General features: G+C 50.5%; 2 protein-coding genes across 5 annotated transcripts; one reads left to right on the plus strand and one right to left on the minus strand.

Moving 5' to 3' along the window:
• Nucleotides 1-363: 363 nt before the first annotated feature.
• On the plus strand, nucleotides 364-27,675 carry OGDHL (oxoglutarate dehydrogenase L). 4 transcript variants are annotated; one of them, XM_065894745.1, is made up of 24 exons: nucleotides 364-450; nucleotides 3,982-4,186; nucleotides 5,977-6,147; nucleotides 9,969-10,071; nucleotides 10,500-10,615; nucleotides 10,760-10,914; nucleotides 11,631-11,777; nucleotides 13,466-13,556; nucleotides 15,993-16,172; nucleotides 16,303-16,431; nucleotides 17,311-17,490; nucleotides 17,765-17,917; nucleotides 18,473-18,575; nucleotides 19,113-19,241; nucleotides 20,304-20,454; nucleotides 21,501-21,628; nucleotides 22,573-22,751; nucleotides 24,108-24,179; nucleotides 24,298-24,423; nucleotides 24,529-24,601; nucleotides 25,963-26,126; nucleotides 26,309-26,463; nucleotides 26,925-27,034; nucleotides 27,238-27,675. In XM_065894745.1, exons 2-24 carry the CDS (start codon nucleotides 3,983-3,985, stop codon nucleotides 27,273-27,275), a joined length of 3,057 nt encoding a protein of 1,018 aa, XP_065750817.1. In that variant the 5' UTR covers nucleotides 364-450; nucleotide 3,982; the 3' UTR covers nucleotides 27,276-27,675. The 4 variants fall into 4 exon arrangements, with proteins under 4 accessions (XP_065750817.1, XP_065750818.1, XP_065750820.1 ...); XM_065894746.1 differs by lacking the exons at nucleotides 364-450; nucleotides 27,238-27,675 and having other exon boundaries at nucleotides 3,983-4,186; nucleotides 26,925-27,048; XM_065894748.1 differs by lacking the exons at nucleotides 364-450; nucleotides 17,311-17,490; nucleotides 27,238-27,675 and having other exon boundaries at nucleotides 3,983-4,186; nucleotides 26,925-27,048.
• Nucleotides 27,676-41,160: 13,485 nt separating this feature from the next.
• On the minus strand, nucleotides 41,161-50,421 carry C16H10orf53 (chromosome 16 C10orf53 homolog). Its single transcript, XM_065894898.1, is given in 3 exon segments — nucleotides 41,161-41,225; nucleotides 41,879-41,998; nucleotides 50,325-50,421. Coding segments are annotated over 3 exon segments (282 nt in total).
• Between the last annotated feature and the right edge of the window lie 2,575 nt (nucleotides 50,422-52,996).

Genomic DNA, 52,996 nt, shown 5'->3' on the forward strand with positions numbered 1-52,996 from the left:
TTTAATAGTATCTGTAAATACTGTTTACTGTCTGTAAAACAGAAACTATCCTTCCATACACACAAACGGCCGCTTTTTTTTTTTTTCTGGTTCGCTCTCCTTAGTGTTTGGACGAGGACCCCGGGGTTCAGGGGCTCAGCAGCGTGCCAGGTTTCCCAGACAGACGGGGTCATCTCTCCTTGCGGTCTGCAGGATCTTCACTCTTCCAGGCCCGGGAACCCTCATCCCTGGGCCTTCAGCACCGAGGACAGCGCCGACGGGGCAGGGCTGGGCGGGGCGTCCTCAGAGACGTCACGGCGCGCGGAGTCTCCCCGGCGCTCGCTCGCTGGCTGCTGGCGCCGCCACGTCACGTGACCCAGATAATTGGTACAGCTAGTCGCGCACCAACTGCTCGCCTCCCCTGACCTGCAGCCTCTGGACCTCACTGCCGCGCCGACCCCCACTGGCCCGGTGAGCGCGGCGGCCCCTCCCTTCCGGGTCCCTGCGCCTCCTCCTCTCCAGCTGTGTCGCGGGAGGCCCTTCTGCTCCAGTCTCCTGGGTCCCGGGGCGCCGCAGCCCGCAGCCCTAAGCCTGGCCCGGGAGGTGGGAGGGGGAGTGAGCGTGACCTTGGCTTCGCCTTTGTTTGGCCGAGGCGTCCCCAAGGACCCTCAGCCCTTCGCGCGCATCCGACCCTGCGAGTGCAGTTCTTGTGAAGTGTTTTGCGTAAGGGAGCGAAGCTTTTAATGGTGGGGTTTCAGGCATCAGCGTGGGTTCTCCAGCCCAAAGACTACAGACTGTCCACGCCTTTCGTGGCCTGGGGAGGGGCCTGCTGCTCTTCGCCTTCTCAAGGAGCCCTGGCTGCGTAGGGCAGCGCTGGGGATGGGGATGGTCTACCGTTATGTGCTTGGCGGGACAGGCAGGCAGCTTCGAAGTCTCAGGACCTCGTAGTGGGGGCAGGGGGCAGGGCCTTTACAGACGGTTTTAACCGGGTTTCCGCTCACAGATGGAGAGACTGAGGCCCTGAGGGAGGCAAGACTGACCTGAGGTGGCAGCCAGCCTGGGAAGTGCTTCTCCTTCCCTCAGGGAAATGTGCGGGAATGGGGTGACCCTGAGGTCCCAGCAGGGTGCTATGATGCCCCTCCACCATGGGACCTAACCCATCCCTGCACCCACTGCCCATATATCCTGTAGCATATTGGAACAGGCCCCTTTTACCTTTGTGCTTTTCCCACCTCTGGCCTTTAGCTCAGACCCTCCATCTCTTCCAAGGAAATAAGCACACCCCCTCCCTACCCTGCTTCCTACCTCGGAGTCTGCTTCCGTGGCCGCCTCTTGGGTTCAGTAAACTAGAGGTGGGGTTTATTCCTGAGAAAAGCCCACCCAGTTCCCAGAACGTGGGGCCATCATAGGCCTGCAGGAGTGTGAGTCCAGGCTCTGCTGCTGCCCAGCTTCAAGGTCTTGGGATCTCTACAGTGGGCGTATTGCAGAGCAGCCCAGATAGGGCCTTGCGTGCGGGAGGCTTAGTGGCCAGGGATGTCTGTCGTCGTTATGCTTCTGAGGGTGGCGGTGGGGATGGTACTGACTTTATCCGTAGAGGGGAGGGCACCAAGAGCTGCCCAGAGCAACCTGCCTGTTAGTCCAGGGTGGGCTGGGCTGATCAGGGGGTATGCACAGTGCCTGACCCTAACTCTTCCCTTTCACCTGTGTGGGCAGGACCTGGCAGGGCAGGCTTGGGCTTTGGCTCCAGATACTGAGGTTGACTCTGTCCCCAGCCCTCTAGGGCTCCTGAGTCCTCAGGCCCTGTTGGGATTGGGGCAGGGGTGGCTGGCTGGCTGTCCTTCTGTCAGGCCGGGTGAAGGCCACAGCAGTGTCCAGCGGCTGCCCAGATTATTCAGTGTTTGTGAAACACAGTGTTCCTGCACTGGGCCAGGCTGGACACAGCCAGGCTTGTCACTACCCCCCGAACCATCCCATTCCCCTGTGGGGGTGGGTGCCAGCAGAGAGAGCAGCTCTGGCTGCAGCCGTTGGAAGGAGCATTAGCATTAAGAGAAATCTGTGTTTACATCATGACTCTGCAGTGAGGAGGGCACAGGCTGCGGAACCACAGAGCCCTACCACTCACCAGCTTAGCCTCTCTGTGCCTCGGTTTCCCTATTTGTAAAATGGGGCTAATCCAAGTGCCCACCTCTTGAGATCGTTGAGGGGGTTAGATGAGCACAGTGCCTGCCCCCGAATCAGTGCTGAATAATTGTGCTCCTATTTTTATTCCCTCAATGGATGATCTTGGTGTCTGCTTTTCTTTGCCTTAGGATGGGGATGTTAAGAGTTTCCCCATTGGGTTGTTTAGATTCTTCTCACATTCCAGGCCAGTAGCTCCTGGGTCCTATGGCCATCTGGGCCGGGGCAGCAAGCCTGTATTTGCCCAGGTCTCAGGGACCATCAGAGGGAGAGCAGGGGTTGGGACCCCGGCCCTCTGACCCCAGAACTCAGGCCTTGAGTCCCCACCCAGCACCTGGAGAGGTGCCACTCCAGGAAGAGCCAGCCCCTAGCAGCCCTCAGTAGGGCCTGGTGTCACTGGCTGGCAGGACATGCAGCTGAGCATGTGGATAGGAAGCTTGGGGCACTTGGGGCTCAGGTTCCAGCTGAACCCACCTCCTTCCTCCCTGCAGTGCAGTATATTTTTGCTTTTTAATTTTCCTCTGTTCAGACTTGCTGCTGGTTGCCCTGAGGAGCCCACTGTCCCTCGCTCAAGAAGACCGCCTCCCTGCCCTTTGCCTCATGTAAGTTTGGAGGGAAAGAGGGAGCACGTGGGCTAGGAGGGCTGTGCCATGCCCTGCCTTGGGGCCTGACCCCTTGTAGAATAGAAGGTCCAGCCAGCTGGTTCTGGTGACTTGTTTGAGCTGGGGCGGGGTGTGTGCCCTGTGAGCTGGGCACATCTGGCCCCAGGAGCATTGACTCAGGGCCAGGCCCAGGCCCAGGCCCAGGCAGAAAGGCACACTTTCTGGGACTGAGTTATGTGGGGGGAAGCAGGCCCTCCTGCCTGCGTGGCCCCCGGTGGGGTGGCCCTAGTGCTGCACCCTACTCACAGGCTGGGATTCTCTGGGCAGAAGGGTGTTAGCAAGTATTCAGGGGGAGCTGTCTGTGCCCAGGCAATGCTGGGGAAGAGGAGGGGGCTCTGCTTACAGTTGTGTTGGGGGGTGATGCAGAGGAACAGAGGTTCTAAGAGGAGCCTCTTATCCGAGAACCTCTGTCTTCTGGGGGGAAGAGGAAGCCCCTCCCCCCCCACCTCCCCATATGTACACGCGGATTCCTGAAAGCCCGTTGTTGGAGCATTTTCCCTGGGAAAGAGCAGATGAGATTGCGGGGGTGAGATGAGCTCCAGGTTCTTTTTCCTCTCCATCCTGAGTGGGCTTCCAGCCTGAATGTACCCCCTGAGCTGTTAGCTGTCCTGAGTGTAAGCTCTGGGCAGGGTATGGGAGCCAAAGAGGGCAGCTGCAACTGGGAGCTTGGCTGGGCAAGGCGCCTGCCTCTGGTCTGCCCTCCACTGTCCCCCAGTGCCCTTCCCTTCTCTGAGCCTCAGTCGTCCTCGATGTGAAGTGGGGCCATTGAGGCCCGTGTCATTGGCTTTCTGGCCTGGGAGGACATGCTGGGCCTATACTGCAGTCAGGGGAAGTCACTGGTCCCTTTTGGTCACAACGACTAGAGACCCAGTAGTGCCATGGGCCTCGAGATAGTACAGCTCAGCCAGACACCTTGCTTCTGGCCTTTTCCTGACCGGGCATGGAGCACCCAGTCCCTGGAGGACTCCGCTGCCTGAGTTCCGGGGTGTTCAGGAGGCCTGGCTGACTGTCCCTCTCACCTCTGTCTCGTTACTGCCTAGCCCAGGGCCACCTGCCCAGTAGGCCCAGCAAATGCCATATGAGTGGATGAGTGGCTGCCAGAGCCTCCTTCCTTCCATCCCAGTCCTGTGGTTTATGTCTCTCCCTTGTTGCCTGTGTCCAGAATGAGTCAGCTGAGGCTGCTGCCATCCTGGCTTGGGGCACAGGCCTCGAGGCTCCTGGCCGCACATGGCGTCCAAAGGTTCAGCTGGTACAGCAGGTCGTCTGGGCCACCGGCCACCTTCCCAAGCAGCAAAGTTGGAGGCGGCTCCAGTTACATGGAGGAGATGTACTTCGCCTGGTTGGAAAACCCCCAGAGTGTCCACAAGGTTGGCACCCCAACCCTGCCCTCTGTGCAGGAGAGAAGGTCCTAGGGCTGGGCTGTGGAGAGGGGAGTGGGGAGAAGCAGCTTGCCTGCTGTGTGACCCCGGGCAGGTTTCTTTGTCTCTCAGGTCCTCCATCATCTTTGTGAAAGAGCTTGGTCCTCATATTGGGTGAGGAAAGTCCATTGCTGTCCTGTTGCTGGACCAGCCAGTGGGTGGCGGTCTGTCTTGAGAAGCCCTGATAATGCCCTGCTCAGTCACACCTGGTCTGAAGCCTGTCCCTGCCCGCTTTGTCATGCAGTGCCGTCTCCAGATGGCCTCTTGTTATATAGTTAGGAACATAAGTGTTTACATATATAGTAAGCTGATAAAATAAGTACCCACTGATGGTAAAAAAAAAAAAAAAAAAAATCAAAATCAGATGCCAGGACAAAAGTGAAAAGCATAGCTGCTCTCTCTCCGTCACTCACATGCCTCAGAGGAAAGTAATATGTTCACGTGATCCAAAAACAAAAAGTATTAAGTTCTACAGTGAAAAGCCTTCCTCTCATTCCATCCCGTATCTGCTCAGCTCCTACCTGTCTGTTCTCCAGTCTATTCTTAATTTCTTCTGTATCCATTCAGATAAACTTATTGCAAACATAACTCTGGATTCTCCCCCTTTACACAAAAAGTAACACGTAACATCCACTCTTTTGCCCCAGGCTTTTTTCACTCAGCATGCATCTCCAAGATTTTCCATGTCAGTACCTCAAGAGCCTCATTTTTCTTTTTCACAGCTGTATAGTATTCCACTGTTTGGATGGATGTTCTACATCCATCCCCAGGGACAGGCATCTGGCTCGTTTCCAGTCTCTGGCTGTCATGACCGGTGCTGTACTACATCATCTTGTACCTTCATCATCCTGCACGTGTGCAGCTAACGGTGGCATAAATTCCGCAAAGTGGAATTGTTGGGTTAGAGGGCATCTGTGTACATAATTTTGATGGGTGTTGCCAAATTGCTTTCCACACGGCTTGTACCACCTTATTCTCCCACCAGTACTGTATGAGAGGGCGTAGAGGAAAGCACTTTTGTATGTGTTCTGCTAGAACGTGGAGGTGCTGGTGCATGTGCCCATCTGCTTTTCGTTTCTGCACGAATAGTAGCAAAGCATACATCCTCTTCTGCTCTGTTCACTTCACAACATATCTTGGCAATATTCCACATCCACAATAATAAATGCGTCTTTTTTAAAAAAGACTACATAATTTTCCAGAATCTAAATTTACCATCATTTATTTAACCAGTTTCCTATTGATCACTGCTTAGATTGTTTTTACGTTGTCATTTTTATAAACTCTCCTGCAGGGAACATCCTTGTACATGTAGGCACACCTGTCCAAGTACATCTGTAGAATAAATTGCTGGCAGTGGAATTGCTGGTTCAAAAGATACATGCATTGGAAATGTTGAGGGCCTGCCTGCCCGCCCTTACCCTCCACAGAGCTGCCTCCAACCCACAGTGTGTGAGGGCATGTTTCGCCTATGGATAGAAGCCCGTTTCATACATAAAGCCCCTTGATCACAGCTTATAACCTCCCCCACCCACTACCAAGCTGGGTCCTGGAGAGATCCAGAATTTGGGTGGGAGCCCTGGGCTGATTGAGAAGGGTATTGTCTGTAGGGTCCTGGGAGGGCCCTGAGAGCTATGGTGGTGAAGGAAGACTGATGTCCCCTAGGGCCCCAGCCTGGGCCACCCCGCGCTACTCCCAGGCCCTAACCTGACTGTTTTCTTTCTTCTGCCCCTGCCCAGTCCTGGGACAGCTTCTTCCGGAAAGCCAGTGAGGAAGCCTCTTATGACCCGGCTCAGCCCCGGCCCCTTTCTGTTGTCCCTGAGAGCAGGCCGGCAGTGTTGAGCCGGACCAAGACCAGTAAGCTGGTGGAGGACCACCTGGCTGTGCAGTCTCTGATCCGGGCCTACCAGGTGAGCGGCTGGGAGGGTACAGGCTCCTGGGGTGTGGCCAGGTGCTGACAGCAAGAAGACTGGCTCAGCTCCAGCGTCACTTCAGGGAGCTTGGTGGCTCTGGCCCCTCCTCCTGCTCTTTGTCATGTTACCATTCACATCACTTACCACCCTCTGTATTTTCTGTGCAAAGTGGTTTGTTTGTGGTTTTTCTCATCTGTCGCCCACACCACTCTGCCCTAGAACCTGGAGAAGTACTTAGTGAGTGATCAGTTTCAGTGAGTGTTGAATGAAAGGTGAGTAGATTGCCCCTTGTTAATGTCTGTTTTCTGTTGACTGAGCATTCCAAGAGGACAGGGGCTGATGTCCAGCAGGTGCTTAATTAGTATTTGTGGAATGAATGAATAGTTCATTAAGCAGCTCTCCCCCATCAGCTGCTCTGTCCTGGAGACTTAGGCTCCCCTCTGCTGGGTTCCCAGGCTGGGCCCTCGCTATGTCAAAGAGTCCTGATGATGTTTCCTATTCTTGGTCTTGACCGAACAGGACTAACCGGAGGGCTGTACTGTGTGTTCACTCCACAAAAATGTAATCATTTGGGATCTGTCTGGGAATCAGTGGCAGGGGGTATCTCATAAGAGAAACTTGTCTTGAAGACATGCGGAAGGAAGGGTAGGGGCATCCTGCGGTTCTTGGTAGAGACTCCGTGGGAGGGTGCAGCAAGCCGCTGCAGGAACTCGGGGGAGAGGGAGGCCTTAGCAAATGGAAATGGCACCTTGCCTCTGAATGATGCACTCTGTATGGGATGGCAGCTGCCTGCCCAGGTGTGCTGGGGCGGAAGAGGAAAGGTGCACGGGACTGGGCTCCCTCACTGTCCTCAGGACCCATGGATCGTGGGCCACCTGTGAGGAAACAGCAGTGATTGTAATTATGTTATTCTTGGCTGGCTGAAAGAGGCAGAAAGTGATCTGACTGTTGACTTTGAAAAAGGACAAGGAACATAAAACTCTGTATGAAATACGGGGTAGCATTCAGAGTGTGGCCTGAAGGCCTTATCTTCTAAGTACAGTCCCAGCTCTGCAGCAGCTCTTTGTTCTTTCACTGGCCAAGACCAAAGCACTAGGGTCCTTCCAGCAGGATGGTCTCTGGATTCAGGAATGTTACTCCATACTTGCATGATAAAAATCTGCCTGGTAGTGAGCACCTACTGGGTGGGCTGTAGCCCCTCACAGGTCACTGAGCTCTGAGCTCTGGTTTGACTCATCTGCACATAGTACTGAAAAAAAAACCCAGGCTGCTTCTTAATGCATGTTTTCAAGCACATAATAGGTAGAAGAATTATGTAGTGAACCCCCATCAATACAGGGCCAGTCTTGATTCATCTTACCCACCTCCGGCTCCACCCATAGCCACTGATTATTTTGAAGCAAATCCCAGACTTCATATCATTTCATTCATTGAACATTTCAGCATGTATTTCCAGAGGTAAAGCCTCCTTTTAAAATATTCAAATATGGACTTCCCTGGTGGTGCAGTGGTTGAGAGTCCGCCTGCCGATGCAGAGGACACGGGTTCGTGCCCCGGTCTGGGAAGATCCCACGTGCCGTGGAGTGGCTGGGCCCATGAGCCGTGGCCGCTGAGCCTGCGCATCCGGAGCCTGTGCTCCACAACGGGAGAGGCCACAACAGTGAGAGGCCTGCGTACCGCAAAAAAAAAAAAAAAAAAAAAAATTCAAATATACCGTGATAGTATTATCACACCTAAAAGTAGTAATAATCCTTAATGTCACCAAATACCCAGTTGGTATTCATTTTGCCTGTTTGTCCTAGGATTTCTTTTTACTGCTTGTTTGAATCAGGATCCAAATAAAGCCACAGGCTGTGATATGTTGACATGGCTTTTCAAGCCTCTTGTACTCTACTCTGTGGGTTCCTCTCCATTTCTTTTTGTGTTTCTTGCTCTGTGTGTGTGTGTGTGTGTGTGTGTGTGTATAAGAAACCAGGTTGCTTGTCCTATAGCGTTTTCTCGAGTGTGGATTTTGCTGATTGCATCCTCATGGTGTCACTTCATCTGTCCCTTTGTCCCATGTAATTTTTGTAAATTGGTAGTTAGATCTAGATGCTTGATCCAACATAGATTTGATTTTTTCTGTTGTTGCAAAATCAGCTTCCTGGTGGTGATGGGCACTTCATCAGTTAGCAGCTAAAGATAATTATTTCCTGGACACATTAAGTCATTGGGAGTGGTAAAAGTGGTGGTATTCTAATTCTTTCTTTCTTTGTTTATTACCTGAAATACTTCTCTCGTGAGAACCTTCCCTTTGTCAGCTCTGTTTATCCTGAGGTAAGGGCAGGATCAGTGCTTGACTTTTCCTTTTGTTGATGGATTTTCAAAATTATGACATGGTTTCCTAGCATCCTCCAAAGATGGCCAATAAAGGTTTTTCTTCTTTTTCATAGTATGATATGAATGCATGAATTTAAACATATTTAATGAGTTTCAGTCTGCTATAGATATTATCCTTTTTGTTGCTCAAAATGTGTCCTTATTCCCAGCCCCAGTAGTGTTTGAGCACCCCTCTGCTATCTGGTAGGACAAGATGCTTTGAGCTCATCTCGCATATTTCTGTCCAGCCAGTTCTCCAGGGAGTGAGGGAGTATTTACTGCTATTGGTTTGGTCATGACTTCTGGGTTCTTTTGATGGTTAGAGCCAGGAAATATGTATTTTTTTAAAGATACCATACTTTATGGGTTTATACTGATGCTTCTATATACATCAAATGTAGGACTTAGTGTTTGTCCTTGACCTCATCAGTCTTATGTCACCATCTCCTTTTAAAGATACCAAAAATAGAGGTTCTCAAAGACAGCAATACAATGACTTACTTGATTTTCCCACAATCCACACGTGACAGTCTGAGAATACAGTTCTAGTACTACGACTGCTCATTGGTACTGTAAATGAATTTATGATCTTTTTATTCCTGCAGTTCTGTTTGTCTTTGGGGAATATTCTGTTAGTCAGTTGGAATAGTTCCTCTCTTTGTAGTTATGCCACCAAATGGATGCATTAATTCATTTGTTTTGTCTTACTTTCAATTTTTAAAACTTAATTTTGTTTTATAGTGATATAAAATATTTATAAGATTCCAAAGTCAAATCGTCAATGCAAGATATATTCTTAAAAGTCTAGCTTCTAGCCCTGCTGCTCTGCCCTATTTTGTCCTTTCCCTATAGGTAATAATTTTCCTTATTTTATAGTTTTCTTATTTTACTGTATATTCTTCTAATGCATATATTTATTTGTAGACATGCAAATATATACAAATATATGCAAATGCATGTGTTTACTTTTCTCTTCCCTTTCTTAGATACTGGGTAGTTTACCACACACACTTTTCTGTAATTCGCTTTTTTGCTTAATAATATTTTGTGGAGACAACCTCATAGTAGCAGTTAGGACTTTTCCTCATTCCTCTTAGCAGCTCTGTAGTATCCCCTGTGTGGATTTCCCATATCCATTTGCCAGTCTCCTGTTGATGGACATTTGGGAAGTTTTTAGAATTTTGCAATTGCTAATAGTACCGTAGTAACTACTTTTGTGTACGCATTCTTTCCTGTTTTTGAAAGCTTCATGTTGTACTTTGAAACAGAATTGAGCTCCTGCCACCTTAGTGGCTATGGTGGGGTCTCCTAGGCAACTATTCAGTGGCTGGGTGCTGGAGATATGTGGAAACTTGAAATTCTGAATGGGGACTTGAGGGGCCAGGGCCCAGAATCTCAGTCTTGGTGAGGGTCTGTCCAGCTGCGTTCCAGCTCCTCCCCGACCTTTTCCCCTTTTTCAGATCCGTGGCCACCATGTGGCCCAACTGGACCCCCTGGGCATTCTGGATGCAGACCTGGACTCCTTTGTGCCCTCAGACTTAATCACCACCATTGATAAATTGGGTGAGTCGGAACCCTTTCCTGTTGCCCTGGCGACACCAGAGCCAGCTGGTGCCTGTGCCCAGTGAGGGGCTCTGAGCCTACAGTGCCTCTGGTCTTGGGTTTCAGCAAGCAGCCTGGGAGGCTTTCTTCTGACCCTTGCGCAGCTATGCATGGTGTCCCTGCAAGGGAGGTCTCCCCGTCTTCCCTAGCTGGTGTGCCACGCTCAGCAAGCTTGAGACACCTGTCCAGGCCCACCCTTATGGCGGCAAGCTAGGCTCTGACTCATGCCCTGTGCCCTGCAGACAGAGGGCCTTTGAGCTTTAGGCTAGACATGGCGGGAGGGTCCTGGGGGCACTATTGGGAGGTCTGGGGATACAGCTGGGCCCCACCTGGGCCTGACCTCCCTCTCTCCTCTCTGCTGCCTGGGCTCTGCCATGTGTGCCTCCTAGCCTTCTATGACCTGAGGGAGGCTGACCTGGATAAGGAGTTCCAGCTGCCCACAACTACCTTTATTGGAGGCTCTGAAAACACCCTTTCTCTGCGGGAGATCATTCGGCGCCTGGAGGTGAGCACAGGCAGGTGTGTCGGGCATAGCTGATGCAGCTCTGGCGTGCGATAGAGGGAGGGAGGGCGCTGCCTTTTCTGTTCCAGATCCCAAGGCGGTCGGTCTTCTTCTTGGCTCCTCGTGGAGTGCTCCCCTTTCCCCCAGAACACATACTGCCAGCACATTGGTCTGGAGTTCATGTTCATCAATGACGTGGAGCAGTGTCAGTGGATCCGGCAGAAGTTCGAGACCCCTGGCGTGATGCAGTTCTCCAGTGAGGAGAAGCGGACCCTGCTGGCCCGGCTGGTGCGCTCTATGAGGTCAGGCTCCCAGCACCACCCCGGGCAGCCTGAGTGGCTGGGGGGCCTGCTCCAGGGCTGTATGAAATGTCCCAGGCCCTGGCTAAGCAACTAGGAGGGTGCCTGGTAAGGGAAGGCAGGGCTGGATGGTGCTCCAGGAGAACATGACACCGAATGAGGGTGGAAGTGGCAGAAAGCTGTCCCTGTGTGGAGTGAGTGTAGCAGCGCCTTCCTGCAGGCGGGGCACTGCCTGGCTCTGCCCCTGAACTTCTCTGAAGCTGGGTTTGTCCAGGGCTGCGGGGGCCTGGAGGAGCCCCTGGCCCAGCTGCTAGGAGTAAAGTGGCTCCCTGAGCAGTGACGTGTGGGCTGGAATTTGAGTTGAGCCGTGAGGCATCTTTGGGGCATGATGAGAGAGCCCCAGGGCACGTGTGTGCTGGAGAGCAGTGGTCTGGGAGCAGGGGAATGGCTAGTTGGAGCAGTGTGACTGGAAGGGGAAGAGAGGGTGGTAACTGGGAATGGATGGAGCCAGAGGTCTGTTGAAGTTGGGAGGACCCTCAGCCTCCCCACCGACCTATGCTGCTTGCTGGTAGGAGCACCATGGTGTCTGTGCCAGGTCCTGGACTGCGCAGAGGGAGGTGGCTTTGCAGCTTCCTGTGTCCTGGCATCCTGCTCCAAGCCCTCATGAACAGCCCCCAGGAGCCCAGCCTGTCCACCCTTCCCCATCTCTCCCCAAGCAGGTTTGAAGATTTCCTGGCCCGGAAGTGGTCCTCGGAGAAGCGGTTTGGCCTGGAGGGCTGTGAGGTCATGATTCCTGCCCTCAAGACCATCATCGACAAATCCAGCGAGATGGGGATCGAGAATGTCATCCTGGGGATGCCACACAGGTGTGCCCTTCTCCTCCAGGCCCAGCAAGCTGAGGTGTATAGGAGGCTTTGAAAATCAGAGCAGGGGTGTTGGTGGGACCTGGGGATAGAGGCAAAGTGGTCTAGAAAGTTATCAGAGTCCCTGGGCCCTGGGCTGCTCATCACAGAAAGCACGTGGCCAAAGCCACATGGAACCAGGCTCTCTTAAACTGTTTCTCTCTCACCATGTTGCTGTTGCCCCCAGGAGTATTGAGGTTACAGAAGAGGGGTATATCATGCTACTTGAGGTTCCTGTGGACAAGGGGATGTGGAGGGGCACATCCCAGGGAAGTGAGGGCAGAGCCTGGGCAGGTGGCCTCAGGTTCGCATCCCCTGGTGGGAGGTCTCTGGAGGTGAGCCGAGGGTCTCTTTCCCCGGCTGCAAGCTGGCCACACATTTCCTGTGACTTTGATAAAGACTTGGAAGGCTGGTCTGGCCACTGGGCAGTTACCTCTGAGCTGGAGCCTGTGGGCTAACGAGGAATGTGGCCAAGGTGGCCAGGGGTCCTGCTAAATGGGCTGGAAGAAGACTGCTGAGCAGTCTGGGGGGCAAAGCCCCTGCATTTCCTGTGCCTGTTTCCAGCTGCTCACAGGTGGGCCAGCCCCGGACTGCATCAGCACCAGGGGCATCAGGATGCGTTGTGAGGAGGGTCCCCACCCTGTGGGCTGGCCTCCCGGGAGCCCGAGCTTTGCCACACAGGCTCTGCGCTCTGGGGGTCCCAGAAATGCTTGGTGTCTGGTCAGAGGGTCGTGAAGAGCTGGCCCCGTGGTCTGAGGAGGCAGGGGCATACGTGGCTTCAGTAGAACTGTGGGAGAGGATGGTGCTGGGCCGTTAGGCAGCTCTGGGACTGGGTGGTGGTGCTGGCCAGGCTCCTGGCCTGAGGAGGGCTCCAGAGTCAAGGGCTGCCCTCGGCCAGGCCTCCGTATTTGAGGAGGGGCCTTTGAGGCCAGAGGCTTTGCCCAGAGGGGCTGAGGGTTGTTCATACGGCTCCTGTGATCCCACAGCCCTGCCACCACCGCAGAGCAGGAGAGGGGCCCGCTGGAAGAGCGCTGCCCTTCTGTCACTGGGCCGTGCAGGGCTGGAGGTCAGGGTGTGAGCAGGCCTGGGTAGTCTATGGGGAGCGGGTTCGGAGTCACGTCCTGTGCCCCCATCAGGCTGGGGCCCACCCCTGAATAGATTGCCCCCGATGGGAAGTTCAGGCTGGACTGGAGAATCCCTGGGCCGGGCTGAGGGACCCCTCAGTCCTCCCTCAGCTCCTCTGGACAGGTCCTCTGGTGACTCCTGATCTTAGGGGCAGTCCAGTCCCCTCTTCCCTCTCCTTATCACTTCCATATCACTGGGCTGGGGTGGGGAGCCATGTGTGAGCAGCTGTGATTCGTTAGCAGCTTGGGGTCAAGGTGCTGGGTTGGGCTCAACTTTTGGTTGGGGAGAGGGATGAGTAGACACCCTGCCATGAGCCTGGGTGGCTCCCTGCTTGCGAGGGCCTCCTGAATCTGAGTTGTAGGGGGGGGATGCCTGCCTGCCCAGGGGGGCCGGCCAGCTGGACCCACTCACACACCTTGTAGATTGAGGCGGGATGAGAGGGTGGGGCCTTCCAGCCCCCATGCTAATTCTGATAGGTCCCAAGTGGGCAGGGAGCATGGTAAGAGCCCTGCCCCCTCTGGCTCCAGGGGCAGACTGAACGTGCTGGCCAACGTCATCCGCAAGGACCTGGAGCAGATCTTCTGCCAGTTTGACCCCAAGCTGGAGGCGGCGGATGAGGTGGGTGCCAGGCCCAGGCCCCAGAGCCTCTGGAGAGCTGGGTATTTGGGACGTGGACTGGAGAGGGCCTGGGCCAGGAGCTTGCAGGCTCAGACAGACCCTGAGATGGATGGACATGCAGAAGAGTGGGAGAGAGGCTGGGGGTGTCTGTGTGAGGCTCCTAAGGTGTTCTGGAGCCAAGTGCTATGATCTCCAACAGCTGGGAGAGCCCTCGGGTAATCTGGGCTAACCTCCCTCTTTCCAGCTAGGGGGACTGAGGCCCAGAGAGGTGTGCAGGGAAGTGCCTGTAGTTATTCAGTTCAGCTCATGTGGCCATACCTCTGTGTCCAGCGTCCTGTCGACCTTCCCTGAAGGGCTGCCTCACTCACTTGTTTGACCAGCACAGCACTGGGAGGTCAGGACGGTTTCCTGTGCCCACTGATGAGCAGAGAGAATATTTTTCTGCCCTCACCCCCGTCCTGGCACGTATACGTGTCATGCATGCCTCATACCCCACGCCTCTGCCCATGCTGGGCCCTCAGCCAGATGGCCTTCCTCTCTTCTGCTCTCTGCCTCTTTCCCAGCCCTGCCCGTCTCCCCTTCTAGTGACTTTCCTGGTCCTCCAGGCAGAATCCTGTCTCTCCCTCCTCTGTGCCTCCTTTCCCAGCAGATCCGTCTCTACGCTGGCCTTTTCCATCACGCGCACGCACGCGCGCGCTTGTGTGTGTGTATGTGTCTGTTTTCCCTTCCAGGCTGGTAGCAGGGTGATGGCAGGGACCTCATTCCCGAAGCCCCAGCACTCAGCACAGGTGCATGGTTTGTTAAAATGAACCACATTAAATGACTGCTCTCACGTTAGGCCAGAGTAGGAATAGAATGCACATCTGCTGGCTCCCAGTCCAGAATCTTCCCGCCATCATGTTCATTTTGCTCAAGCACCTTCATCTCTCTGAGCCTCAGTTTGCTCTTCTGTAAAATGGGGATAAAAGTTCCTGCCCCCAGAATGGTTGTGAGGAATCAGAGACGACATGTGAGTAAACTGTAAAACCTGGCCAAAGGACACTTTAAACAAATTTACTTTTTTTTAATAGAAAAAGTAATGTGAGCATCGTTTGAAGAAAAGATTACACAATGAGTGTGTTTCCCTTCTGAGACCCCTTTCCTGCTCCCCATGGGCTCTGCTGTGGTCAGTTTTTGTGTTAAAGTGTGTACTTCCAGAAATGTTCCACGCAGTGCGAACACATATGTGTCCAGTACAGCTTTATTTGTAAAAAGCCAGGGGAGCAGCTCGTGATGCCGCTGGCCACCTTGCTGTTTTCACTTAACGGGCTGTCACTGTTTCAGAGCTGCATACAGAGCTCCCCAAGCTTCGAGTGCCCCTCTGGTTTCTGCTATCTCCTGTTGATGAGCATTAGGGGGTGGAATGAGTGTCTTTGCGCACATGTGTGCACTTTTAGATGGTATCCGAGAAATGCGGTGGCTGGAGCTGAGGAGGTAGGAATGAATTGCCCTCCAAAGAGCTTGCAGACAGCAGCGAGCCCACACGCTGTGTGCGAAGGTCCCAGGCCCCCGGCTTCCCTTACTCTGTCCAACCTTTGCATCTTTGCCAATGTTCTAGGTCCAAAAGTCACTGCATTTGAACATATTTCTCTGTTTCGAATTTGAGCGTCTTTTCACGTGTTTAAGTCATGGGTGCCTTTTTCTGTAAATTCCTTTTCCTGGCTTTTGCTCACTTTTCTATGGGTTTTTTGGGCTTTATCTCACCAATTTGTAAAAATGCCTTATGTATTGAAGGAGTTAGCCCTTTGCCTGCGTTTGTCTGATAAGTATTTTCCCAGCTTGATTTTTTTCCCCTAATACTGTGCATGGATCTTCTTCCCACGTGGCAAATATATTAGATTTTAGCTGTCTTATCCTTTATGGCTTCTGAGGTTTGTACATTGTTTAGAAAGACTTTCCCTACTCCAAGATCATAAAGTATGTCATGTTTTCCCCTGATACTATGGCTTTGTCTGTACACTTTTGGTTACTTTGGTGTAAGGAGTTAGGTACGGGTCCTGCTCCAATGTGTGCCCAGAGGCCTAGCCCGTGGTCTCAATGCCAATTAAGAGCTGCCCTTCATTTCTGTGCCTTCACTGCTGCTGGCTGGCCGCTTCCTACGGGTGCCTTACCCCTTCCCCACTCTGCCATCGTTAATGCGGAGAGGATGGTTGTTGATAATGTGGAGGGGCTCCAATAAGGGAGCCAAGGCCCAGGGAACCTGCCTACCTTTCTTAGGCCAGCCTGGAGGGCAAGAAGGGCGTTGTGCTGGGTTTGGGGGAAGGATGCAGGTGTGAGTCAGGGACAAAACAGCCTTCCCAGGGAGCAGAATCCAGGGAACGTCCCAGCGCCACTGTAAGCTTGCATGTCTGGGATAGGGTTGGGGGGAGGTTCATCACAGGCCACCTCAACCTTCAGGGCTCCGGAGATGTCAAATATCACCTCGGCATGTACCATGAGAGGATCAACCGAGTCACAAACAGGAACATCACTCTGTCGCTCGTGGCCAACCCCTCTCACCTGGAAGCTGTGGACCCCGTGGTGCAGGGGAAGACGAAGGCAGAGCAGTTCTACCGCGGGGATGCTCAGGGCAAGAAGGTGAGCTTGCCTGGGCCCTGAGGTCCTGTGTTCTGAGGGGTAGGCTCTGAATCTCTGAAGTCCAGGAGCAGGGCTGGGCTTCACGGGCTGCGGCATGGGGGCCCCTCCTGGCTTATATCCTGCCCTGCAGGTCATGTCCATCCTGGTCCATGGGGATGCCGCCTTCGCTGGCCAGGGTGTGGTCTATGAGACCTTCCACCTGAGTGACCTGCCCTCTTACACCACCAACGGTACCGTGCACGTCGTCGTCAACAACCAGGTGAGGGCCTGGGCTGTGTGCTGGGCCCTGTCAGTGTCGTCCATCCCTGAATCCAGGCAGCACTTTGAGGGGACGAGTGAGGCGTTTCTGGGTTTAACCCCCCTGCTCTGCTACTTACCAGAGTGTGATTTCAGGCAAGATGCCTGATCTCTCAGCCTCGGTTTCCTGGTCTGTGGAACTGGGAGGTGTATACATCTGTCTGTCTCTGTCTCTGTGTCTGTCCTTCCCTCTGCAGCCCCCTCCCCCCGTATTATATATGTGAGAAAGCAGTAAGGCCAGAGGAAGATGGGTATAACCAGCACCTAGCAAGCACCGAGGCTGAGCGTGTAGCTAGATGCTGCCTTGAGCTGCATGTGACCCAGGCAGTCTTAGAGCACAACTCTCAGCCTTTGCTTTTAAAAAAGGTAGCTGTGGTTAATAACAGCTCTTCTTCTGAGCCTGTAAAGCCCTGGGTTAACTACCTTATTCGCACATTAAGTCATTTAACCTTCACAGTATAACCCTGTGAGGTAGGAATTTAATGAGCCCTTTTAATCGATGAGGAAACAGGCTTTGGGAATTAAGTACCTGGCCCAAGGTTGTACAGTTAGTAACTGGTGAGACTGGGTTTTACCCCAACTTGCGCTCCCCACTCCCACTGTATAAAAATGATTGCAGGAGAAAGAGCAGACACGATTCCCCTGGTGTTACCGCCGCCCCGTGGGACCCGCGGCTACGTCTGATTTTGAGGTCATCCACTGTTAGCCCACCATGTCCCCTGCACCTCCTGAGCACACCCGATGGACCTCGAGGCAAAGGCGCCTCTCCCCTGGCCCCCTGGCCCTCTGGTCTCCCAGGCGGCTGCTGCTGTCCAGCTCTCAGTGCCTCCTGCTTCTGCAGATTGGCTTCACCACGGACCCCCGGATGGCCCGCTCCTCACCATACCCCACCGACGTGGCCCGTGTAGTCAACGCGCCCATCTTCCACGTGAATGCAGACGACCCAGAGGCCGTGATGTATGTGTGCAGTGTGGCGGCCGAGTGGAGGAACACCTTCAATAAAGACGTCGTGGTGGACCTGGTGGGTCTGGGGAACTGAGGTGGAGGTGCTCGGACTGTCCCTGCCGTGGCAAGTGCGCCGGGTCTGCAACATCTTTGCTAGTTGGGGCTGAGCGGCAGGTTTAGAACCGCTGAGCACCATCTCTGCGGAGGCCTGGGGGTGGGGCATTTGGTGATGGGTTGTAGTGGGGGCTGGTGAGGCCTCACGGGATGTGGCCTGCCAGGTGTGTCCCAGTTGTGCAGTGACTGCGCCAGCCACACCACCTGGGCGCGGGACCCATCTTCTGTCCCTGCAGGTCTGTTACCGCCGGCGTGGCCACAACGAGATGGACGAGCCCATGTTCACGCAGCCGCTCATGTACAAGCAGATCCACAGGCAGGTGCCTGTGCTGAAGAAGTATGCAGACAAGCTCATCGCCGAGGGCACAGTGACCCTGCAGGAATTCGAGGTGGGCCCGATCAGTGCCTGGGATCGGCCTGAGGCGGTTGCTGATGTCATCAGCCCAGTGCTGGGCACTGGCGGTTTATAGAAGTAGCCAATATGGTCCTTGTCCCCAGTAGCCCCCAGTTATCAAGGGGGACAGAGGACCAAAGACGTTTACAGCCTGGTGGGGTACAGTGAACGCTGCGATGCGTGGAAGCCCATCCTCAGGCCAGAGTCCAAGAAGGCTTCCTGTAGGAGGTAGCCCTGAGCCGGGTTTGACCCCGTAGTTATCTGTGGATGTGCTTGCCCTCCCGCCTGCAGGGAGCTCTCAGAGCAAGGACTGTGAGTCTTCCCTGCGTTCCCCCAAGTCCCTTGCTGAGTGGGATCACCTGAACTCTTTCCAGGATTCCCCCTGCACTCTGGGACTTTTATCTCTGGCCTTAAGGTCCCTGTGGGCCAGTGGGCAGACAGTTCCTCTAGAACATGGTGAGAGGGACCAGGGTTTATGAGTCTGGGTTGACTCAGCCTCCGGCTGCCCAGGGCATCGCTGCCTCAATCCAGGCCTTCACCCTGATTTCAGGAAGAAATCGCCAAATATGACCGGATCTGTGAGGAGGCGTTTGGCAGGTCCAAGGATAAAAAGATCCTGCATATAAAGCACTGGCTGGACTCCCCCTGGCCTGGTGAGTGAGCATTGTATGGCTGAGAGTGATTTGCCTGGGCGCTGGCCGCTGGCACTGGGACCAGGACTGGAGTGATCCTGAATGAGGGCAGTCTCTGCCCAGCCCAGAGGCTGTGGGCTTCGTCCCTGAGACCCCTGAGGCTGTGTGGGACTGATTCCTGCAGGTGGGGTAGGCGGGAGTAGAGGGAGATAGTGTCGCCCTCGGGACATATGTGATGAGCTGCTTCCTGGAAAAGGCTGGGTCAGGGAGGGTGGACCGCAAAGTGGAGTGGGCCCTGGGGGAGGGGTGCTCAGCGGGCCTCTCTGGGGCGGAGCTAGATGGCTGTGACCCTGGGTCCAGGGAGGGGCCTCGCAGGCGCCGGAGGGGAGGATGTTAGGTGGGTGCTGTCAGCTGTCCCAGGTCCCCAGGATGGGCTCAGGGTTTGAGTGCCATTGGGGTTAAGGGAGTGGTGGGCCCCTGAGTCCTGGGGAGACAGCCTGGCCAGGGGAGCTGAGGCCCCACTGCCACACACAAGTCACAGAGCCTCTGCCCTCTCAGGCTTCTTCACTGTGGACGGGGAGCCCAAGAGCATGACATGCCCAGCCACGGGTATTCCAGAGGACATGCTGACCCACATTGGTGAAGTGGCCAGCTCTGTGCCCCTGGAGGACTTTAAGATCCACACGGGTGAGGTTGCTGTGCAGGCTGCAGCATGGGCCACTGTCCCAGACATCGTGCCCCAAGGGAGATGGCATCAGGAGTCAGGGAGGCCCAGCCCTCATCTTGACTTGGTCTTAGGTAGATCAGCGGAGCTCTCAGTGCCTCCTTTGTGCCCCATGAGGTGCCTGTGTTAACAGCTCCTCTCAGGGTGAGCAGATGTGGATGCCACGCTCCCAGCTGGGTGCTGGTGACCAGGCTTCTGTGGGACACCTTGTATTTTCCCAATGCCTTTGCTGAGGGCATCCCTGCATCAGGCAGAAGGAGAGCAGGGAAAGAAGGGCTTCCCATGGAGGGGGCGGTTGGGCCTAGAATGTTGGGCGGCAAGAGTGCTGGGCTGGGTGGGTGACAGAGGGCGACCCTAGGCTAGTAGGTCGTCACTGGCTGCACCTCTTGGCCACGATGGTGTCCATCGTGGCCTCTGCTCAGGCAGCCTGGAGGGCCCCCGCGATGGTAGTGGGGTCCCTGTGCACCCTCCGAGCAGCCTGTGGGCGTTCCAAGAGGATTCCTCCACATGCACGTGGAGGCCCAGGTGTCTTGGGGCACCGGCTCTGTGCAGCCACACAGGGTCTGTGTGGGTGTAGGGCTGATGGGAGCCCAGCCTGGGCCGGGTGCCTGGGCTCAGATCCGAGCACCTTCATAGCTATGTGATCGTGAGTAAATGAATTCCTTCTTCTGAGCGTGTCTTCTCACCTAGGGGTGGGAGGGTTTGGTACCTCTCCCGTGGGCTTATGAGAAACGTCCCTGAATCAACGAATGCGGCGTATGCATGTGGCGGATGATCGCCTAACGGTGCCTGCTCCTTCCTGCAGGGAGGGAGGCTGGTGGGGATGTGGGCTCAGGCTGGCCCTGTGTGTTGGCTGGAGTGGTGATGCTGGAGGAGGGGCCTCCTGCATCCTGCCGGGGCCCTGCTCGGTGGGAGGGGTGTACACTGAGTATATACACACCCGGCCCAGGTCCCAGGGACTATGGCTGTCCCAGATGGGGTGGCCAAGCCCCTGTGGCCTTCAGGCTGGCCCTCCCCTCCCGCAGGCCTCTCTCGTATCCTGCGGGGCCGTGCGGACATGACCAGGAAGAAGACAGTGGACTGGGCGCTGGCAGAGTACATGGCCTTTGGCTCCCTGCTCAAGGAAGGCATCCATGTGCGGCTCAGTGGGCAGGACGTGGAGAGGGGCACATTCAGGTGAGGGTGGGGGGCTCTGGGCCCTAGGCCCTATGGGCATTAGCCTTGTGCCTGGGGGGAGCTGAGAGCTCAGCTGCGCTGGGGATCTCTCACAGTCGGCCCAGGGCCTCTGGAGTGGAGTGGCCCTTCCTTCTGTTCCTAGACCTTGTCTGGGAAGCCAAGGAGGTGTTCCCAGGTAACTGTATCAACATGCTAGCCCCCACCCTTGGGCCAAGCTGTCTGAGGGCTGCTAGGCTGCCTGCCTCTCTGTCCCCACGGGGCCAGCGTGCAGAGCTGACTGCTTGGCCAGAGCTGTTGGTTGATGTCAACCCTTGTGGTTATCTATGGTCCTCAAGATCCTTTGTTTCTCTTCTGTGAACTACTGTCAAGCCAGCTCCCTGCCATCATCTTGCTTGTTCGCAGTTCGGTTTTGGGTCCAGATGAGGGACTTTACACTTGCCGGTTGTCCTCATTACATTTACTCTGTTTGGGACCCCGGATGTTTGGGATCTCAACTCCGTCTCTGCCATGTTAGTGAGTCCTGGAGGTGTGGCTTCCAGTATTCGACAGGCCATCTTTCCCACGTCCCACTCCCTCGTCACTGCTGGTCTTGCTCCAACCAGGGTACAGAGGGCCACTCCACTGCACCCTGAGTTGCATGTCAGGCCTCACAAGGCTTGGGGTTTGGCCAGGGGGGCCCCCCTTATGCACAGGAATTCCTGCCTCCTGTAAACCTGGACAGAGCAGGTGAGGTGGTAAAGGGGCTAGCAGGATGGGCAGGGAGATGGTGCCCCTGGGGTCAAAGGCTCCACCCAGCATCTGGGAGGTCGGCAAAGGCAGGTCTCATCGGATCCCTCCTTAGGTGAGAAGCTGAGCCTCTCACGCCTGTGCTCCAAGACCCCCAGGGCATGTGTGAGGGCACCAGTGGGAGGGGAGGCTGCCCAGAGGAAGGACCAGATCGCTCTGGTCTTCCACGGCCTTCTTGATGTCGCCATCCTGTGGGACTTTGCCTGGTGTCCTGCTCAGTCCGCCCGCCTCCCCTCCCTTCCTGGTCTGTGTCTCTGCAGTCACCGGCACCACGTTCTCCATGACCAGGAAGTTGACCGGAGGACGTGTGTCCCCATGAACCACCTCTGGCCTCACCAGGCCCCCTACACTGTGTGCAACAGCTCCCTCTCGGAGTACGGAGTTCTGGGTGGGTCAGAACTCTGCCTGCAGGTCGGGCGGGCCCTGAGATGCTTGGGGACCAGAGAGGGTCTTGCACCTCAGGGTGTCTGTTTTTGTTGTTTTGACCGTGGTCTGGGGCTGGGTGGGGCCGAAGAGGCTCAGAGGCCCCTGGGTGGACCTGAGTCCTCGGACAGCCCTGAGGGACAGTGGTTGGGCTGCCTCCACCTGAGGCCACATCAGAGATGAGGTCCTGTCCCATCTGGCCCCTCAGAGAGCCCAGATGGGGGGTGGGGGTGCACTCTGGCCTGGGTAGGAGCTCTGGATACCAGAGCTTGTCCCTGAGCAACAGTGGGCCCAGACAGAAAGCCCCATCGAGTCCACTGACTGCTGCCTCCACTGACCGGCCCTGAGCCTGGCCTGGCCACCTCCACGTTCCTGACCTCTGTCTTGCCCTCTGTGCCACCACACCCAGCAGCCCCGTCTCGAGGCCCCCCCCCTAGACTCTGGGCTACCCAGACTGCCCCCCTGCACTCTCCCTTGGCTTGACCTTTAGCTGGCCTGCTTCCTCCCAGAAACGGGAACCCACCGAGACTGGCCACCGCTTCTGGGGAGCTGCCTCTGGGGCTGTTCCTGCCCGTTCCCCTCGGCAGCCCCGCCATATTTGGGGGACCCCTTGGCAAATGGGCCCTGCTGCCTCCCCAGGGTGTCTTTGGAGTTGACTCCTGGCCTACATAAGGCGGAAGCTGGCTGTACGTGAGGTCATGGCTGAGAGTGGCATCTCTGGGTTGTGTTGCCGGCGGCCAGGAAGGGAGATCCTGGTCTTTGGGCACCAAGGAGTCCCCGGGCGCTTCTGTCCTGCTGGGAGGGACGGGCGGGGCAGGCAGCGCGTGGGAGGAAGGGCTGGGTCTGGCCGGAGCCACCACCACTTGGGGACCGTGTGTGACAGGCTCTGCCTCGGCGTCTCCCGTTTAGGCTTCGAGCTGGGCTACGCCATGGCCAGCCCCAACGCCCTGGTCCTCTGGGAGGCGCAGTTTGGTGACTTCCACAACACGGCCCAGTGCATCATCGACCAGTTCATCAGCACGGGCCAGGCCAAGTGGGTTCGGCACAATGGCGTCGTTCTGCTGCTGCCCCACGGCATGGAGGGCATGGTGAGGGCCGTGGGGGCGGGCCCCGGCCGGCCTGGGAGAGGACGGCTAGACCTTGGCCACTTGCAGAGTTGAGGGGGGGTATGTGCCTCCCAGTCCCCCGGAAGCACACGGGTCTGCAGGGTGGGGCCTGCGTAGCTCTGCGTCACCGCTGCTGAAGTGGGTGATGCTGCTGTCCCAGCAGTAAACGGAACGGACATGCCTGAGCGCCTGCTTTGTGCCGGGACCTGTTCCCACTTTCCAGATGAGGAAACTGGGGCACAGAGAGGTGGAGTAGCTTGCCTAAGGTCACACAGCTAGTAGCTGGAATTTGAACCTGTGTTGTTGGGGGAACCGCATGTGGGGGAGAAGGAGGATGTGCAGGCCCTTGGGGAGGGGAGGAGCACAGCATCAGGAGATGCCAGCCTGGTGGGTGTGTGGCCTGACCAGGTGGAGCGTGGGCAGGGCTGTGCTGGCTGCAGTGGATGGCCCTGAGGACCCACTGAGTTTGGACTGGTCACGTGGTCAGGGATTGATCAGTACTGCTCAGAGTCAGGTCTCCCTGTGCCGTGCACTTTACACGCCACGTATAATCCTATGGCATCCTCACAGCTGGACCAGGCAGTCAGTTCTGTTCCCGTTTCACGTGTGAGGAGAGAAGGCCTGTGACTGCCCACGGTCTCCCAGCTGTAAAGGTGGCTGGCATCTCACTGGGTGGAGCGTGAGTCAGGCTGGTTGCGGAGGGTTGGGCCGGCCTGGCTAGTCCCTGTGGCCATGGGTCCTTGGGGCGTCCCCACTAAGGGAGGAGCAGGTCACCCCTGTCCCACGGAGAGCCAGCTTGGAGGACAGTGTGGAGCGTCTTGCTGCTCTTATGGAGCAGAGCAGCCCCGTGGGCCAGGGTAGGAGTAGGAGTCAGAGCTGGGTTTGAATCTGTCCCTTTCTGGCTGAGTGACCTTGAGGTTTCTTAATCTCTTTGTCCTTCACCTTCCTCATCTCCATCACAGGGCTGCTTTCACAAGACGAGAGAATAATCTGTGTGGGGTCCGTAGAGCTATGTCTGGCGCACCACAGGCACATAGTAAACAGTCACTGCTGTAGGTCAGAACGTTCTAGAGAAAGAGCATCTTGGCCTTTTTGCTTTTTCCTTCTGCCCCACATGTTCACACTTGGTGGCTGTGGCCGGACCCTCATCGGAGGCTACCTCCCTACTCTTGTCCCACATTCCTGGTGCTTTCCTGTGGTTGAGACTCCGGAGTGAGGGCATCTCCTCCATGAAGCCCTTTAGACTCTCCCCCAAGCCCAGGGTCCCCATCCTGTGTGACAGATCCCCAGTCCCCCCCGAACGCTGGCCAGCCTGGGCTATCTGGCATTTGCTTCCAGGGCCCGGAGCACTCCTCAGCCAGGCCCGAGAGGTTCCTGCAGATGAGCAATGATGACTCGGACGCCTACCCCGTGAGTGTTGCCCGCCCTCCCCCAGGACAGGAGTGCACACTGCTGCTGCCGTGCCCAGCAAGGCCAGGGTGTGGATGCCACAGGCAGGCCACCTCCCAGCCGCACCCTGCTCCTCCAGGCGTTCACCCAGGACTTCGAGGTGAGACAGCTCTATGACTGCAACTGGATAGTGGTCAACTGCTCCACGCCGGCCAGCTACTTCCACGTGCTGCGCCGCCAGATCCTGCTGCCCTTCCGCAAGCCGGTGAGCCACCCGCCCTGGTCGTCCCCGTGACCGTACCGGGGCCGAGTGCAGGGCACCCTGGCCAAGCAGGGGCGGCTGGCAGCCGGGCACGTGTTTCCCTTCCAGCTGATCATCTTCACACCCAAATCTCTGCTGAGGCGCCCAGAAGCCAAGTCCAGCTTTGACCAAATGCTTTCTGGTATGTGCCTGGGCGTGTGGGGGAGGCGGCTGATGGGGGGCCTGGTGGCCCACGTGTGGCCTCTGCTCCCGGGACTCTTCCGTTCTTGCCTCTGTCTGTGGCTCTGTTGGCCCTGAAGCAGCTTCTGGCATGATCCCCGCCAGCAGCTGGGTTGGGAGGTTGGTGCAGCGGCCGGGTGGCTGAACCCACTTGGGTCACTTATGCAGAGCGCCAGGGCCAGAGGAGTGCCCTGGGGCCCCGCAGTCTCCCAGCAGGGCCGGCCTGGCTGCGCCGGAAGAGCTTAGAGGCAGGAGGCCTGGTAGAGGTCTGCTGGTTCGTGGGACACTGAGTATCAGTTCACTCATCCGTTGTTTTCTCTCATGAGCCAGACAGACATTGCTGGCCCTGGGGAGCCAGCGGCCCCTCCAAGAGCTCTCAGCCTCATTTAGCTGGGATTCGGAGGTCAGATAAAGCACCCGAAGGACCAGGTTTTGGAAGTGAGACGTGACCCAGTGGAGGATCAGGGAGGAGCAGGTGTGGGGCCTTGAGGCTTGGCAGAGCAGAGCTGTCTGGGAAAGCGGTCCTGGGTTGTAGGCAGAGGGGCAGGGGCTGGCCAGGAGGACCTCAGTGGCGTGGACAGGTGCTTGTTCTTCGCGTGTGTGTGTGGGCATCCCCTCAGATGTGGCGGGTGGCTGAGCCAGCAGTGCAGAGCTCTGGCGTTGGGCTGGACCGCCTGGGCTGGGTGCCTAGTACTGGTGGGCCCTGGCAGCCAGTGGCCCTCTCTGCCGCAGTGTCCTCATCTGGGTTGCAGGGACCCTACAGTACCTTCCTCAGAGGTTTTTGTAGTATTTTTAGTCTGGTGCCTGGCACATGGCGTGAGCTCAGGAAGGAAAAATGGATGGGACTTGGGGATGGAGGCTGGGCTCTGGGGCTGAGAGGGAGGACTGTGCAGGGTTCGCCTTCCAGCTTGGTGACAGGGTGGATTGAGTGTGCCTGGGAGGTAGGCGTGGCTGGATGGGGAGCAGGTTTGGGACAGTGGCGCTGTCAGATGGGGATGTGACATCACCTCTGTCCCCTTCAGGGGCTCTCCCCATCATCCCCAGCGCCCCCCCGCCCCATCACCTTATTGTTGATGCTCCCAAGGCTCTGCCCTTGGCTCCAGCCACTGTCTCCACCCTTGTCCCTGTGACGTCTCAGAGTGTCCTCTGTCCCCTGCTCCATTGTTTGGCTCAAGAGGTTCCTATTGCAGCCACAGGTCTAAATCTGGGGCTTGTCTTAGTGGCCAGGGAGAGCCTGGAGGTGCCAGGGATGTGGACCTGATTCCCAAGCTGCTCTGGCCCCTCTGGGAGCAGACGCCCCTGCCATGCCCTGTCGGTCCCCAGGGACCAGCTTCCAGCGGGTGGTTCCGGAGGATGGGGCTGCGGCGCAGGCTCCCGGGCAGGTGCGGCGGCTCATCTTCTGCACGGGAAAGGTGTACTATGACCTGGTGAAGGAGCGGAGCAGCCAGGGCCTGGACGAGCAAGTGGCCATCACACGCCTGGAGCAGGTGCGCCCGAGCCCCTCAACTGCTCAGAGTGACGAGCAAGGTCATATCGCCAGCCCCCTGGCCCTGGGCAGCGTGCCAGGGCCGGGGCCAGTGAGGGAAGCGGTGGCTGCTCTCCTGGGGGCCTGGCATGCGCATTTCCCCCTTCCCCTAGCTATTCCCTTCCTTCTCCCTGTCTGTCCCAGATCTCTCCATTCCCCTTCGACCTGATCAAGCGAGAGGCAGAGAAGTACCCAGGTGCAGAGCTGGTGTGGTGCCAGGAGGAGCACAAGAACATGGGCTACTACGACTACATCAGCCCGCGCTTCATGACCATCCTGGGCCGAGCGCGGCCCATATGGTACAAGGCTGGGTGCAAGGGGTTGCCCGCCATTTACCCCTCACGTCTTCCAGGCCTGAGGCTCTGGGGGCTTGAGGCCCCATCCTGGCTCTGCCCACCCCATTTGCTGTGTGACCCAGCACTGGCCACTGCCCTTCTCTGGGCTGCATTGGAAACTGAGGAGTTGGGCCCCATAGTCCCTGCTGGCTCTGTGACTGTCAGTGACAGATCAGCTTCCCCATCAGGGATCCTCTTTAATACGGCCTTATGGAGGGGAAACCTTTGTCTTTGTTCTGCAGCCAGAACTGAACTAGAGAACCTCCTGCGTGTCTCAAATCTCCTACCTTTGATCTTAGGCCAGTGACTTGGCCCTTTGGAACCTCAGGCTCTTCGTTTCTGCAGCTGGATTAGACCCGGTGCTGTCCTGGGGTAGCAGCAGGGCCGGGCTCAGCCCTCCGCTTAGCTTGACTCTCCTCCCCCAGGTATGTTGGCCGAGACCCAGCAGCTGCACCAGCCACAGGAAACAGGAACACTCACCTGGTGTCTCTGAAGAAGTTTCTGGATACTGCCTTCAATCTCCAGGCCTTTGAGGGCAAGACATTTTAGAGCCTGCCTGGGTCTTGCTGTGGGGTTGTTGAGGCCACCGGGGACATTAGGGACTGGCTGGCTCTTCTGCCCAGGAGAGGGACTGTCAGGGTCCCCAAGATAAAACATACCCATGCAGTGATTGAGGCCAAAGAGTAGGTACCGCTGGCTTCGGTATTATGCCACCTTGGGCCTTTGTGTTTATTTCAGAATCTCTTAGGGCTGAGAAAGCCAGAGGGGTCTGTTAGATGGGCTGTAGTTGTAGAGTGTTTCCCCAGCTGCCCGGGTCTCTCTGGAGTGTTCGTGTGGCTTCTCCGTCTGTGTCGTTCCTGTCTCTGCAGACAGCCAGCCACCCAGGAACCCGTGTATCTGGTCTCTGTCTCCCAGCCTGGTAGACTTGACTGCTGCTCACCCTGTCCTTGTTCGTCTGTGGATTCAAGAACTGTTCTCTTTTGTGCTCTTAGAAATAGAGATCTTAGCAATAACAACCAGGTGGAGCAAAACCATGCCAGGTGATTTATATGTGCTCTGTTTTATGGGGTGTGTCATAATAAAATATGTCAGCTTCTGTGTGAAATACAGCCAAGGCTCACATGTACCAAAGTAGAAAAGCAAATAACAGAGAAATTAGAAAATGCTTAAGGGAGACTTCCTGTTGTCACTTCATGTTGTAAAGTTGGGGGAAGAGGCAGATGGTTTAGAGACGGTGAGGGATGGGGAAAAAGAAAAACGAAACATGTAGGGGATAACTATCTACCTCCTGTGGCCAGATTTTCCTTTGAGCACCAGGCGATGTTTGCAGATCTGTCGGCATGGCCAGTCTTAAGCCTTTCGTTGGTTTGCTTCCCTGCAAAGATGCCGGGGAAGCAGCAGCAGAGGAGGGATGGTTTGCTTTCTGCAAATCATTTATCCCCTGCTCCCCTTCTCAGAGCACTTCCTCTGTGCTAGGCGCTGGGACCCAGGGTGAAAGAAACGTGTGTCTTGGAGCCCAGCACGGGAGATGGGTAAACAGTTTTCAGTTGGCCCTCCGTATCCGTGGGGGTTCCACATCCACAGATGCAAAAATACTTGGGGAAGAATATTCCAGAAAGTTCCAAAAAGCAAACTCTGTTACGTGGCATTTACGTTGTATTTACAACTATTTCCTGGCATTTAGACTGTATTCGGTATCGTAAGTAATCTAGAGATGAGTTAAAAGTACGTGGGAGGATGTGTGTAGGTTACGTGCAAACGCTATACCATTTTATACGAGGGACTTGAGCATCCGTGGAGTTTGGTATCTTCGGGGAGTTCCTGGAACCAATCCCGCATGGATACTGAGGGACTGCTGTCATTCACTTAATTGTGGGTTATGTTGGAGGTAAGTGCAGAGGGCTGTGGAAGTCAGGGAAGTCTCCCTGGAGATGATGGTGTTTGAAGAAAAGAGTCCTACAGGACAGCTGGGAGAGATGAGCCTCTTATAGAGCAGACGTGGAAATACTGATTGATCATGGGGTTAGAGTGGGGCACCCTAAAGAAAAACATCAACGTGAGGTTGGAGGATAGGGTGTGAAAATTCCATCTGCTCAAGTACAGCCTATTGGGGTGCATGCTGAATCACACTGCAGGAGCGTTCTCAGTGACATAAAGTAAAAGTAATTATAGCTGCCACTTATAGGATGTGTGTCCTGGGCCCTCTGCTGGGTGTTTTGCATATATTACTAAATATTCTTTAACCTTCACCATGGCTTTGCATGCTGGGAATATATACCCATTTTATAGATGAGGAAATCAAAGTTCACATGAATTTGCAAATAATTTCATGTGAACCTTGAAGTTGAGGGCCACTCGCCAAGTCAACCTGGCTTCTGTCTGTGAGGCTACACTGCTTCCCTTGGGAAATAACCTCTTCCCATAGCGTGTATTCCTGTGGAAATCTAGCGGTCTGGGGTCTCTCCCTGCAGCTGGGCTGTGGCAGTGAGTGGGGATGCATCCCGTGAGGTGCCTGGGCTCGTTAGGAGCCCTCATGCTCTGGAGTTGGATGGTTGGTGCATCCTGCCCTACGACACACTGCCCCTTCCTCACTCTCTGTGTAGGGAGGCTGCAGACAGGCTGGTGGGGACCAATTGCTGGGGTTGCCAAACTGAAGAAAACCAAACACATGAAACGAGGGCTCCAAACTCTACAAAGATGATAACTAACACTGGGAAGTAAAATGGAGCTCATGGAACAAAGGCTTTATATGAGCTGTAATAACTTCAGAGGGCAAGGGAGATCTTGCTTCTTTGAAACAGTAATAGACTATTTAAAAAATCAGATGTTTAGAAAATACCAAATACTGCCAAAACAAAGACATCAATAGATGGGCTGAATGAGTTCTTTCATTGTAAGCCACAGAAATGACCCCTGGAATTTGTACGTAGGAAGCCTGGGAGACAGCTCATGGGGTGGAGGGATGTGACCCGAATAGATCTGGGGATCTGGGCAATAGAAACTAATGGAGAGCCTGGTCCATGCTGTTCTGAAGTTGAATTCTTAGATTTCTAATCGTGTTCAATCATTTTTGTCACTATCCTTAAGAGTTAAATTCTAGGAAAGAATGTCTGATTGGCATTTCTCGGGCCACCCATATCTTTCTTGGAGTATTTTGACTGACAGCCTATCCAAGACTCTGTGCAATGAATGGAAGAGGAACTTGAAAATAAACTTGGGGTGTGGTTTCCAGGAGGTGAGAATATGGATGTTGGGCAGAACAAACTATAGATGCCCGCTCTGCTTACTCGGCCACGAAGTAGGTGTGAGAACAATAACAGCTGATATTTATCAAGTGCTTACTATGTGCCAGTCGCTGTTCTTGGTCTCTTCCACCTAATTACACCTCTAAATTCTCACTGCGCCCCATGAGACATGTATTACTTTCGTGCTACCCGTTAAGATGTTGAGGCTCAGAGAGGTTGAGTAATTTTCCTAAGGTCACATAGGTGGGATTCACATCCAGTTGGTTGGGGTCTAGTGTCCTTATCCTGAGCCACTGAGCCGCAGTTACCTCTGGACTCGGGTGCTTCTTCATAAGGTCGATTGAGAGTTAAGTGAGGCAGTATGGACAGAGCACCAGACACAGTGGTCAGTCCATGATGGTGGTTCAGTGTCTAACCACGTTGGTCAGTGTGGGTCCAGCTGGGGTTCGTTGGGTTTTCTCCATATGTGGGGAGTGAGAGAAGGCGATGTGAGCTGTTTTTCCTTTGGATAACTAAGGAAACTTTCATAATAAGGCGGAATTCTCAAAAATTGGAGGCCAGAGTTGAATGGTGTTACAAATGATCTGTCTCCCATTCTGTTTGTCACCTCTCTTTCCAGCTGAAGTGCAAAGTGAAAATACTCTGCAGTCATTTCCTTCTCAGAATTGCTGGACCCAAAAGAAAGGTCAAAGAAAACAGATGCCGCTTTACTGCAGAGGATCGTAAAAACCAAACTTCATCTTTTTCCTCATGGGAAAAGTAATATATGTCCTTTGCATAATAAAGAAGCATTCCAGATAATAATAAAGCATAATAATCCCTGATGTATTGACGGCTTCACAGTGCGCCAGGATCTGGGCTCTGCTCTGTAGGTTCTTTCATTTTTATCCTCATAATAGTCACATGAGGAAAATGTTATTACCACCCCCATTTTATAGAGGAGAAAACTGAGAATTGTGAGGCTGAGTAATTTCTCAGCCACACAGATCCCAAGAGGGGGATTAGCATTTATACCCCGGTTCTGAATCTCCACCCTGAACTGTGCACATTGTGTTGGCGACAAAGAAAACAGCCATCTTTTTTTTCTTTTTTTTTCCTGTGTCCCCATTCCATAAGTTGACACACATACTTCACTTTGGCCAACCTTCAAAGCATTTTCTCAAACATACGTGTGCCCAGGGTTGTCGTGTTCAGTAAAGGGATTGGGGGTGGGGGCATTTTTGGCTGGGATCTTACAGCCTGTAGAAATAAATATATGCTTGGACCACCAAGGGTGCCATCCAGGCTGCATCTCTGCACGCCAGGGCGGGCATCACTCATGCTGCGAGCAAATCAAGCTGCCTGGAAAACAACAATCACCATGACAAACTGAACAAGTTGGGAGATGGAGTGATTTTCCCAAACATATCACTGTACGATCGTTTTTCTCAGGAAAGACTCCACAACGTATACTCCTGTTTCTTTGCCAGAAGCCCTAACATGTTCTGACACCTTCACATCTGATGAAGTGAGTCCCAGTGTTCCCGACCACCTGTGCTGCCTCTCTCCCTTCCCCACCAGCACACAGCTCGGCCACGCTGTTTTCTGAGCTTCATCTGGGTCACAAAGGCAGACTGGGCTTGAGTCCTGACTGCCCAGCAGCCTTGTGGCCAGGGGCAAGTTGCTTCACTCTCTGGAACCGTTTTTGAGGCTCCAGATAGCAGGCTTGGTAGCCGGCAGTCTGTTGAGAACTCATTAACATACATGAAGGGCGAGGCATAGTTTCCTAGCTCAGAACAGCTGACCCAGGGGCGCCCTGCAGCCCGCAGCCCATCTTTCGCCTGGAATTGAGACAAGGAAGAGGAGTTTGCTGCCTGAGGAGAAAACAGGAAAGCGTTTGCTTCTGCCAGGAGGGTGAGGTGTGCGGTGATGGCGAGGGCCGTGCAGACGAACATGAGGAAGACTGAAATCCCTTCCTGGGAGTATGTGATAGAAGCCCTCTCCCCTCTCCCAAGGGAAGCTTCCATAAATCCACCTTTGTGCGTGGCTGCCTCTAGGCAGGTGGGTTTATTTGGGGGCGCCCTGAGAGGAAGATGAGGTGAGTGCCAGCAGTCAGCTCCTGCAGGGGTGAGGGTGGTGATTCAGGTCCCAGACTGGAGCGGGGGTCCCCGGAGCTGCAGAGTTGCCTCAGGTCCCAAAGGCCCTCCAGCTGCTCTGAGCTGTGGCTGGTTTAATCTTGGTGAGCACCCCTGTTGTGTTTGGTGGCTGATCTACTGAAAAACATTTTGGTTCCAGGTGACAGGAAACCTCACTCACACTGGCCTAAGAAAAGCCAATCACGCTCGCCTGGGTGGTGTCGTGCTCTGATTAGCCGGACACGAGTTTTCAGCTGCAGCAGAGCAGAGTTTGGCTTCCCAGTGGAACCAAGAGTAGGGGAGAGGTGGAGCCCTAATGACAGGGCTGTTCCTGGAAGAAGGTGGAAGGGAAGCAGCAGAAGTGAACAGCCACCGCCCACCACAGTGGCCAAAGGAGAGAGCCAAGTCTTCTGTGCTCCACGGACCCAGAGGTTTTCCAGCTACCAAGAACCCAGGGAGACAGTTTTCTCTAGCAAGTCAACTGATCCCCAGAGGGAGATGCTAAGAAATTGTCAGCAACAGTTTGTACTAAGCACGTTTCTCCAAGGCATTTAAGCAATTTCCAACACGCTTTGTTAAGCGAGAATGCCACACTGCCCCTTTAGTAAGGGTTGATTGCTGGTATCTGAGCCTTCCGTTGTAGACCAACGTGTCGTTGAGAGCTCACTGGGTGACGCTTGCTGTGCGCCAGGCTCTGGGGTAAGAGGCACAGAGACATGAAAGATGACATGGCTGCTGCTTTGAGGAGCTCTATGACCCTCTCAGGAGACAGACACACGTGGATACAAGGTGCCAGGCATTTGTTCAGAGCCAGTGGAGGATGAGGGCTGCAGGAGACTAGAGAAGGGAGCCCACCAGGCTGTCGGGAGAGACAGGGATGAGGAAAGGTTAGGAGCCTTTTGAGTCAGGCAGCATTTACCAGGTGAAGTAGGGCATGACAGGAGTGCAAAGGCTTATAGACCGGGAGGACCTGGTCTGGTCACTTAGGGCTGTGGAGCGGACAGTGGGCAAGTGAAGAGGTGAGTGAGGCCTATATCATAAAGGACTCTGATGCCCGGCTGAAGAGTTTAGGTTTTATCCTGAAGCCATGTAGGGATGTTTCAGTCTGGGTTCAAGCTGTGAGCCACAGAGCTGACTCTGGCTGAGACAGATTCAAAAGAAAATGTGAGAGGGGAAGCCAGGGAGCTCAAAGGATTGCCAGGAAGTCTGGGAACTAAAAACAGGGACAAGGGGACTTCCCTGGTGGCGCAGTGGTTAAGAATCCACCTGCCAATGCAGGGGAGACGGGTTCAAGCCCTTGTCCGGGAAGATCCCACATGCCACGGAGCAACTAAGCCTGTGTGCCACAACTACTGAGCCTGCACTCTAGAGCCAGTGAGCCACAACTACTGAGCCTGCGTGCTGCAACTACTGAAGCCCGCACACCTAGAGCCTGTGCTCTGCAACGAGAGAAGCGACCGCAATGAGAAGCCCGCGCACCACAACGAAGAGTAGCCCCTGCTCACCGCAACTAGAGAAAGCCCGTGCACAGCAACGAAGACCCAACACAGCCAAAAATGAATTAAAAAATAAATTTATAAAGAAAAAAGAAAAAACAGGGACAAGGGGAGCCAGAGGAGCACCTCAAGTCACACAACGAAACAGGCCTGGGAGGACCCCGTGGCTGTGGCTGCTGAAATGGCAGCCTGTACCACATGCCTCATTGGATGCTGGATGCTGTGGTTGGCGTGACTGCCTGGATGACTCCAGAAACTGGGCTAGCTGCCGCAGCTGGAGCCACAGAACACCTTATCCGTTCTCTCTTCATCCTTGTGCCAAGAGCTCTAGAGTCAAGGTCTGGGGAGGGTGCATCCAACTGCCCAAGTGTGAATTCCTTGCCCATGTCAACACTCGGCTTCCACCAGGGCCCATATGCGGAGAGACCCCCAAGCACACCATGATGATGGACAGCCAAAAAAAATCCCACAAAATATGCACAGGGAAGAAACAGGGTCTGATTTATACTTTAGAAAGATTATTTCAGCAGCAATGTAGAGAGGTTTTCAGGAGGAGATAATGGAGACAGAATAACAAGATAAGAATCTAGTGAAATAGTCTAGGCGAGAGATGTTGAAATCCCAAACTAGGGCAGAAGCAATGGCATTGTTGAGGAAAGGACAGATTAGCGGTGTTTCAGGAGCAGAAACAAGCAAAGATGTTAAAAGGGTAACTGGCTGTCTCCAAGTTTCCAAATTAAGTAGGTTATTGATCATAACTTTAATTATCGAGAGGAATACAGTTGGAGAGATAGAGTTGGGGAGCAGATGTGTTAGGTTTACTGCAGGTTGTCTATGGACATCCCGTTGGAGATGTTCAGGAGATGTGGGACAACTATTTGTTTTTGTTTTTGTTTTAGCTACTCAGCTTCTATTTATTCTGGAAACAGATCCTCTATTTTCTTTTTGGGAAACTAACCTCTCTCCCACACAGTCCTTTTGGTTCCAATAGGATTGAGTCCCCCTCCTCTCAGTTCCAGAAGTGAGCATGACCAACCCAAGTCACAGTGATCGATTCAGAATTGGACACAGGACTCAACCTGAGCCAATGAGAGTCAAGCCCTGGGGCTTTTGCTGGCACATTTGGGAAGGTAAAGTTTTCTTCCTGCTAGGGCTGCTACGCTAGTGAAAGGTCAGCCTGAAGCAGCTTGGGTCCGCTTGCATGAGAATGAAGCCAATTCCAAGAGATGGAGACAGAGTCTGCTGTCACTGATTGAGCACTTGTATCCAACAAAGCTTGAAGCTGTACATGTAGTTTTCAGTTAGACGAACCAATGTACTTCCGATTTTCTTAAGCCAACTGTATTTGGCTTAAGACATTTGAAGGTAAAATTTCCTGACTAGACCACTGGGATTTGGCATCTGGCACTTAGCAAAGAAATCAGGACTGGGAAAGATGTTGGGCAATTATAGCCGAAGCTGTGGATGTGACCTTAGAGAGTGAAGGGAGAAGAGGACCATGGACAGAATCATGGGGTGAGCCAATATGTGGGCGCTGGTACAGAAATACATTTAGAAACACTTGTAAATACCTTCGCAGTTATAAACCAACAAACAAGTAATACTAGGACCCTTGTTATAAAGTGCTAATGCTTGTAGCAAATTGAGAAAAGTTTTAAGACAGTTAAAAACACCACGCTAGTTTTGTTTTTTATTTCTACAAAAAACTACTGAGACATGATTAGATGTTTTGGAAGCATTTTTCAAAACCAGGGAAAATAGATGTTTCTCTAAGGACAGTTCCCAGGAAGGCATACACTAGTCAAATGCCACTGGGCTGCCTGGCATTAGTGCCAGCCCCCTCCTCACTTCAGAAAGTACAGTAATCAACAAGAAGTTTGGGATATTTTCCCCTTGTGAATTGTGGTCTTTAGTTCATTTAACCCATTTCCCCAGTGATGCTGAATTCCTAATGAATATTTAAACGACTGGAACATTTTAAAGACAGGAATCAGTCAAGCCTTGGAGCCAGATCACCGGCTGCTCTGAGCCTCCTTTGGTGTTATTTAGGCTCTTACTTAATTTTGGTGAACTTTGAAATTCGTGGCACAAGCCTGGTTTATTTTATATGACACTTTAACTAGATTATTGTTGTCATCCATTGTTGTTGAAGTAGACTCAAAGGAGGTCGGTGTGGGGAAAATTACAAAAATAGCTCGAGTCTCATTTCAGCAATGGGAGGGGGTGGAGCTGGAATGCTCAGGCTTAGGATGAGGGTTTAGCCCATAGAGGAGGGTTCAGCTTCCGGACTCAGCCACCTCTCAGCTGTGTGAGAGAGCCTGGTTGAGTCCCTCACCTCCTCTGAGACTCAGTCTTCCCCACCCAGTAAGAGAAAATACTGTGAAGGGCTGTATAAGAGTCTTTTGAGGATGAGATGAGATCCAGGTACATCAGGAGGTCAGAACAGTGTATGGCAGTTAGCAAGGGCTCAATAATTGATACATGTCAGTAAAGGAGCTCAGTTTTTGCCTTTTCTTATTTTTTATCGTATACTAATAAAACAGCAAGTACTCATTTTTAAAAAATCAAATAACATAGAAGTATATAAAGTAAAAAGGAAAGTTCCCCTCCTATCTATTTGCCTTGATCGCAGGTGACCCTGGGCAAGATTCCTGACATATTTTTACTTGTGCAAATGTGTACACACACTAGACACAGACCGCACAATTGTTCACATGCATATGATGTGGACATCTTTACAAAACCAGCACCTATAGATAGATATAGATAGTATCTCATTCTTTTTAAAGTTGTTCAAATAGTTCGGAGAGAGGAGGTAACTGACTTTTGTTGGTAACGGTTTTATATGTGTATAATTCACATGTCATACAATTCACTCATTTTAAAGTGTACAATTCAATTGTTTTTGGTATATTCACGGACTTGTATAGCCATCACCACAGTCAATTACAGGACATTTTCATCATGTCAAAAAGAAGCCCCATAGTCTATCAGCCCTTCAATTCTCCACCCACTTAGCCCCCTGAGTCCGATGCAACCATTAACCTGCTTTCTATCTCTATTTGCTTATTTGGACATTTCATACAAATTGAATCATATAATATGTGGTATTTTATAATTGGCTTACTTCACTTAGCATAAATGTTTTGAAGTTTCTTCCAAGTGGTAGCATGTACCAGTACTTCATTCCTTTTTATGACCAAACAATATTCCATTGTATGGATACATCACATTTTGTTTATCCACTTATCAGTTGATGGACATTTGGGTTGTTTCCAACTTTTGGCTGTTATGAGTAAATGTTATGAATATTCATGTGCAACTTTTTTGTCAACATATGTTTTCATTGCTCTTGGGAGAGGAATTGCTGGGTAACTCTGTGTTTTAATGTTTTAGGAACTGTTTTCCAGAGTAGCTGCACCACTTTACTTTCCCACCAACAGTGTATGAGGGTTCTGACTTCTCTATATCCTTACCAAAACTTGTTGACTTTTTGATAATAGCCACCCTAATGCGTGTGAATGATACTTCACTGTAGTTTTGATTTCCATTTCCCTGATGACTAATGGTGTTGAGTGTCTTTTCATATGCTTGTGTCAGCCATTTGTATATCTTTGAAGAGATGTCTATTCAGATCCTTTCTCCATTTTAAAATTGGGTTACTTGGTTTCTTTTATTATTGAATTGTAAGAATTCTGTATGTGTTCTAGATACGTGTTTTTGGTGTCATATCTAAGAAACCATTGCCTTATCCAGGGTCATGTGGATTTACCCTTGTGTTTTCTTCTAAGAGTTTTATAGTTTTGGCTCTTACATATGTGTCTTTCATCTATTTTGAGTTATTTTTGTATACAGTGTGAAGTCAGGATCAAACTTCATTCTTTTGCTTGTGCTGTCCTGTTGTCCCAGCACCATCTCTTGAGGTAACTAATTTTTGGATCTTCCTCCATTAGTTTTAGTTCAGAGAGTCTTTCAGTTGATTCTTATTTCTTGTGTTGTCAACAGCCCTCTGCTCTGCTGTGATCTGGTTTCTCTGTCAGTCTAAACCCGACTGCTTTATTTTTAAAATGTTATTTATGTGATTTTTATTTAATGTTATTATATAATAAAATATATACAAATTTAAATTTAAATACAAATTTAAAAGGTAAAAAGGGTGTCTAGTGAAGCAGTCTCCCTCTCACTGCTGTCCCTCTGCTACCCCAAGCGTGTTTCTTGGTATTTTATGCAGATTCAATGTATATACATATATTCTTTCTCTTTTTTTTCACAAATTGTAATGGTATGTACTTTTCTGAGCCATATTTTTCATGCTTCTTTGGACTTAAGTAACATATCTTGGTGACTGTTTCATAACAGTGCTCCAAAAATATCTCTCGGTCTTTTTACAGGATGCACAGGTTTCCACTGCTTGAATGAACTGTGGTTTATTTAACCGATCCCTTGTTAGTGGATATGAGGCAGCTTCCAATCTTTTCTTATTACGAGACATGCTGTAAAGAATTTTTGTACATGTAGAAATTTGTATTTGCAGATGTATATCTTCAGGATAAGAGGAATCTATTGAATCAAAAGATATATGGTTTGGGCTTCCCTGGTGGTGCAGTGGTTGAGAGTCCGCTTGCCGATGCAGAGGACACGGGTTCGTGCCCCGGTCCGGGAGGATCCCACATGCCACGGAGTGGCTGGGCCCGTGAGCCATGGCCGCTGAGCCTGCGCGTCCGGGGCCTGTGCTCTGCAACGGGAGAGGCCGCGACAGTGAGAGGCCCGTGTACCGCAAAAAAAAAAAAAAAAAAAAGATATATGGTTTAAATTTTTGACAAATATTGCCAGATACCTCTGCAGACATTTTATCAATTTACACTGCTGCCAGCAACGCATGAGTGTCTATTTCCCACATCCTTGCCAACATGGAATGCTATCTCATTTTTTTGATTTAATATCTCATTTTTGATTTGCATTGATCTTATTATGAGTGAGGTTAAACATCTTTTCCTTGTTAAGGACCATTTATATTTCCTTTTTTTTTTTTTTTTTTTTTTGCGGTACGCGGGCCTCTCACTGTTGCGGCCTCTCCCGTTACGGAGCACAGGCTCCGGACGCGCAGGCTCAGCGGCCATGGCTCACGGGCCCAGCTGCTCCGCAGCATGTGGGATCTTCCCGGACCGGGGCGCGAACCCGTGTCCCCTGCATTGGCAGGAGGACTCTCAACCACTGCGCCACCAGGGAAGCCCCAGGGAGATATCTTTTTAAGAAGACGTAAGACAGAGGGAAGCAGAGGAGAAGGATGAGGGCATGTTTCTGTAGACCAAAAAATGATTACATTTCCAAAGACAAAGCTCTTCTTAATCAATGACAGAGAAGAGCTAGGTTATATAGACAGATGACCTCTATGCCGAATTCTTGATTTTATTTTAAATGTTTATTTGAAAAATACCCCCCTCCCGGACAAACACACACACACACACACACACACACACAGACACTCTCTCTCTCTCTCTCTCTCTCTCTCTCTCTCTCTCTCTCTCGCGCTCTCTCTCTCTCTCTCACACTCATATGCAAAGCAAAAATCAATTCCACCAATGAGAACATTTACGAAAAGGAAGAAATGATAGTCCTGCAGGCCTCCTCCCTCCACTCACCCCACCCACCTCTCCAAACCTACAGCCCAGAGGTAACCCTGGGGCTTTTTCCAGGAGTGCTGATTCATATATCATTTCATTCTGATCTAACTTGGAACACAGCACCCTGGGCACAGGATCTCCCAGAAGCTTTCTGCACTTGGTTTTTTTCTTAGAACCGTGTGCAACCTCCCCTTACCAGCCCTCCTGCTCTGGCCGTGGGAGAAAGGAGAGCAGGTTGGGTGTATGGGGGCGCTGTTCTGAGACAAAATACAGGCCAGGGTGGAGGGCGTGTCAGAGGAGGGCAAGGTGGCTGCAGGGTGGACCCTTTGTACCGGTTAACATTGGGGTCCTGGAGCCTGAGGAGCTGAAGTTACCGCACCAAATGTAGATGGGAAAGCCTGCAATTTTATATCCCAGCAGAAAAGCTTTTGTCAATGAAAGTAGGAGGCACCATTCAAGCAGGAAGAAATTTCCCTGGTTCAAGATAGAATGCTTAGACAGTCAGCAAATGTTTTGGTCACATGGGAAGAGGTTCAACATAAAAGGTTACGTTTAAAAAAAAGATACGTAATTGGATACATACGGCATGATCCCAAATTGGTGAAATCCATTTCTATGTATGTCTAGCTCTTAATGAACATTCAGATACAAATGAAAGAAACCCCAACTGAAATAAACCAAAATGTTATCAAATTTATACTTTATCTTTACCTGTACTTTTTCATTTTACTGTAATGAAAATGTACTTCTTTTGTAGTGAAATGTTTGTATGAAAGCAAATAATAACTTGAACTGATCTTTGAGAAAAAGGAACTAAATCCAGGGTTACTAAAAACGTGTGAAAACCAGCACCAGACACCGGGAAGAAGATTTGTTTTTAGCCTCAGGTTCTCAGCAAAGATGATTAAATATTTCCAGCATCCTAAGTGATTCATAATCTCTGAATGAAATCTGATAAAGTGGAACTTGGGCTGAAAATGAAAATTCTATCCCCTATTTCATCACGTGTGGGAAAGAACTTGGCCAAGTGGTTTCATGGAGCACCAGATGCCTTTGCAGTTCTGGGGCGCAGGGGGGTTTGAGGTTCCCTGGAGCAAAGGGAAGGATGGCTCCCCAGGTGCAGTGAGGCTGCAGGGAGCAGGGTGGCCCTGCATCCCTGCGGGCTGTGCACCCAGAGCCAGCCGCTGCCTGTCACAGGCCCTGCAAGCCCTTCTCTTTCAACACGGCGCCTGGAGTCTTCTGTAAAGGAATCCACCTTTCTTCTGTGATGCCTTCTTACCATGCTTACTCACAGTTAGCATCATTAGATCAATATCTGCATTTCTCCCCTCTCCTTTACTCTACAGCTAAGAATGCATGCTACAGTTTGGTGCAAAGATCCTGAAAAGAAAATGAACGTCATTTTGACATGGCTGAGGTTGACACTGACCACAGCTAAAACTCTTTTTAAACTCCGCTGGCTGTGTTTTCCTCCAAGTGAGACAGGGAGCCACTTTCCCCTTCTGTCCCGACCTCTTTCGGGCCCTCTTCAGACCAGCCTGTTGGATTGGCTAATGCAAAAGAAGGCAGATCATTTTCTTGTGATCTGGAAAATAAATAAAGATTTATTTGAAAGAAAATAAATGAAGATTTGTCGTTAGGTAATTATATATTACAATGTTAAATAAATATTATTCTATTGGGAGCAAGAAGTAAACCTGTAGGAATAGGCAGGTTTCCAAATACTGACATTAACTTCTGGTTCAGATTTTCAAAGCCCACTATTCTCCCTCCCACCATCCCCCTCCTGCCTTATCCTTAATTCTACCTCTTCCTAGCTCTTCACTGCTATACAGTGGAATCTCTGATGCTTCTGGCAACTTTGCGTTATTAGCAAGGGATGGCGCTGTGTTATTAGATTGCATTTTATTTCCTTCAAGCTCAATGTGTACCTGATATTGCAGGGCTCTCCCTATGGGTTGAGACTGAGAGATGCTGCAAATGGTGTGGTTTTATTACTTTTGCGGGCCCCGTTTCCTTGCAGCCAGGTGAGAAACCTGGCTGTGCCGGCTGAAGGACAGGGTGTGTTGCCTTGCCTGAGCCCAGCACCCACGGCCCGGAATGGCCGCTTTTGCTTGTACTGCAGAATGGCGGGAGGCACCTGCTCTTCTGCTGACTTCAGATGCCTGTTCCAATGAAGAGATCAGTAGGCATTTAGTACAGCTCTCCTGGCCTCTTTGCACCGTGGGTCTAGTTTACCATCGCCTCCTAGGGAAATAGGTATAATTTTCTTTTAGCCAGCTTTATATACAATGTCATGTCATATAAGACAAACATACGGCTTCCACTAGGAGAGCATTTCCAAAGGTCCCAGCCTTTGTAGAGTATTAGTGGATTGGGAAAGCTTTTACCTTGAGCATACACTGAGGCATGCATGATGCCAGCCTGCTGAGCCAGAAGCTCTCTGAGGCAAAGAAATCCATAGAACGTAGCTGATGATGCCGTACACTGCCGCATATCAACTCTGATTGTCTTAGCTAGCCTAGATAGAATGATCAAACAGAACAAAAACCATTTTCAAGGTAAATAATAATAAAACACACATTATGAAAATGAAAAACTACTAAACAACCTATTCTCCCTAAATTTGCACAGTCCCATTTGACATCTAGAGCTAAAACTTCATTTTCTTTCCATCCCTCTTCTGTTTCCAGTGTTCTGGGAAGAAGCCCAGAGCATCAAGCACTTTACTGTGTATGGTTTAGGATGCGCTCATTCATGTGCCACAGAGCATGGGGCTTTGAGTAAGAATTTAAAACTCAGAAAGAAACCCAATTTGAATATGGGCAGGACACTTCGACCACTTCAACTAGAAATGGAAATGCCCCAGAGAAGGCAAAATGCTGGTGGGAAGGGCTTACCAAACTCCAAGTCTTTGATGTTGCAGTGGAAGACAACTTCTCCATTCACCACGAGTTCCACCACATTCCAGTCTTCTATCTTCTCTAGGATGGCCTGGTGTCCATCTTTAGCCAACACAGCTGGAAAAGATGGGGAAGGATGTGGGTGCCACGGGGACAGATGAACCTGATATGCAGGTGTCTTCATGGATGGCAGCGACTGGTCTGCTCTCCAGTTGTTCATGGCTGTAACTCAACATCCCTGGTGGGTGCCCACCTGGTACTGGCCCCGATGTGTCCTCCCCTTTGCTGGGAAGCACAGCCAGAGACCTGAAAAATTTTGGTTTTGGTTGTGATTTGCCCCAGAGCCATATGATCAGCGAAAATATGAGCTTTCTCTAGGAATAGTTTTGAGCCTTTCTTATAGAGGTGATGCTCAGTGTTGGAGGGGATATACAGAATTAGGTAAAGTCTTACCCTGATGATGGAAATACAAACTGGTCACCTTTCTGGAGGGCAGTTTGGAAGTCCATACCAAAAGCCTCAAATGCCTCACAAAAATTAGAATTAGAAAATGATTCTAATCTCTGGCCCAGGAAATTGCACTTATAAGAAAGCTCCCTAAGGAAAAAATCAGAAATACAGACTTTTGCAACAAGGCAGACTTTTGCGACAAGATATCCTTTCTGTACTATTATAATAGCAAAATACTGTGAATAACTTACATGCCCAATAATAAGAAGATGGTCAAGTAAATGGTGGCAAATGCATATGATGAGATTTTATTTGGACATTTCAAAAATGTTTATAAATTTTTAATAGCAAGAAAAATATTTGTAATATAAGCAAAAAATCAGGGTGCATGTATAATATATATTAAAATGTGTATTCAGGGACTTCCCTGGTGGCCCAGTGGTTAAGAATCCACCTGCCAATGCAGGGGACACGGGTTTGATCCCTGGTCTGGGAAGATCCCACGTGCTGTGGAGCAACTAAGCTCGTGCGATACAACTACCAAAGCCAGTGCGCTCTAGAGCCCACGCGCCACAACTACTGAGCTTGTGCTCCTAGAGCCCGTGCTCTGCCACAAGAGAAGTCACTTTAATGAGAAGCAAGTGCACCTCAATGAAGAGTAGCCCTTGCTCACTGCAGCTAGAGAAAGCCCGCGCACAGCCATGAAGACCCAGCGCAGCCTAAATCAGTCAATCAATAAAAATATGTATTCAGTGCAATTAATGTGTATATATTAGGAAAAAAGAAAATATCCAGTGATTATGTCTCTGTGGTGAGATTATGAGAAACTTAAAAAAATTCTTTTAGCATATTCTAGATTTTCTATAAAAATCAGGGAAAAAATTTTTTTTAAAGCTAACAGGCTAAATTTTTATTTTCTCCTTTGGAATCTGCATTTTGGTTATTACTTACATTCAACAGCTTCTTTCCTAGAGATCAGCTATGGGAAAATTGTTAGATTTATTCTCTATTGTGGAAATGCAAGGGTATATGGGTTTAGGAGAAATGATGTGCCTGGAACAGCCTGGAGCTCTGTTTTCTCCAACACATTTCTCCCCACGTTTCCTGATATGTTCACCCTATAACCTCAGTGTTAGGGTTGGTTCACTAAATCACCACCTTTGGCAGTCTTCATTCGTTGGTGAGAATTGTGGTTAGAATGGAAAGAGAAATCAGATGGTGGGCATGTTTTTTAAGTCTTAGCATTTCAATCAGTCCTATGTGGAGAAAAGCAAACAGCTATGCCAGTTAATTGCATTTAATTACAGAGACAATTGCTGTTTCAAAATGTTGCCATGTCCACTTCTTCTCTTTCAATCAGTTCAAGAACATCCAGCCCCAACTGTGAACATTTTAATTGCGTGATTTTAATTTCACTTCTGGAAAGGAACTTCAAAAAGCAGCTCAGCGAGGATCTCCATTAACAAGATAGTGCTCCTTGGGTACCCAGTGGTGGCCCTAATTGTCCCTGTGACTGACTGCTGACACCTCTCTCTACGGAACACCGGCATCTTTTTCTTTGGCATATTTATGTTATTGTATCCTATTTAAGTGTCTTGTTCTTAAACATCTTTAGAGGAAGGCACTCAGTTTGGACCAGTGACTTGTTTAAATGAAGCAGTCCACCCGGTTTGGAATGGCCAGTGAATCGTCCAGGGAGGCATGAAGGCAGTTTGTGGGCAGAGATTTCTGGGGATCAGATACTCCCCCAGCAGCACCCCCTCTGGAGAGGGGAGTTATAGCCAGAGAGGGAAAAGCTGCAAGCTGGTAGGTAGGAGGCAATTTGGCCTCCATGACCTTGACTTTGCATTGTCTGAAGACGCTCCTGGGACATGTACTTCAATTTGATTGGGAGAAATCAGGAACAAAACAGCTTCTCCATGCCCATCTTACACCCCACCTCTGGGAGCAAGGTGCTACCTCTATTCTGATAACACATAATACCAGCTTCTCTAAATCCTGGGGGTTCTGGAGAGAAGGGGTGCAGGTTCCACCTGGGGCCGGTCCCTGTGACCAGGAGTGTAAGGGAGGAGGGGCTCTGTAGAAGGAGACCCGGGAAGGTGTGTACCCCACAGCCTGCTATGGCCCTTTCCCTGCACAGCACATCTCACCAAGCCTCATGTAACATCTGCATTTGGGGTTTGTTTTATGAGAACAGCACTCTTTCGTGGCAAGGTTTACCTAAGAAATAGGGTTTAATCCACCGAATAACCCACCCTATGGAGGTGGCGGCAGTGCCAAAAATGGGAATATGCCTCAACATCTGAGCAAATGAAGTCCCACAGGAAGAAATCCTCCTCAACAGAGCATGTCAGTCCTCATTTTGCCTTACAAAGCCCCGTGTCTCCTTCACTGACCACAGTCCATCCTCCCCCTCCGCCCCCCCCCCCCAACCCCGGGCTTGGTGTTAATATAGCTTGTTGAATAAACAAGCTCCTAATGGCGCTGGGCACCTCCAACGACTCTTTTGGACCCTGAGTGACGTAAATCTGAGTCTTATTAAAGCGATAAGCCACCTCTGAGACTACTTCAGCTACTCATCCTCAGGATGCCTGTCCCCTTCTCACCACTCCAGGATGTGTTGAGTCCAGATGCAGGGCGGCCAGTGAAGGCTTAAGGGATCAAACCCGGAGAAGCACCAGAATTCCTGCAGCTCATCCAAATGCCACCTCTCTATATGGAGGACACATTTTTTTCCTATGAGCTGCTATGGGTTGTCTATTCAAAGAAAGGTCAGATAAATATACTCCATGCAACAAAGTCTTTGCAAAAGCAGTGGCTAAACTCCAGCATAAATCAACCAGAATCTGTAAGGCCACCCGCAGAAAACCTGACTCTTTGAAGTGGCATCTCATTCTTCAAGGGGGATCTGGGTGAAGTGGAGGGTTATGGAAAAGCCTCCCTCTTCTCAGTACTGGTGGAATTGTGTGTCACCTGCAAATGATTTACATGTTCCTGGTTAGGAAGTCAAGGCAAACAGACAGGCATCTCCCCCTCCTCTGCTCGGCACAGATGCAAAGCCAATGACTATTAACGTGTGTAGCTAATGCATAGCTAGGGACAGGAGGATGGTACACAGAGCAACTCAGCTGAGTAAGGATGGATTCTATTCTTATGAGTCTTTTCCTTTTTAGCAGGTCATTTGGCAGACTTAAGTACAGCAGGCAAGGCACAACCATGGCGAGGGAAATTAACACTTCTTGTTAAGCGTTAGTTAGTTTAATTTCATCAGTATTGAGGCCATAGTCAGGACATTTTTGCTAAGCTATTATAATTCATGGGTAATAAAGAAAGAAATAAACTTTTCAGATTGCTTAAGGCATGGTAAATTCAGGAGAGATCAGGCATATTTCCAAAGCCAGCAGGGTTTCGGGAAATGATAAAAGGGCTATGATTTTTAAAGAAATGCACAGAACTCAGAGGCAGATTTTACAAATGAGAGCCTGCAAATGCACCACTCTGTGCTTGGTGTGATGTTAGTTGGGTCTAAAATGATGGGGGGAGTGTTGAACAGAGAAAGGGGAGCAGATGCTCCCTGCTTTGCTTCTGTTAACACCCCAGCATTTGTCACCAGCCCTCAGTAAATGTTGGCTGCCAGTATTATATGAACTACCATTCAGGGATATACAAAGCTAACTTTAAAAATCAACCACCTGCTGATACCTTGCAATACTCAAGTCTCCTTCAATCATAAAAATTCTCCCCTTGATCCTCTTAAAATACGCCTTCCCCTCCCCTACTGTGGGAAGAGCTGCCTGGGCTCTTTATTTCCTCATGTCTACCACTCCTTTACCTCCTGCAGTTGGAGCCTCTGCCCACCTTCTCCTGAACTTGCATCGTCAGAGGCGAAGACCCATTAGCACATTCAGTGGCTCACCCAGGTCTCCCCCACCCTTCCAGCAGATTCATGCGCTGACCTATCTCCTTTCTTGCTTCTTAAAACACTTGTGCTGGTAAAAACATATTTTAAACTCTAAAACTTTATCAGATTATAAATGTAATGCAGACTGATGAGTTCTTAAAAACCTTAAAAATTACAGAAAAGTAAAGGACACAGATTTAAAAATCGCCTATAATTCTTCCCCTCCCCCTCCTTTTGTCCTTTTCAGTGGAAGTGAGATCATAGTGTGCATAAAATTCCGGAATATGCTTTATTCCTTTAAAACAATGGCTGTGGCAATCCAGCCCCATCAGTACACACAGATCTGCCGTGTGCGTTTCATGTGACAGATGTACTGCAATATATCCAGTCATTCCTTTCTCCGGTCGTTTCCAATTTTTCAAGATGACCAAGGAATGCAGAAAATCTTCATGGGCATGTTTCCATGTACATGTGTGAGTTTTTATATATTTATGAAACTGAGAAATGGAGTAGCTGGATTCTACAGTATACAGTTAAATTTTAAGACACTGCCAGGTTGTCCCCCAAAGTTACTGTGCCAACTTCCCCTCCCATCACAGGTCTTTGGGAACACTCTATGTCCTTCATCAACCATGGATTTATCTTTTTCTAGAGATAACTCCTGCTAACAGTTTGGTGCCTATTAGCTATTTTCTTCTTGAAATCCTCATCTCACTTGTCTTCTGTACCTCCAGGTTCTCTCCTACTGTTGCAGCCCTCAGAGGGACCACTGCCCGTGTCCTGTGGTCTGCCTGGTTCTGACTTTCCTTGCTTCTTCCAGTCTCACCTTCTGTGGTTCCAGCGTTCGCTCCACGCAGGTTCATTTTAACTAGTATTTATCAGTCCTTCAGATATGCCAGGCACAGTTCCAGACTCTGGGACAGAGCAGAGAACAGAACAGACAAGAATCCCGGAGCCCCTGAAGCATTCATCCCGGTAGGAGAGAAGGATAACAAGAGAAATAGGTGAAATATATGTTATGTTGGGTACTAATGAGCGCTAGGAAGAAATAAAAGAGGAGGGAAGGGAGATAAGGAAGAGGGAGGCTGAGGGAAGTGTCGACATTGTCAATGGAGATGCTCAAGGAAGACCTGTCTGTGAAGGTGACTTTTGAGAAAGACCTGAAGGCTGAGAGAGTAAAGAGAAAAGACCAGGGACTTCCCTGGTGGCGCATTGGTTAAGAATCTGCCTGCCAATGCAGGGGACATGGGTTCGAGCCCTGGTCCGAGAGGTTAAGTAGCAACAGGGGGAGATGAGGTCAGGGAAGTCATCAGGAGCCTGGCAGGCCACTGTAGGAGCAACCAGAATGTTCTCGGAGACAAGGGCCATGCTCTGACTCAGGTTTAATGGCATCACCCGGCTTTGAGAACATACTGCATGGGACAAGGTGGTCGCAGGGGGCTCACTGAGGAAGCCAGGGCGGTGATCCAGGCAAGAGATGACTGACGGTGGCTTGGGCAAAGAGGCCGAGGGTGGTGGCAGGGAGGTTAAGGCGTGGTTGAATTCTGTCGGGATACTTTGAAGATAGAGCCAACAGAATGTGCTGCTAGACTAGATGGGGAGTGTGAGGGAAAGAGAGTAGAGAAAGATGCCTGCAAGGTTTTTGGCTTGAGTAAGTGAAAGAATGGCACTGCTATGAACCGAGATGGAAAAAATGCAGGAGGGACTGGTGAGTATTAGGAGTCTGGTTTAGATATTTTGGACATATTGGTCTGAGCTGCCTATTAAGCTTCCCAATGACAGTGAGAGGTCCTGACTGCAGATATATGATTTGCAAATCTTTTCTCCCATTCTATAGATTGTCTTTTCACTTTTTTAGTAGTGTCCTTCGATGCACAAAAGTTTTTAACTGTAATGAATTTCAATTGTTCTGTTTTTTGTTTTGTTGCCTATGCTTTTGGTGTTCAAGACATACTGGCCAAATCTAAGATCATTCAGAATTGCCCCTATGTTTCCTTCTAAGAGTTTTTTAGTTTCTAAATTTAGACCTCTGATCAATTTCGAGTTAATTTTTATATATGGTATAAGGGTCTAACTTCATTCAAAAGATATTCATGTACATATCCACTTTCCCCAGTACAAATTGTTAAAGAGAATGTTCTTTACGCATTGAGTAGTCCTGACTCTCACGACAAAAGTCAATTGACTGTAAAGGTGATGGTTTACTTCTAGACTCTCGATTCTATTCCATTGGTCTATATACTTATCCTTATGACAGTACCACACTATTTTGATTACTATAACTTTGAGTAAGTTATGAAATCAGCAAGTGTGATACCTCCAACTTTGTTCTTTCTTCAGATTGTTTGGGCTAGTCTCAGTCCCTTGAAATTACCTATGAATTTTAGGATGAGTTTTTCCATTTCTGCAAAAACACCACCATTGAGATTTTGATAGGAATTGCATTGAATCTGTATACTGCTTTGGGAAGTATTGTCATCTTAACAATATTAACTCTTTCAATCCATGCACATGGTATATTTTTCCATTTACTTAGGTTTTCTTTGATTTCTTTTAGCAATTTTTGTAGTTTTCAGTGTATAAGATTTGCACCTCCTTGGTTAGATCTGTTCATATGTGTTTTGTTCTTTTAGATGCTATTGTAAATGGAATTGTTAATTTCCTTTTGAGATGGTTCATTGTTAGTTACAGAATTACAATTGATTTTTGTGTGTTGATATTTTTAAATTAATTAGTTACTTTTTGGCTGCATTGGGTCTTGTTGCTGTGCGTGGACTTTAGTTGTGGCGAGCGGGGGCTACTCTTTGTTGTGGAGCACGGGCTGTAGGCACGCAGGCTCAGTAGTTGTCGTGCACGGCTTAGTTGCTCCGCAGCATGTGGGATCTTCCCAGACCAGGGCTTGAACCCGTGTCCCCTGCATTGGCAGACGGATTCTTAACCACTGCGCCACCAGGGAAGTCCTGTGTGTTGATTTTGTATAGTTAAGCTGTGCTGATTTTTTTTATTAGTTCAAACAGTGTTTTTGTAAACTCTAGGGTTTTCTAGCCAGACACTGACTGGATCTGGAGCACAGCCCCCTGAACCTCGCCTCCCATCTCCATCCTCTTAGGGAGTACTGTTACTTTTACTTTAATCCACCACCTCTCTAAGGCTGTCCTGGTCAAAGCTACTATCATCTCTCCCCTGGACCACCACAACCGTCCCTTGTCTCCCTGCTTCCATTCTTGGCCCCCTCTAATCTGTTCTACTCACAGCAGCCACAGTTTCTTTCCCCTGCCTAATACTACACAGCCCTGCAGGATCTGGCCCCTGTCCACCTCTCTAGCCTCATCTTCCCATCAGTTCAACAAATACACAGGTCATTTGTTCATGCTTCCAGCCTTTGCAGATATTAGTCCCCCTACCTGGAATGCTCTTTCTTCCTTTACCTGGTTAGCTTCTCCTCATTCTTTAAAGCTCAACTCAGATGTAATTCAGGCAAGTAAACCTTTCCAGATCTCTGTCCTCTCCCCTCAGTTATGGCCAGTGGCAGGTCCCACTATGATTACGCACCTGTGTCAGAGCCTTGGCACAGCTGTCAGTTAGCAGTTAACAATGACACAGTCACTTCAAGGACACGTATCATGTCCACCAGTGTGTCCCCTGTACCTGGAAGAGTGTCCAACACATATTACTTGCTCAGTGAAGGTTTGCTGCATGAATGGATGATCAAGGGACAGACTCTCTGCCATTTTTCAGCCACGTACCTTGGAAAAGTCACTTAATGTTCCTGCTTCTCAGTTTCCCAATGTGTAAAGCAGGGTATGTAATATTTTCTATCCAGGTAATTTGCATTTACTACCCAGCACCCAGTGGGCTCACAGTGTATGTTTCTTCCTGCTCTAATATTGAGGCAGCAGAAGCCAGAGGAAGATGCTAAAACATCCTGCAGCTGTGGGGCTTAGGGCCGACTTTCCAGAGGAAGTGGCACTCGGTCTAGGTCTGAGGAATGAAGGAAGTCTAGGCAGAGGGCACAGCCTGCACAGGTGCTCAGAGGCTGGGGTGTACCTGGGCGCACTCAGCTGGGTGGCCCTTTGGCGCTCAGCTGCCTACCTAGCAGGCCCTCCAAGCGGTAGGTGCGGTGCTTCACTGACAGGCCGACTGAGCTGTACGGCCCCTAGGGCATGATGACCAACGCGTTCCTGGGCATGGCCGAGCCTCCTGCCGGGGTTACGGGGCAATACACGCTGCTAGGCAACTGCTTTTCAGGCCCTTGGGAATGGGCGTGGTCGTGCATGGATGGGCAGGGCCATGAAGGGTGGGCGTGGAGCTCGAAGATCCCCTGCACCCCAAGTCCTCTGCCAAGTGCCTGGCGTAGGGACTGGGGGTGAGGAGTCTCCCTTCTTGAATGCCTGCACCAACTACTGTGTGCCCTCTGCTGGGGTGCAAAAAGGCCACTTGCTCTCGTCACCGGCGCAGCCCGGTAAACACAGAATTTCAACTTGGCACGGCAAGTGTTAATGATAAACAACAACAATAGCCATCGTTTACAGCTAGTTACAGAAAGTATGTGTCAGGCGACAAGCTAAGCACCTTCCATGTTATCTCGTTTAATCATTTTACCGTTTCTATGAAATAGGCTGTAATTTGTATTTACAAAACTGAGCGTCAGAGGTGCCAAGTAACCTTCCCAGGCAAGTCAGGCGTGTAGCATGGATTGGAAACCTTTGTAAGGTTTGCATAGATGTCTTTTTATTGATCTTGCCTGGGGTTTGTTGGGGCTCTTAAAACTTTGAATTTAAATCCTTCACCTGTTTTCGGAAAATTTTGAGCCATTATCTCTTCACATATTGCTAATGTCCCATTTTCTCACTTTTCAGGGACTCCAGTTAAATGTATGTAAGACCTTCTCAATGTGTTCTCACTGTATTCCTGCTGTATTCTTCGCACAGTCTCTTTTCTCCTGTGTTTTTCTCTCTTTCTTTCTTCCGTGCTTCTTTTGGGATTGTGTGTATGTGTGTATTCATGGATTGATTGATTGATTCATTCATTCATTCATTTTTACCTGTAATCCATTTTACTAATTTTTCTGCAGTTGTGTCTTAAATACTATCAAAACCATTAATCTGGTTATTTCAGTTATTTATTTTTCAATTCAAGAATTTTAGTTTGGTCCCTTTTCAAATTTGCTGTGCCACTTTTCATAGAGTTCAGTTTCTTGCCAAGTTTTTCAGTTTGGTTTTATCTTCTTGATCATAGTAAAAATACTTGTTTTATAGTCTGTGTTTGGGGATTCCATTCTCTAGAGACCCCATGTGTCTGTTTCTGTTGTTATTTCTGCTAGTTTCTGTCATTTTGTCTTGTCTCCTAGAGTGCTTGGTTTCCTTTAATTGTGTACTGGACATTGTACTAGAAAAATTATTTGTAGAAATAAGTTGAGGCCAAGAAAGATGTTATTTCCCTCTATAGATGACTTTATTTTTCACTTCTTGCCAGGTCCTGGTGGCACCAGCAACCCAGGATCATCTTAATACAATTTCAGGACTTGAGATTTTCTGAGCCATCCAGATGGCCTGAAACGGGGTTGCAGTCCATGTGGAGGTTGGTTTATTTATATTTTTTCCTCATTTCTGTGGTGCAGTCTTTTTGGATCCTAGCCCAATGAGGATTGTAGATTACCAGGCTTCCCCCCCTTGGTGATGTTAGACTCCAATTTTTGTTAAGCCTAACTCTGCAAACTCCAAATTGCATCTCATCTTCTAGGTTGCCTATTCAATATCACTAGATAGTTCCAGAGAAAAAGTATCTCTAGTGCTATGCTTACTCTCATCCTCTTCCTGATCTTAATCCAGTTAGCTCTTTTCTTGATTTTCAAGAAGATTTAAAAAAACATATGTGACAGATTTTTAAAGATGTCTTACGTAGGAAGCATAGTCTGAATTAAACTACTCTACCGTTATCAGAAACAGAAGTTCACCCATTGAGAATTTCGCCGGAGTTGCATTGAATCTAGAAATCGATTTGGGGAAAACTGAATCTTTCTGACGCCTTCCTATTATATTGAAATACCTCTCCTTTATTTAGATCTTCTTCAATGTCTTTAAGTATAGTTTATTATTATCTGTGCATGGCTCTGCATGTCTTTTCTTAAATTTATTGCAAGTTTCTATTGTAAGTTGTGTATTTCACACTGTGATTTTATTGCTGTGTAAAATGAAGATGACTTTTATATATTGATTTTATATAAGCTACCTTGACCGTTTCTTATGATTTCTATTAATTGTAGATTCTTTTGAGTTTTCTATGTAGACAATCATATTGTCTACAATGATAATTTTATTTACTTGAGTAAGCCTTTCTTTTTTCCTTCTTATTGGACAGGCTAGAACCTCTAGTGGAATGAAGAACAGAAATGATAATACTGCCTATCATCTCCTTACCCTGATTTTATTTTAGTTTTATTTTTTAAATATTTATTTATTTATTTTTGGCTGCGTTGGGTCTTAGCTGCGGCACGCGGGCTTCTCTCTAGTTGTGGCGCGCGGGCTCTAGAGTGCATGGGCTTAGTTGCCCTACACATGTGGGATCTCAGTTCCCCGACCAGGGATTGAATCCGGGTCCCCTGCATTGGAAGGCAGATTCTTAACCACTGGACCGCCAGGGAAGTCCCCTTACCCTGATTTTAAAGGATAGAAAACATTTCCAACATTTACCTGTTTAGGATGATGTATATTGTATGTTTTTGTAGATTTTTGTCAAGCTAAGTTCTTTTCTAATTCCATTTT

The sequence above is a fragment of the Phocoena phocoena genome, chromosome 16 (genome assembly GCF_963924675.1).
Source record: "Phocoena phocoena chromosome 16, mPhoPho1.1, whole genome shotgun sequence".
In the NCBI taxonomy this organism is placed as follows: Eukaryota; Metazoa; Chordata; class Mammalia; order Artiodactyla; family Phocoenidae; genus Phocoena; species Phocoena phocoena.

Excerpts from the sequence above, each read along its gene's own strand:
- OGDHL (XM_065894745.1), top strand. The coding sequence starts at position 3,983 with ATGAGTCAGCTGAGGCTGCTGCCATCCTGGCTTGGGGCACAGGCCTCG. Across the intron at positions 10,072-10,499 it reads CACCACCATTGATAAATTGG|CCTTCTATGACCTGAGGGAG; the intron begins GTGAGTCGGAAC and ends TGTGCCTCCTAG. Across the intron at positions 19,242-20,303 it reads GGACTTTAAGATCCACACGG|GCCTCTCTCGTATCCTGCGG; the intron begins GTGAGGTTGCTG and ends CCCCTCCCGCAG.